Raw genomic sequence first — 72,089 nt, 5'->3', positions numbered from 1 at the left:
ACATACTGATCCACCCACCCACCCACACACACACAAACACACACACACACACACATATACACAAACAGACATAAATAAATGACAAAATCAATACAAACTTGCCCACAAACATACACATACATACATACATACACATTCTTAAACACACACAAACACATACATACAAACACACACATACAAACACATGCACACATACATACATCGACAAAAACACACAAAACCATACATACACACACATTAATATATTGACATCTACAAACTTACATATATACAAACACAGACACACACACATACCTACACACAAAAAATACACATATGCATACATACATATGCACATATGTATATCCACAAACACACCCATCAATATTCACATTGATATCCATACATAAATACACACACAAACACACATATACGTACATTAGTTTATACCCATTTACATACATGTATCTATACATACATTCATACACACACACATTCATATATACATACAGGAACACTCAAACATGCATATATACATACACATATACAAACATATATACATACGCATACAAACATTCAAGCAACAAATACATACTTACTCACATATATACACATACATACATACAAACATACATACTTACCCAGACATACACACATAAAATATACACACATACACATTTACAAACATACATACCCACATATATAGTCATACATACATAGACATACACACACACAAATACATACATTCACATACATTCATATATACAAACATGCATATATATATATATATATATATATAAATATATACTTGCACACATACATACACACTTACACACATACATACAAAACATACACATCCATAAATATGCACGCCCAAACACACACACTTCAAGACAAACTACCCATGCAAATACTAATGCATTACTTTACACACACACACACACACACACAGACACACACGCACGCACGCACGCACGCACACACGCACGCACGCACGCACGCGACCCTTGCTTGAGGCATCTTCCACATGTCGGCATGCTTGCAGGTCCTGTCAACCACTCCTTCCCAGGTTGTGCGACATCCTCGTGCTGCTGGCTGAGTATTTTTCTTCCTCACTCCTGACCACCTCCTCGATGACCATCTCCTTCCTCTCTTTTCTTGTGGCCTTTGACCAAAACTTGGGACTGTTCTCACCCCAGGTTTGCTCTCCATGACTGCATCCTGCCCACAACTTCTTACTGCATCAGCCTGTTGATGGTCTGGTCGACAACCTCTTCTGCCTTCCATTTGCATCCTGTTCCAACCAGAGCCTTGGTGTCACACACACACACTCATTTACCCTCATACATACACACACACATAAATATATATGTAAACAAACATACATACATACATACATACATTCATACATACATATTAACCCCGTAAACAAATACATACATACTTACATACATACATGCATACATACATACATACCCTCCCCCGGAAATACACAAACATATAAATCTATACATTCATACATACATAAACATACATACTTTAAGCATCTACACACACACACACATACATATAAACACATACAAACATACATACACACGCACAGAGACATACATATATACACACGCATAAACACACGCGCGCACACACACATACATACACACACACGAATATATATACAAACACACACATATACACACACACACACACATACATACATTAATACACACATACATAACTAGCCACTTACATATGTATACGCACACACACTCATTTACCCTCATACATACATACATACATACATATATACATAAATATACATACATACTTACCCATGGATATACACATACATATATACATAAACATACAAAGGCACACAAGAATATATATACATACATACATACACACACACGCACATATACATATTTATGCACATACGTACCTACAGACACACACATGCACACACAAACATATATATGCACATGCATACATACATACTTACATCCATACTTACATACATACATACATACACACATACATAACTACCCACTTATATATATACACACACACACACACACACATATATGTACAAACACACACACACACACTAATACAAATAAATACATAAATACATAACTACCCGCTGACATAGAAACACACACACACACACACACTCATTTACCCTCATACATACACATACACATAAATATATATGTAAACAAACATACATACATACATACATACATTCATACATACATATTAACCCCGTAAACAAATACATACGTACTTACATACATACATACATACATACCCTCCCCCGGAAATACACAAACATATAAATCTATACATTCATACATACATAAACATACATACTTTAAGCATCTACACACACACACACATACATATAAACACATACAAACATACATACACACGCACAGAGACATACATATATACACACGCATAAACACACGCGCGCACACACACATACATACACACACACGAATATATATACAAACACACACATATACACACACACACACACATACATTAATACACACATACATAACTAGCCACTTACATATGTATACACACACACACACTCATTTACCCTCATACATACATACATATATACATAAATATACATACATACTTACCCATGGATATACACATACATATATACATAAACATACAAAGGCACACAAGAATATATATACATACATACATACACACACACGCACATATACATATTTATGCACATACGTACCTACAGACACACACATGCACACACAAACATACATACATACTTACATCCATACTTACATACATACATACATACACACATACATAACTACCCACTTATATATATACACACACACACACACATATATGTACAAACACACACACACACACACTAATACAAATAAATACATAAATACATAACTACCCGCTGACATAGAAACACACACACACACACACACACACTCATTTACCCTCATACATACACATACATACATATGTAAATAAATAAACAAACATACATACTTAGCCATGGAAATCTACATACATATACAAACATACGTACATACATAAACATACATACATATGTATGTACGTACATACCCACGAAGATACACATGCATACATAAACAAACAAACATATATACATACATAAACATAGACACACACACACACACAAATGTATATGCATTCATACACGCACATGTACATATTTATGCGCAAACGTACATACACACACACACACACACGTACACATAAACATATATATGCACATGCATATACAGAGATACATACATACATACATTCATACGAACATACATAACTACCCCCTTACACACACAAACACACACACTAATCCACACACATACATACATATATACATACATTCAAACATACATATATAACTACCCACTTACATATATACACACACACTCATATACCCTCATACATACACATACATACATATATACATAAACAAACAAACAAACATACATACTTACCCATGGAAATACACATACATACATACATACATACATACATACATACCCAGGAAAATACACATACATGCATAAACAAACAAACATACATACATACATACACACATACATTCATACACAAATACATAACTACCCACTTACATACATACACACACACACACACACACCTTTACCCTCATACATACATAAACATACATATATACATAAACATACATACATACTCAGGAAAATACACATACATACATAAACAAACATACATACATACATACATTCATACACAAATAAATAACTACCCACTTACATATATACAAACACACACACACAAACACACACTCCTTTACCCTCATACATACACATACATATATATATACATAAACAAACATACATACTTACCCATGGAAATACACATACATACATACATAAACTTATATACATACATACATACCCACGAAAATATACATACATACATAAACAAACATACATACATACATAACTACCCACTTACATATATACACACACACACACACTCATTTACCCTCATACATACACATACATACATATATACATAAACAAAAAAACATTCTTACTTACCCATGGAAATGCACATACATATACATACATACATACAAACATAAATACATACATACATACATACTCACGAAAATACACATACATACATAAACAAACAAACATACATACATACATTCATACACACTCACACACATACATAACTACCCACACACACACTCATTTACCCTCATACATACAAATATACATAAACATACATACATACATACGTATGTGCATACATACCCACGAAAATACACATACATACATACATACATACATACATACAGTCATGGCCAAAAGTTTTGAGAATGACACAACCATAGAAACATCTGACAAAGACCTAAAAACCCTGAAGGAACAGACTGTGAAAGTGTCACTCTCAAACTTTTGGCCATGACTTTGTAAATACATATACTAATGCTCATGGACACATCCTCAGTGATGTTCCTGGGATCACTGGGTGTGTCGGGTCTTTCGACATCACACACCCTCATCCAGGTGACCCAGCCAGGGCTGATCAGACCCCGTCTTGCGTCCAGTTGGGACGCTAGCTACCATGACTCCATGGCTCTCCTCTCTTGAGCCACAGCCATCTTGAGGCCCTCTCTGCCGCTTCGGTGGTATTGCGGATGGCTCTTCTCCCATGCTGCCCGACGATGCCCAGACAACCCAGAGCGCTGGCATTGGACCGGACCGCAAATCCCCTGCAGCCCACTTCCACTGAAAGGCATTTAGCCCTCCATCCTGCTTGCTGGCACTCACTGACCAGTCCCGTGTACTTGGAGAGCTTCCTCTCCAAAGCCTCTTCCAGGCGGTCTTCCCACGGGACGGTCAACTCCAGCATTATCACTTGCTTGGTGGCCTCTGATACAAGGACAAAGTCAGGACGGGGGGTGGCGGTTGCAATATGGCTAGGGGACTTAAGCTGTTTTTCAAGGTCCACTAGCAGCTGCCAGTCGCTTGCAGATGTCAGGATGCTTGCCGGTGTTCTTTTAGCTGTGTCCGCCTGCCCCCCAGTCCTGACAAAGCCAATGGAGTTCTTGGTAGGGCAGAACTGCTTTGCCCAAACCAACCCTGTGCTGAGTGCATCAGCGATGGTCTTCAGGACTTGGTCATGCCTCCATCGGCAGCTCCATCGGTAACTGTACATACTTACCCAAAGAAATACACATGCATATAAATCAATACATTCATACATACATGAACAAACATAATTTAACATTTACATACACACACACATATACACACATAAAGAGACACATACATATATACACGCACGCACAAACACATATACATACTGTATATACACACACAACTATATATATACAGACATACATATATATATATGCCTACACAAACACACACACACATACACACACATTTATACTAACACACACACACACACACCTACCCAGTTACATATATACACAAGCACATAGATGCACACACACACACTATATAGGCACCTGTCTTGCTGACCTGCCTTGAGCCGCATATGAACTTAAGTGAGATCCCATTCCTAATCCATAGGGCTCAATATGACGTCGGCCGACCCTTTGCAGCCAGAACGCCTTCCCCCATTCTGTCCACAAGGTTCAGGTGTGTGTTTATGGGAATTTTTGAGGTCACACACATCGATGTTGGACGAGAAAGCCTGGCTCTCAGTCTCCGCTCTAATTCATCCCAAAGGTGTTTTGTCAGGTTGAGGTCAGGACTCTGTGCGGGACGGTCAACTTCATCCACAGCAGACTCTGTCATCCACGTCTTTCTGGGCCTTGCTTTTGGCACTGGTGCACGGTCATGTTGGAAAAGGAAGGATCCAGCTCCAAAAATCTTCCCACAAAGTTGGAATTGTCCAAAATGTCTTGGAATGCTGAACCTTTCAGATTTCCTTTCACTGGAACTAAGAGGCCAAAAACAACTCCACACCATAATCCCCCCTCCAACAAACGTCACACTTGGCACAATGCGGTCATACAAGTACTGTTCTCTTGGCGACCCCCAAACCCAAACTCGTCCATCAGTTTGGCAGACGAAGAAACGCGAATGATCAATCCAGAAAACGCTTGGATGCAGCTGCTCGGCCATTCTATGAAGCTATGGTGCTATGCTGCGCGCATAGCTATTGACTCGCTAGCGACCTCTTTGCACTATGCTCATCAGCATTCGTCAGTTGACGTGGCCGAGTTGCCGTCGTTCCCAAACGCCTCCGTGTTCTTACAACACAGTTGACCGTGGAATATTTCAGAGCGAGGAAATCTCTCGACTGGATTTGTTGCACGGTTGGCATCCAATCACAGTTCCATGCTGGAATTCACCGACCCATTCTTTCACAAATGTTTGTAAAACCAGTCTACATGCCGAGGTGCTTAACTTTATACACCTGTGGCCTGGAAGTGATTGGAAAACGCCTAATTCCAAATTTTTGGATGGGGAAGCCAAAACTTTTGGCAATATAGCATACATATATTACATGAATAAATATATGTACATATACATATGTAGAGTGTATACCGTAATTTCTGGACTATAGAGCGCACCTCAATATAAGCCGCACCGGCTACCCAATCACTATCTTGGGCTTCCTCCTGTGCACTAAGATAAGATAAGAACAACTTTATTCATCCTGAAGGAAATTGTTGTGCCAGAGTTTCAAGTAAAACATAAAAATAATAGATAATAGTAGGAAGGAGGGAGAATAAGAAATGCAATAAAATATAAAGTGTCAAAGTTAAGGCTATCAAGTGTTTTAAGGTCTTAAAAAAAAAACGTCAGTCGTCTTTTTCGAAGCTGGAGTTGAACAGACTCAGAATTTCCCTGTCATTTTATCAGTCCAATGTGACGAGGATAAATGTTTTAGCGGCGTGAAAAAAAGCTGCGGCTTATCGTCCAGAAATGACGGTACATACAATCACACATAGATGCCTATATATTAAAAACAACAATATAAAATACATATTTATATGCAACTAAATGTACATACAGATGTATTTCCATATATCCATGCACATACATGCAGATGTACATATGTATAGATAGATAGCAGCTGTCGCTAAGCGCTCACTCCTCGAGGAATGTCCGTTTTCTGCATACCATTCTAAAGAGCCTGTTCTACGTTGAAAGTTTTATCAGACAACTACATTATGTTGTGATTTGGCACGTTATAAATAAAATCCGACTCATCCAGACTTTCCAACCCCTGAATTCAGCCATGAATGAAAGGAGCTGTCTCCGGAGACTCGCGTTCCACCACAGCAATTCTGAAATACAGAAGAAGCACAGTTTCATTGGTTGTCAGCCTCAACTCACAATGTCTGTGCAAAAGATAAAATGATCCTGATGTAACTTTTAGAGGGATTATCAAACCCTGATGTTGCAGCCTCATTGAGAAAAAAAAAGAAATATTATGTCCTTCTTTTGAATACTTTGAAACTAGCAAATGTTTTTCTTTGACTAAACTCCAGATACCGCAGGTAATATCCCCCCCCCCCTCCCCCGCCCCACAATCAGATTACGGCTGCCTTTCCCTCGCCGCGCCCTGGGACGCTCCCCCGCCCGCGGCCTCCAAACGCCGCTCTCAGATCTGTCATTGTGAGCGGCCGGGAGGGGAATTTCATTAGAGCGGGACCTACCGCTGCCGGGGCAGATAACAGCCGGAGAGGAGGAGCAGGGGAGCGGGGTTGGGGTGGGCAGGAGGACAACAGCGTGCACTGTTTGTCCAGCAGCAGCGGGTATCTCCTGTGGCGTGGCGAGGAAGGGCGAGGGCAGGAGGTCGAGGATGGGAGGAGGTAAGGGGCGGTAGAAAAAAAGCAAATGATGAATAGATTTACAGAAAAATTATAACCGAAAAATTAAAAAAAAAAAAAAAAAAGATTGAAAAGTAATACTGGAAAAAGAAACAAATAATAGCAAAAATATATATATATATTTTTTTTTTTGTTAAATATAAAATTTAATGCTGTAAAATTGTGTTTTATTTTTTAAGTTAGAAGCATGATTCCATGAGAAAAAGCAGCAAGTAAATGAGTAACTTTTACCCAATTGCTGGCATTAAATTTAGCAAAAATAGAAATGCGTGACACTGTGTTTACGTTGCGATGGGAGGATGAAGCTTACCTGAAGGAGAGGACGTTCTCAGGTGGCCTTGACTCATTAGCGCCCCCTTGAGGACAAAAGAAGAAATACACTAGGTTTACCGAAAAATTACCGAAAATTTTAAATAATTATTGAAAAGTAATACTAAAAAAAAAGAAACAAATAAAACCATTTTTTTGTTCAATATAAAATTTAATGCCGTTAACTTATATTTTATTTTTAAGTTAGAAGCATGATTCCATGAGAAAATGCAGCAAGTAAATAAATGAATAAACGAAATTAGTAACTTTTACCCAATTGCCGGCATTAAATTTAGCGTTCTCAGGTGGGCTTGACTCATCGGTGCCCCCTTAAGGACACAACAATAGATTTACCGAAAAATTATTACCGAAAAGTCAAAATAATTGAAAAGTAACAAATAATACAAAACAATAGTTTATATATATCTTTTTTCTGTAAAATGTAAAATTTAATGCTGTAAAATTGTGTTTTATTTTTAAGTTAGAGGCATGATTCCATGAGAAAAAGCAGCAAGTAAATGAGTAACTTTTACCCAATTGCTGGCATTAACTTTAGCAAAAATAGAAATGCGTGACACTGTGTTTACATAACGATGGGAGGATGAAGCTTACCTGAATGAGAGGACGTTCTCAGGTGGACTTGACTCATCAGCGCCCCCTTGAGGACAAAAGAAGAAATACAGTAGATTTACTGAAAAATTACCAAAATTTTAAAATAATTATTGAACAGTAGTGCTAAAAAAAGAAACAAATAGTACCAAAAATAATTTGTATCGATTTTCCTTTTTTTGTTAAGTGTAAAATTTAATGCTGTTAACTTCTATTTTATTTTCGAGTTAGAAGCATGATTCCATGAGAAAAAGCAGCAAGTAAATAAGTGAATAAACGAAATTAGTAACTTTTACCCAACCGCTGGCATTAGATTTAGCAAAAATAGAAATGCGTGACATTATCAGGTGGGCTTGACTCACCAGCGCTACCTTGAGGACAAAAGAAGAATTACAACAATAGATTAACCGAAAAATTAAAATAAATATCAAAACATCACAAATGATACGAAAATAAAAATTTGTATAGACTTTTTTTTTGTTCAATATAAATTTCAATGCTGTTAAAATGTGTTTTATTTTTAAGGTAGAAGCATGATTCCATGGGATAAAGCAGCGAGTAAATAAATAAAAAAATTGAGTAACTTTTACCCAATTGCTGGCATTAAATTTAGCAAAAATAGAAATGCGTGGCACTGTGTTTACGTTGCGATGGGAGGATGAAGCTTACCTGAAGGAGAGGACGTTCTCAGGTGGCCTTGACTCATCAGCGCCCCCTTTTGGACAAAAGAAGAATTACAACAACAACCCCCTCCCCAAATAAATAAATAGTTTTAAAAAGATCACTTGTATCTCGGGCGTTTTTCCAAAGATGACAGGAACATTCTTTGAAAGTCTCAAGGGAGAAAAGTTATTTCTAGATTGTTTATTTGCGAAAAAATGTTTCGCATACAATAAAGCTAGTCTGAAAGAGAAACAAGCTAATAGCTAGCCAGCTAGCTAGCTTGGTATTAAATGGGTAGCTAGCGTGCTAGAGTGCTAAGTGCTATAATAATGAATGAATGAATGTACTCATCTGGTGACAGCGGGTATATTTGACTCTACACTAGACTCGACCACTAATCAAACGTTTTATTTTCGTTCCCGCCAACCAGCAACCAATCCAAGACGGCCTCGGTGGGACGATGGCGGTCCGGCGGCCGGCGGAGGCCCCGCGTCCTCAGACGAGCGCTTTCTAATTCTCCGGACGAGAACTCGCTGCGAATGAGGTGATGGGAGAGATTAGAAAGAAAAAGGGGGAGAATGTGATCGGCGGCAGGTGGAGATGGAGAGGCGATAAGGATCGGAGGCGACGATAGCCTCCCTCGACCCCGTCGTCGACGGCAACGGTTCAGATACGAACCGATAACCCGCCTCAAAACGGACGGAGGAAGAAGAGGAAGGACAGGAGCTCCTGTGTTCGCAGCCAAACCCGCTGGGAACATTCCTCAGAAATGAAGATGAGACATTGCTCAAGTGTGTGTGTGTGTGTGTGTGTTTTACATCAAACCCAAGAGGGGGGATATATGTGTTTTTTTTTTTTTTTTTTTAATGGAGGGGGTTTGACAGCTGGTGATGAAGAGGAGGAAGATTCACAGGACGGTGAACTCCTCATGAATGTCAGCCTCTCTGATTAAAAGCTCAGCATGAGGGAAAAAGTGCTGGCTTTGCCTTTCATGCCATATATCACTGGGGTGTTTGTACACAGTCTGTGTGTGTGTGTGTGTGTGTGATGAATGTAATTAGTTTTTTTTTGTTTTTTTTCTACATTTTTTTTTTTTTTTTTTTAATTAGACACTGTTCTTTTCTGGGAAGTCTGTGGCGGCTCTGGGTGGAGCCAGAGAGTGGAGACAGGAGGTTTGTGGTCGGGCCGCGGAGCCGAGCGGGCCCGGGTAATGGAAAGCGGGTGTTCGCTGTACGGTTCAGACGTGCACGCGCACTCAAAGTGCATGCGCGTGCACACACTAACACACACACAAACGCGCCACATTCGGTCGAAAAAAACAAACGCCAAAACAACTTCAATTTACTCAGACGTGAATCCGCGTGCACAACAACCCCCTCCCCTACAACTCGTTCACACACGCATTATTGCACACAATGCGAGCATACGTCACAAACGAACACGCGCATGCGCGGGAATCAGTGCATGTGACGACCTGCACGGCTGACACGTCAACCCCCCCCCTCCCTCCAAGTAAAGCGATGATGGGAGCATTTGCATGCACGTACATGCATGCATGCGAGCTCATGCATAAGGTAGAGCGAGTGAAGGGGTAACGCGCACGCGCAAACAAGCACGCACACGCACGCACACACACGGCATCCATATTGATGCGCAAATCCACACGCACAGGCACGGATGAGTACACGCAGGAAAGGCCAACGCATGAATGCACACTCACTCGCCGCCTGTCACTCACACGCACACACACACACACACACACACACACACACACACACACACACAGACATTATAGATGCATATAGCGCGCATAAAAACATTCTCCAATACGCACACGCATGCATGAGTGAACACGCAAAGACCCCCAAACGCACACACACACACACAAACACACACACACACACACACACACACACACACAAACACACACACACATATTTCCCCCTCCCCCGGCGGTCATTACACATGCATGCACACGAACACATGCGTGCACACACATATAAATGCGCTTAGGGCCGCGCACACACGCAATAAGCCCCTCCACTCAAATCCTGAGCTTCGAACCGTCACGCAGACGGACACGCCACGGAGACACGCACGCACACGCACGCACACACGATCATACACGGAAGGTTCACGGGAGGCAGAAAAAAGATCCCCTTTTTGGGCGGCAAGAAAATAAAATAAATGAAATTCAACTCAATAAAAAAGAAAATAAAAGAAATTAAACTACCTAAAAAATAAAATAAAATGATATAAAATGAAAATTCAAATAAAATGAAATGAAAAATAAAAACAAATCAAACACGATTAGAATAAAAGTAAAAAGATGCGTGAATATCCGGTTCGGGTTAAGAGTGTGGATGTTTTTCCCTCTCGGCGCATGCGCGGTGGATGCGTGTGGAAAGCAGTGGGGCGTGCGCGCGCATACATTTCACGGCCGTGCGTGGATTCCCCACCCACGGAACCCGGACCGATCGTTCGCTTTTTCCCCGGTTCCCGGTCCCGCCGGGGCTCCGTGCGGGTCAAGTGCGGCGGCAACAGGTCATTGAACGGGAGCAGGGCGCCACCTGCTGTCGCGGGACGAGTAGCGGCGTGAAAACCCCACTCCCACCCGTGATCATTTGCACAGGCCTCTAAACACATCCTCAGGCTAGAGTTAAACCCTTTCACCCCTTTTTTTTTTTTTTTTAAATTAAAATCCACCTCAGCAACAGGTGGAAGTTTCTCCAGGGACAAAAACCTGCAACGATTTGCACTTCTTTTTCACCCTCGCACGGTGAAGGTTCACTCCCGTTGCACGTTGGTGGTGCGACGGAAGTCAACGTGCAACGCCGTCTCGGCGCCACGACGCCTCTGCGTGCGCGGGACAGCCGGGAATCGAACCGCCCGACGCTTCCGATCGGAAAAAGACGGAACCAAACGCCCGAGAGGGATTTCTCGACGCTCTTCGTTTTGGTTCCCGTGACTCGACCTGCCGCGGGTCGTCCGGTCTTGTCGGAATCCGAGGCGGAGGCCTGTTTGTGCGTCTGTTGCCGTGACGACGAAGGCCGGGCATCGCCTCGGCCTTCCACTACGAGCGTTTTAAAGAAAACGACATATTTTAAACGCGGCAAGCGAGACTTCAGCTTTAGTTTGGCACAAATCAGCAACTATGACTGGCTGTTAACACACACACACACACACACACACACACACACACACACACACACACACACACACACACACACACACACACACACACACACACACACACACACACACACACACACACACACACACACACACACACATACACAGAGTAGACAATATTTTGGCTGGCGCGGCAGATTTCTTATTTAATTTTTAGGCGCAGGCCAACTGGCGATCATGTAAATTGAAGAAACTTTCAATTTAAATATTTACATTTTTGGGCATTTTATTTCAACTTTAAAATCAATGCTATAAATGTACCGACATTATGTTGTATTTAATCATCCATACAAAATGGAATAAAAGGAAAAAGTAAGGAGTGATTAAATTCAATATTGATTTCAATACTTATTAAAATAGTTAAAGAAAATAGTTTGGCGGGGCTGTAAAATGCCCAGGTCTGATGTAAATTGAACAAATTCAAAATTAAAATTTAAATATTTAAATTTTTTGCCATTTTATTTCAACTTTAACAAACCGACATTATTTTGTATTTAACCATCCGAACAAAATTAAATAAAAAGGAAAAAAATAAATAAAGAGTTTCTAAATTCAATATTGACTGAAAACACTTCTTAAAATACTCCAAGATATTAAAATACTCTGGATTAGACCGTCTCTATAGGTGAATGAGTGAACGTGATAAAGTGACTCGGATGTGTTTGTGCGTGTGAGTGATTTAACCTGTTGATGACGTGTTGTTTGCACGAGGGTGAACGGTTGACCGGCGACCCCGCCTGTCCACGGCTGTGATCGGCTCCAACTCCCCTCGAGCGCAGAGAAACAAATGAATGAATAAACATCATCGACATTCATGAGCGTACAACCAGTTTGGAGCCTTTTTTCCGGGCGCTACGACGAGAAGATTTTGATAAGAATCAAATTACAATCCTGGATGACTGAGAAAACCTCCAGATCGCACACAATTACAATAACCTTCTACGTGTTTTTGCACGTCGGGGGAGGAAAACCAGAGGAACACAGAATGGGAAAAGACAGCTAACAAGCTAACAAGCTAACAAGCTAACGCCAAGCGATCTCTAGTGGCGTGGCGAGGAAGGGCGAGGGCAGGAGGTAGAGGATGGAAGGAGGTAGAAAAAAGCAAATGATGTATAGATTTACAGAAAAATTATCCAGCTAACAAGCTAACCAGCTAACAACCTAACCAGCTAACAAGCTAACATAAAGCGATCTCCTATAGCATGGCGAGGGCAGAAGGTAGAGGATGGGAGGAGGTTCGGGCGGGTAGAAAAAAGCAAATGATGTATAGATTTACAGAAAAATTATCCAGCTAACAAGCTAACCAGCTAACAACCTAACCAGCTAACAAGCTAACATAAAGCGATCTCCTGTAGCATGGCGAGGGCAGAAGGTAGAGGATGGGAGGAGGTTCGGGCAGGTAGAAAAAAGCAAATGATGTATAGATTTACCAAAAAATTATCCAGCTAACAAGCTAACCAGCAAACAAGCTAACCTGCTAACAAGCTAACCTGCTAACGCTGCGCCACTCCAGGGCCAACGACCGAAGAACTAACATTTCAAAAAAAAAAAAAAAGCAAGACGTCTCAAGAGAAAGCCAAAGAAAGGAGCTCGGGGAAACGATAAAACACAGCAAATGGTGTTTATTGTCAAAGTGTAGGAGTCGGACAATGTTATATGTGCATATATCGTTGTACTCTAAGTGTGCGACAACCTAAGCTACAGTATATACAGACACCTATCATTGACTGCTGATAGCTGGATGACAGTTATACTGTATAACAGTAAATCTAGTTGGCCGTTTGCTTGAGCAGGACAGCCTCTTGGCCAGACGATCCATCGGGAGCCCGAGACTTTGGTATCATCTGCGTTTCCGGGATGCGAGAAAAAACGGGTGACTCTTGACTCTTACAGTGTAAATATCCATAACAACTAAACACATCCATTTAAAAACATCCACGTGAATATACTCGATGCAACGTTATGTTATGCAGAAGATCTCCCCCTTTCCCCTCCCCTCCCCCCCCCCTTTCCCCTCCCGCTGAGGAAAAAAAAAAAAAAAAAAAAAAAAAAATAACCCTCTCTCTTTCGTCTCCATAAAAATCTATTAGAGGTTAAAACAAAACCCAAAAAAAAAAAAATAATGTTACATATCCCGTAAAAAGTAAAAAGAGAATCATCATGTTATGAGAACCCCCCCCACTCTAGATAGCGTCGATGCCTCTGTGAAAAATATAGGTATAGTAGTGTGAACTAAAACATTTACATGGTTTTAAAGGGGGGGGGGGGGGCTCCACGTCCACTCTTCTGGATGATAATAATAATAATAATAATAAACAATAACCATACAGCCCGGCAGTCCTCTGAGCATGCTCCGATCTCGTCACCCGACCATCGTCCGTGTGACCGCAGCCTCCCCGCCACGACTCCCCCGGCCCGTCACAAGGTCGTGTCAGTGTGTTGTACGGATGGATGGATGGATGTGTGTGTGTGTGTGTGTGTGTGTGTGTGTGTGTGTGTGTGTGTGTGTGTGGGTGGGTGGAGTCGGGCCAGACGAGAACCGGGGAGAGAGAGTAGAAAGAGGGGGCTTCTTTTCTGTTGATATCGATATATATCAGTGAATCTGGAAAATAAAATAAAAAAAAAATAATTAAAAAAAAAAAAAAAACTAGAGGCCCCATTCTTTCATTTTTTTTTTTTTTTTGTTACAAAAATTAATTTAATTCGCCCCCACCTCCAAAATTTTTTTTTTTTTTTTTTTTGAATGGGATTTTCAATAACCTTACACAGGGCAGCCACGGCCCGGAGGTCGGTTTCCTCGGAAACGATGTTGGGACTGACGTTTTTCGGTGTTAGTCATGATTCCCCCCCCCCACCCTCCCACCCACCGCAGAATATCTCATTTCCCGCCGGTTTCGACATTATTTCTATTTCCTGTATCATTCTCCATTGATTTTTTTTGGGGGGGGGGTGGGGGGTGGGAGAGAAAAAAAAACAAACAAAAAAAAAAAAAACGGTTGTTTTCTCGAATACAGTATTATCAAAAAGAACGCACACAACACAAAAAAAAAAAAAAAAAAAAAAAGAAAAAGGGTAAATGAGCAAAGACTCGTCGAAAACGACAAATATCTCCAGCGGACAGACGACCCCCACCCCTCTTCCCCCGCACACTCCCGCCTACCCACCCCCCCCCCCACCCCCGCTTGGACGGGGACAGTCAAATCTGAGTATCACAATTTCCGATATTTAAAATAAAAAGAAATCGTACAAGAAATCACAGTTAGACGAAAGTCAATATATATCGATATGTTGCCCAGCCCTGTATGTGTTTGCGCGCGTGTGTGTGTGTGTTTAGTGTGTGTGTGTGTGTGTGTCCCCGGCTCAGCAGTCCCCGGAGTTGTGCGAGTGTGGTCCGGTCTCCATTTTCCAGTCTCTCTGGTCGGCGGCTTCCGCCTGGCCGTGCTGGGAGGCGGCGGGCGACAGCGACATCTGTCTGCGGGGGTTCCCGCTGTGCATGGTGTTCCAGTGGCGCTTCAGGTCCGACGCCTTGATGAAGGCTTTGTCGCACGAGCCGCAGTTGAAGGGCCGCTCGCCCCGGTGCTGCCGCTCGTGGTCCTTCAGGTGGGACTTGTGTTTGAAGGCCTTTTCGCACAGCTGGCAGGCGAACGGCCGCTCGTTGCTGTGGACGCGCTCGTGCCTCTTCAGGTCGGGTCCTCGGATGAACGCCTTGCCGCACACGACGCAGCGGTGCGGCTTGAAGCCGGAGTGGATCTTCAGGTGCTCTTTGAGGTGCGCGGCGGTGGTGAAGGCTTTCGGGCAGTGCTCGCAGGCGAACGGTCGGTTGGCGGTGAGCAGGCGCTCCTTTTTGGCGTTGTGGTCCAGGGGTTTGGCGCCGGCGCCCTGACACGAGCCGTGGTCGCGGTGGCCGTACAGCAGGTACTCCAGCTTCATGTCGCTGGAGGAGGTGGTGCCCCAGCCGTGGCTGTGCGGGTCTTTGCCCATGTTGGTGTTGTAGTTGTGCGGCTGGGCCACGTGCGAGCCGCCGGGGCCCATGCCGTCCATGCCCTGGTCGTAGAAGCTGTTCTTCCTCACCTCCTCCATGGCGAGCTCCTTCAGGATGGCGTCCTGAGCCCGCATGCCGTGGTCGCCGGGCGCCTGGTTCTCCCGCGTCTTCATGTTGGTCAACTCGCGCTTCTGCGTGCACAGGTTATCCAGGAAGTTGATGCCCAGGATCTGGCCCGAGGACATCATCATGTTGATGTCCTTCTTCCTCACCGCCAGCCGGGCCGTGTACATGTAGTTGAGCACCTCCTCGAAGATGTCGGAACGGATAAAGTCCAACTCCACGATGGAGTTGTCCTCGTCGCTCTGCTTCTTGAAGAGCTTTTTGAAGTAGTTGCTGCAGGCTGCCAAGACACAGCGGTGAGCCCTGAACTCAATGTTTTCCACCACCACCACCACGTCACAGTGCTCACCTTCCATCCTCTGCTGGTTGAGCATCTTAAGGAAAGTCGCTTTGTGATCATAGTCGATATATCTTAATAAATCGGACATGGTGCCGGTGAAAAAAGAAAAAGGTGCGACCTGCAGGAGGGAAGGAGGAGGAAGAGGAGGGGTGGGGGGAGGAGGAGGAGAGGAAGGGTTGCGATTAATGGCAATTGGAAAAGCAAAAATAAAAACAACACACACTCACGCAGACACATTCACACACACACACATCGAGTTTGCGTGCAGCCTGCAGAGGCGAAGGGGTGGAGCGCCGCCTGCACGCCTGTTGTGATAGTAAATAAAAGGTGGAGCGAACAATCACGGCGACAAACATGCACGTCGAAAACTGTGCAGAAAAGAAAAAAGGGGGGAGGTGGGGGAGGAGGAGGAGGAGGAGGAGGAGAAGGAGGAGGAAAAGCCCCGGCCCCGGACGCAGGCTAGGCCCCGGTAGCATCGGCTGCACGCTCGGTGGCGGAAACTCAGCGGCGCACTTTCGGACGAATCGGCTAATCGGTTGCGAGTCGGCGGGCTGGCGTGACAGCGCCGCGGTGGGAGGAGAAGGGGGAGGAGGAGGACGGGAGAGAGAGAGAGGGGGGGGTGGAAGAGGAGGATAACCTTTGCAACAATATTTCACATTTCACTGAGCCCAGCCATTTTGCTCGGCAACCTCCATCGGCGTGTTCCGACGTCTTTAAACCGCCTCGCTGCCGCCGGCGACGGGCGGCGGGCGCCGGAGCAGCGCCGGCGCTCCGCTAGCTTAAAAAAACGGCGGCGTAGCTAGTTTCTGTTTTTTTTTTTTTGTTTTTTTTTTTTGGCGCCGTTCGGAAAGGACGGGGAGGGGGGGTTTGGAGGGAGGGGAAACTAACGGGGGGGAGGAGGGGGAAAAAAAACCTTCTTACCCGAAGCCTGAACGCGATCCCTGTGTTGTCACGCAAGGCAGTCGACGACGATCCAGAGCTGTCGTTTTTCCTCTTCCTCCTCTTGTTGTGACTGTTGGACTCCACAGGAAACGCGGGGTTGTTTTGGCGCCCCCTAGCGGCCTGGAGGGGAATTGCAGGAGCGAAGATCGTCTATAAACCGGAAGATGGCTCACTTGAAACTGATTTTGAGTTACTTTTATATATTTTTTTTTAATAATAATAATAAAGTGTGACGAAATAAGTGTGCACTATTCCAATGCACGCCTATAAACGGTTTAAACACCATGCACTTCATTCTTTTGACATAAAATTTGGTTTACTTTTAAGCAGCAAAAGACATAAACTATGTGTCAATGTTATTTTAGGCCTGGTTAAGTTCTATATTCACAAAAATAGAATGCAAAAAAAAGTGTTCCCCCAATTTTACGTTCTTTATAAAGGATTTTGAATTATATAAAAAAAATCCTTATAACCTAATGGAAAAATCCAAAAACCCAAAAAATATACAGTTTGATGTCTGAGTTTCCTTGTGAACCACTAAGTTAAATACATTTTATATTCCCCTTGCAAGTGTTCTTTTTTTATTCTATCTATCTATCTATCTATCTATCTATCTATCTATCTATCTATCTATCTATCTATCTATCTATCTATCTATTTTCGTTTACTTTCTTTTTTGTCTTAATTAAACAAGATATTAAACATTTAACAATTAAACATTTCTTGCAAACCTTTAATGCTGTTAAGTTGTACAGTCAAATGATTACATACAGAACGAATGTCCTTTGCTTCCTCATCCCCAGTTCTTTCATTGACATTCAATTCTAGCTTGCCATGTTTATTTGTGCATATGTATATTTGTTTATACTATTTATGTTCAATAAAAATAAATAATTAAAAAAAAAACATGCACTTCAATAGAATTTACAAATTAGAGGGAAGCTCTAGGCAATTTCTTTTCCTTCTCCCTCTAATTGTTATTATTATCATCACATAATAATACAAATATATTATACTTATACATGATTTAATTTATTTATTGTGTTTTCCTTTTTTTCTTTTCATTACTTTATAATGATATTATTATTATAATTATTATTATTAGTTTGTTTAAATTTTTATTTAATTTTTGATGTTCACAATTTGATGCTGCTACCCCATATGCCCCCACAATGGCCCCTTGGGGACAAATAAAGTTCTATTCTAGTCTTATTCTGATTATCTTCATCGTCATAAGATAAGATCATTTATTGATCCCGCACAGGGGAAATTCAGTTGTTACACACAGTGCAAACAATAGTAATAAAGATGATACAAATGAGCAAGACTATGTACAACATGAACAACAGAAAAACCAAAGAAATGCCTTGTGCAAGGAAAGTGCACATTCGGGGATGTGGGTGGTAAGAAAGACATGATTGTGAGTAAGGTGACCTTGAGGATGTATAAATAGAATATAAAGATAAATAATGCATGGATAACAATGGCAAGTACAGGTGGAGGAAGTGCAAAATGGGGATGGAAAAAATGGGGTACCTCATCCCCATAATAATAATAATAATAATAACAATAATAATAATAATGATAATAGTATATTATATAGTATACAATACAATAATAAATAATGATAAGAAGAATAATTGTTTTACACATTATTATTTTATTATTATTATTATTATTATTATTATTATTATCATTATTCGTGGTTGCAGTCAATGGGCCCTGTTGTCAGTGAGGCGGGTTCACCCTGGCTGAAGGATAAGCTGCCGATAATGTATGGATAGGATGATTATATTATTTTTATTATTATCATCGCCATCATCATCATTATTAGAATTATTATTATTTTGCTACTTCATAGTGTTTACACTTCAATATTAAGTAAGAATTGGAAAAAAAAGTAAATCATTTGAGTCAACAGAATAATCTGTTTTCCTAACAAGGTGATTAATCTGATTTTTTTTTACATTAATAGTGCGTGTGTGTGTAAGTGTGTGTGTTATACATATACAAATACATACATATATATGTATACACATACGTTTATATGTGTAAATATGTATTTCTGTGTGTGTTTATATATATTTATATAGATATAATATAATATAATATAATGTATAAATACACATTACTATATTACTATAAGCCATGCTTAATTATGCAATTACAAGTTGGGTTGTTATTTATATGAAAACATGTGTTTCTTCCTCTTCTTCTTATTATTATTAGTAGTAGTTGTAGTAGAAGTAGTAGTAGTAGTAGTAGTAGTAGATGTAGTGGTCGTAGTGGCGGTAATATTGTTATTATTAATTGCACTAGTATTATTATTAATTACATTATTATTATTATTGTTGTTCACACAGTCTGAAAACATGCAGGAGAAACAATCAAAAGAAAACGACCTAACAACGAGAAACAAGTGAATATTGCATGAGAATATAATTAATAATAGAGCATATATTACTTTGGGAAAATCTTGATAAAATACATTGAAGGTAAAAAAAATAAAACAATAGACAAATAATTAAGCTATATTGAACTCATGATGTATTTATCAACAGAAACCCTATTTCTATGTTTTTATATTAAATATCCTACCATCCTTCTTAAAATATCTGAGACATTTTTCAAGCTTTTCAGAAAACACAAAAAACTGTGCCATATGTTGGATAGCAAGTTGATTTATGCAAAAAAACAAAACAAAACAAAAAAAACCTCAACACATTTTCATTAAAAAATGATTATTTTAAGAAGGTGGCTAAATGGATTTAATAAATGGTTTAAATATTCAAGCAATTAGTACTTTGAGTACAGTAAAAATAAAATGAATAGCTCCATTAATGTAAAACTGATAATAGATAAAAAGAAAAAGACACGAGTTTTAAACAAAGTCTACTCTTTTTCCATACAATTTAAAAAAAAAAAAAAAGGGTTGAAGAATTAAATGTGACAACATTGATTTGACAAAAACTGTTGTGACCATTTGATAAGATCAACCACACTTTCACTTTTGAGAAGGTCTGACAGAAAAATGTTTCGAAGGGTGAAACAAATTTCCTGGACATTTGACACACACTCACACACTCACACACACACAGATGACAATTAGTTGACAAATCGGACACGAAAACGGAGCCGAAGTGAGATCTCTTACTTGTTTAGATCTTTGACTTCCGGTGGGCGGAGCCTCCGTTGCTCGTCATAATTAATCTGCGACCATTAGATTCCTGTTCAAGAAGTGGCGGCTCTTCATTTCGACCAATCAATAAAGGGTTAAGAGCACGAGTCCGGAAGTGATGAGAGTATATAAACGTCTCGCGGTTCACTCGGAGCTAAGAAACAAACTACTTTCTGTCCTATACAGTTATTTCTCCTTTCCCCCCCAACAAATCTATTTTTTTTTTTACTGTAGAGACGGAAGAAAGTGGGAAAGACAAAGAAATTCAGATTTAAAAAAACAAGCAAAATAAGTATTTGACTAATTCCCTGGGTGAAGGTAAATGAATGAAAGTATAAACATTGCACTAACATTGGATTTTAAAATTTAGCCGATTGACATTAAACACTGGTCGATTGGCAATTTAGGAGAAAAATATCTATTTAATATTTTGAATTATCTCCAATTTACTATTTTAATACAGCTGAATATTCATTCACAATCTCCTCTGCACTTCCTCTTCCTTCAGTTGTTTCCACGGCGAATCAACCTTTTCCATCTAAACCTATTCTCTGTACCCTCTTTTCTCCCATGAATCTTGAATATTTATTCACAATCCATACTGTTTATTATTATTATTCCTTGAACATGCATGTATATAACCTATGACGGTTGAAGCAGGTGCAGTGAGCGACCACTTCAGTGCTGCTTCTTTCTTGAATGTGCTGAATTAAACCAGAAATGTTTGGTAGATAAGTGGTTATAAAAAGAAAAAAAAAAAAGATAATTCACTTTCTTACAACTTATCCTGCACTCGGGGTCCGACAGTTGGTCTCGCCTTGAAAAATCCACTCTCGTTCACATCATGTTGGCGTACAACAATTCACTAATTCACATTTTTCACACTAATTTTTTTTTCCCCTCCAAATTCAATAAAATGACTATTTCTGCAGGTATCTTCCCAGACGTGACCGTGTTTCAAACATCCCATCGCGATGGAGGAAAGAAAAGGCCAGCCTTCAGCGGGAGCACCGCTGACAAGTTCCAGTACGGAGGTCAATATTTTATTCAGGGAAGGAAAATTAAAACAGATACATTTGCCACTTTTTTTTTTTTTTTTTCCCCCTCGCCGCTGCGAGGGCGTCGCTGCTGCGTGTTAAATATACGCGGTTACTCGGATACAGCCGGACGTACGATGACCCTGCGCGGGCACGTGGTGGTGGTGGTTTGGGGGGGGTCGATCTCGCCATGATGCGGCGACGGGAGAGGAAACACGAGACGCGATGGCGAGGAGGGAATGACGCCGATTTCGGGAGGAGGGAAGGGGGGTAGACAACTAGTGGCTTGGGACGAACGGTGACGGAGTGATGAAGGGGTTGGCACTTCTTCTACGGCGAGGTGAGACGACGTCTGGAGGACACGTGGAGGCGGTGGCGGCGGCGGCGGACGGCAAGGGGGTTGTCTTTTTTTTTTTTTTTCCTCTCTCTCGCTCTCTCTCTCTCTCTCTCTCTCAGGGTGATGGCTTCATTTTGATAAATAAAAAGGTTACCGCGGCGACTGTTTTAAAAACGCGTTAAAAGTCGTAAGGCAAGTTGGGAGGCGGCGGGCTGCTCCCCAGGCGGGCGTCGGAGCGGGCGATTGGTTCTGCCGGGCGACGTCCTCATGCGCGATGCATTTTAAAATTTTTTTTTTTTGTCCCGCCCCCCCCCCCCCGCCCCTTCGCTGATGACGGTTGCGGCTAGCGGCGAGCTGCGGCGGAGGCGGCGCCCTTCTCGTCCTCGGAGCGTCCAGGGTGGCGGCGTTGGATGGAGGGGGGCGGGGCGGGTTGGGGCGGCGGGGGTGGGGGGTTAACACGTGGAATTTCTGGATTGTTGGTTTAAGAGAAAACAGCCCTTAGCTTTCGTCCTGCTGGAGCAGAAGAGACAGAGGTTAGCTCGCCCTGCGTGTCGGATCACGCCGCAAACCTCAGACGGGAAGTTACCTTGACAGGCAGACATGCACCGGAAACACACACACACACACACACACACACACACTGACTAGGGCTGGGCAACGCATCCTTTTCTACATTAGCCACCTTTTATTGCCAAATTAGCAAAGTAGCAGGAAGTGAGATGTCGCCCGCAGGATGTTGAGCGGGAACGTTATCCGAAGTTTGGTGTTTGAATGTCGGGTTCAGGTTTGCGACAATATCGTCAAACACCTCGGAAGTTTTGATCTTGAACGTTCAATGGGAGGTTTATCGGAAAGGAGCCGCGCGTCGCCGAGCCCTAATGCTAACGCTAAAACACACCCGCGCCCAACGGGTTGGACGCTCGCTCGGTTGCCCACGGCGACAAACCACCGTTACTTTCCAGTGTGAACGGAGGGGGGGGGGTCCACTTGGGGGGGGGGGGGTTAGCATTGCGTTAGCGGTTCTACCCAGAAACACAGCTGTTGCTGCAAACGGACACACACACACACACACACACACACACACACACATTGGAGTGCAAGGGCAAGGCCGCGGAGACAAACATTCCCTTCTAGTGAGTCACTGGAGAACGTGCGTGCACGCTCGCTCGTCCCCGCGGCCGCCCGCCCGGGGGAGGGTTCGGCACGAGCACGTGAAACAGTGGTGGTGGTGGAGAGGAAGAGCGTGGAGGGGTGAGGGAGGGGAGGAGCTTGAGAGGAAAAAGGTGGCGGATCGAGCGCAGACACAAGTGGGAATAACGCCGTTTACGTTTCTATTCCGGTCGGCAGTTTCGGCGCTTTTATCACCAGGGGAATGCGTGTGATCGCCGCAGATGGAGGGGAAAAATCCCGTACTTATCTACCGACTCGCAATCCGCAATAAATAACCACATCGATAAAACGGATGTGCAAGAAAAAAAAAAAAAAAAGCTGGAAAATTGCATTTGTTGTTGTTGTTGTTGCATGAAATCATATATCTCTAAATGAAAAAGGTGAAAAAGTGCAGAATCTGACCAGAATTCAGAGTTGTTTTTTTTTTTTTACATTTTTTTTTTCGCCGACAATACCGCAATAATCACATCAAAAAAACAGATGTGCCAAAAAAAAGGTGGAAATTGCATTTTTTGTTGTTGCATGAAATCATATCTCTATAAATGAAAAAGGTGAAAAAGCGCAGAAACCGACCAGAATTGAGTTTTTCTTTTTTTTTCCCCACCAATAATACCCCAATAAATAACCACATCAATAAAACAGATGAGCAAGAAAAAAAAAACTGGAAAAATTTCATTTGTTGTTGTTGCATAAAATCATATATTTCTAAATAAAAAAAGTGAAAAAGCGCAGAATCCGATTGGAATTGAGAGTTGTTGTTTTTTTTTTACATCAATAATACCGCAATAAATAACCACATCGATAAAACAGAAGGTGCAAAAAAAAAAAAGCTGTAAAATTGCATTTGTTTTTGTTGTTGTTGTTGTTGTTGTTGTTGTTGTTGCCTGATATCATACATCTCCAAATAAAAAAAGTGAAAAAGCGCAGAATCCGACCAGAATTGAGAGTCATTTTTTAAAAAATGTTTTTTTTTTCTACACCGACAGGAAATATTTTAAATAAAAGTAGGAGCGCTCGGATAGTGGCGGTGTTTGCGGAGGGGGCAGGGCGGCGGGAGCCGGTCCGGCAAGTATCTGGTTGTGCTGAAACGCATGCGTTGCCTCTGAATACGGCGGTGAATCTCAAACGCGGGGAGGGGGGGGGGGCGTGATTTTAAAAAGAGCTGCGCGGGCGTCACTGTCGAGGGTTTTACGAGTCCGGCGCCGTGTCAGCCGACCTTTTTCCTGCAGGCGAAGAGGGGTTGGGGGGAGCGGGGTGCAGCTGGGGGCGACACAACTAGCGTTAGTGCTAACAGCGAGAGGATGGATAGCGGCATGCCCGAGACCGGCGGGGAGAAAAAAAGTCCGCTTGGGGAAAACGGAGCGGGGCCGGGCTACTACAAAAAAAAAAAAAAAAAACGAACCAGGACCAGGACTGGGACCTCATTGGCTTACCTGGGTCAGTCCTCGCCCTCCTCTGGCGTGATCTCTGTCTCTTTATGTACCACTACTTTGGTCACTGACATGTCAGGATGCTGTTCTTTAGCCTCCTTTATGGCCTGAGCCAGAGCCTACATACGGGCGGAGGGGTGAGGAAGGGGTTGGGAAGGCGGCGCAGCGCCGGGAAGAACCACCAGGGGGGGATAGAGAGCGGGGATTATGAGTCAATATTCCAAGAGGGTCACTATCACAGCAGGAGCAAACAGACGCGTCGTTTTTTTTGTTTTTTTTTTTCCCGTCTGCGGCGTTCTATATATCGTCTCGTCGCCGGTCGCCGATTTTTAGGGGTGGAGGGAGTGAGGGAGGAGGGGTGGGAGAGAGAGAGAAACAAAAAGGGGGATAACGGAGAGAGAGAAGAGGGGGAGGAAATAAAAACACGACACCTGATCGTGGTCGATGTCTGCGTCTCCTGTGATGACGATACGTTTCTCGATGCGGGTCTCCGATATCCCTCCTTTCACCGTCTGACACACACACACACACACACTTGTTATGGTTTTGGCAGAATTGGAAAATGATATTTGCGTGTTTCCGTGCCGGGTGAGTGAAAAAAAAACGAAAAGAGTCATGTTATGGAGATTTTTACATGATTTTTTACACCAATAATACCCCAATAAATAACCACATCGATAAAACAGATGTGCAAGAAAAAAAAAAACTGGAAAATTGCATTTGTTGTTGTTGCATGAAATCATATATTTCTGAATAAAAAAGGTGAAAAAGCGCAGAATCCGACCGGAATATAGAGTTGTTTTTTTTTTTTTTACACCAATAATACCGCAATAAATAACCACATCGATAAAACAGATGTGCAAGAAAAAAAAAAAACTGGAAAATTGCATTTGTTGTTGTTGCATGAAATCATATATTTCTAAATAAAAAGGGTGAAAAAGCGCAGAATCCGATCGGAATTGAGAGTTGTTTTTTTTTTTTACACCAATAATACCGCAATAAATAACCACATCGATAAAACGGAAGGTGCAAAAAAAAAAAAAAAAAAAAAGCTGTAAAATTGCATTTGTTGTTGTTGTTGTTGCCTGATATCATATATCTCCAAATGAAAAAAGTGAAAAAGCGCAGAATCCGACCAGAATTGAGTTATTTAAAAAAAATTTTTTTTTGGTGGTTCTGTGTATGTGTCTGTATAAAAAAGGTGAAAAAGCGCAGAATCCGACCGGAATTGAGAGTTGTTTTTTTTTTTTACACCAATAATACCGCAATAAATAACCACATCGATAAAACGGAAGGTGCAAAAAAAAAAAAAAAAGCTGTAAAATTGCATTTGTTGTTGTTGTTGTTGTTGCCTGATATCATATATCTCCAAATGAAAAAAGTGAAAAAGCGCAGAATCCGACCAGAATTGAGTTATTTAAAAAAAAATTTTTTTTTGGTGGTTCTGTGTATGTGTCTGTATAAAAAAGGTGAAAAAGCGCAGAATCCGACCGGAATTGAGAGTTGTTGTTTTTTTTTTTTTACACCAATAATACCGCAATAAATAACCACATCGATAAAACAGAAGGTGCAAAAAAGGAGATTTGTTGTGGAGAATCATGTAAAAAAATCATGTTATAGGATGACCTTCAGGAGCAGCTCTGACCTTGGTGATGTGCGTGGTGGTGGTGGTGCTGGTGGTTTCCGAGGTGATGGTCTGGGCGCTGAGCAGCACGCCCGGGTCGGCGTCGCCGTTGGTGTCCACCTGCTGGGATTTAATCCGGATTTCTTTATTATTTCAAAATCCCGTGCGTGGAGATCCGGGAGAACGTGGAGCTGGTCGTAATGTTTTTTTTTTTTTATTCTTTTTACTTTCAAGACATAAACACAAGCATTAAGAGCTAAGCAGGAAACACGAAACAGATTAGCTTAGCATTCTTACAGGACGATATTTATATTTCTAAGGATGTTTTCTGTGCATTCACTTCCTATCAAAATAAAATTCCTGCCTAAACAGGAAGTGCTATTATTTCACCTTTTACTTTAATTTTTGTAAATTTGCGTCAATTTTTTTCATTTTATTCGCATCCTTTCAAAATAAAACTACCTAAACAGGAAGTACCACCATTTTAACTTAAAAAAAAAAAAAAAAAATTTAACCAATTTAAATTGAACCACCGTTTTTGCTTTAATTTTTATCATTTAGCATCAATTTCTCAAGTTTTTTTATTCACATCTGTTCAAAAGAAAACTTTCACCTAAACAGAAAGTACCACAATTTTACATTTAATTTTTGGCATTTTGGATCAATTTTTCTTACATTTTTATTCACATCTGTTCAAAATAAAACGGGAAAAGCCGAAAGAAGAAGAAGTTCAAAATAAAACTACTGCCTAAACAGGAAGTACCACTGATTTACCTTTAATTTTTTACCATTTTGCATCAATTTTTCTCACTTTCATTCACATCTGTTCTAAATAAAACTCCTGCCTAGACAGGAAGTACCACCGTTTCCCTTTTCCTCAAATTTTTATCATTTAGCATCAATATTTCTAATGTTTTATTTGCATCCTTTTTGACATTTCTAATGATTTGTGTCAATATTCCTGCCATTATTGCACATTCACATCAAAACAAAACTCCTGTCTAATTGGAAAGTCCTATCATTTCACCTTTTACTTTAATTTCTAGTCTAATTTTTATCACGTTTTTATTCACATCGGTTCAAAATAAAACTAAACATGAAGTACCACCATTTTATCTTTATTTTTTATCATTTTGCGTCAATTTTTCTCATATTTTTATTTGCATCTTTTCAAAATAAAACTTCCGCCTAAACAGGGAGCACCGCCGTTTTACCTTTTTGTCATTTTTATGAGTTGGGCATCAATTTCCCTGCCATTATTGCACATTTACATCCTTTCAAAACAAAACTTTGACATTTGCTTCCTTTCAAAGTGAAAATTCGGGCCAAACAGGAAGTGGCCACGAACAAATTTACCTCTGCGGCCTCGTAGGTGATGGTCTTGGTCTCGGTGTGGACCACTGGCACCTCTTTGGGACCGGCCGCCACGCCGTCGGGACTCTCCTGGGACGGGATGAGGGAGAAGCAATAAATGGCCGCGAGCGAGGCGAAAACCGCGAGCGATTACGAGTCCGCGGGACGAACGAAAACCGACATCGACCGCGTCTCGGGATAGCGCCGCTCCGCCGTGCGTCCAATCAAATCGGCACAAACACACGGTGAACGCCAGAGGCGGCCATTGAAGGGCTCCGGTGTCTGAACCAGCATGCAGTCATGCATTACACTCCCTAATCCGGTGTGTGTTGGTGTGTGTGTGTGTGTGTGTGTGCGAGCGCGGGGAGTGAAAAAAATCACAAGGTTTCGATCAAGTGTTGGTGCACCACGTCACATTCCGGGTCCCCTGATCCGCTCGGCGAGGTTCGCCCCGTCCAGATGGTGCAGTCGTGCCCTTTGATTGTGAGCTGTGGGGGGGTGAGGAGGGCCGTTCGGGGTTACCTCCGGCTGGGGCGGGAGGCCGGGCCCCGGGTCCCGGGCGGGGGTTTCGGGGCCGGTCGCTTCTTCTTTTCCCTTCAACGCTTGGGCTCCACCTTCGTCGTCGTCTTTTTCTTCTTCCGCTCCTGTTGAGTTTTCTTCTTCTTCTTCTTCTTCTTCTGAGATTTCCCCGTTGGGGCCGAAGTATCTCTCCTTCTCGAACGGCGCGTCTCTTGGCGGGCTGCGCTCCGCTTCCTCCGCGCCCTCAAAATACTCGACTCGGTTGGAGAACTGGACTCTCCTGCTCTCCCTCTCTGGGTCGTCCTCCCAGCTGGGCGGCGTCTCTTCCCCCTCAGAACGGCGGACGGGAGTGACGGTGAACCTGAACTCCGACTCCGTTTCTTCTTCTGCTCCCGCGGCTGCTGCTTCCTCTCCCGCCGATGGACTTCCGTCAGACCCGGCCGCCGCCGCCGCCGCCGCCGGATGCGTCCCGGCGACCGAATCGGCAGGCCGAGACTCAACAGGGCCGTGGATACCGATACGGTCGCTTGACCGATCGCCCAAGCTATAGCGCCCAAACTCGTCCCGGTCCGGCCGGAGTTCGTCCGCGGTCTGGATATTCACCGTAGGCTCCGCGAGGTCGAGCGGCGCCGCCTCCGTCTCCGTCTTCCCCTCCTCCGGCTCCCCGGCTGGCGTCTGGAGATTGAAAAACGTAACCGGGACGTCACGCGACACGACAGCGTTAAGCGTCTCACTGAAAAAGCACCAATAGGAGGCTCCAGCGTGTAAATAAACGCGACGAGGGAACGTCGACATTTGGGTTTAACGTAACACGAAAATCACACAAGTCAGACCGGAGAAGGAGGGTCACCTTTTGGGCGACGGGACTCACAGGGCCCGGCGTCCACTGAGGGAGGGAAGGGAAGAAAAGGGCGAGAGAGTCAAGATGGAGAAGAGCAACACCAGACAAGGAGGAACCATGAGGAACGCCGGGACGCACATATTGTATGGAGCCTAGCAGGCTAATGCTAGCAGGCTAATGCTAGGAGGCGCCGCAAAACCTCAATATCATAACATTTACCCTAAATGGAATGCAGTGGCCAATTATCGTATTTCAGATGTTTTGGATTCATTTGACACTTATTTGAGATAGTAGTAAATGCCGCTCCGGGGAACGCCGGCTTTTAAAAATCCCGAATTCCAGGTTAATATCTGGTTTGGGACGAGCCGAGGCGGCCCGGCTAACACGGTGACGCGGCTGCTCGGGTGGCGCCGTACAATATTTGCTGCAGAGGCGGGGAGGAAGGGGGATGAGCCTGCGGGGGCTTTTCGGGGGAAAAGGGGAGGCGAGTCCGAACCGGTAAACGACGAAAAAAAAAAAAAAAAAAAAAAGGGACCAAACTCAAGAGGAGGGGGGGGGGAGAAGAAGCGTTGGGCTGGACTGCGACGGGAGATGTTAAGGGTCTGTTAGCCATGCACAGCTTGGTCGCGCCGCCGTTAGATCGGTTTAGCCGCTGCTGGCGGTGGAGATGGAGGGGGCGGGGCTGAGGCTTCATACACTACCACTGCTAGGGTCGCGGACTCTGGGAGCGGAATGTGATTCGGGACGCCGTCTGACGGCCCGGCGCTCGACTCCGACGCTTCGGACTTGTCGGCGGGGATCTTCGCCGCCCCGATTTCCTCGGTGAACTCGGCCATCTCCGACACCCAAGACGCCATGGCCTTCTTGGGCGACTCCACGCCTCTCGCCGAGGTCGCGCCGGTCTCAAACTTTGGACTTTCGGACTCGGCGGCGGCGGCGGCGTCCTCCACTCGTCCCTCTCCCGGCTTTCCTTCCTCCGTTTTCTCCTCCGCCTCCTTCAGGATGATGAGCATCCCTCTCTTGTCGCTGATGGCCTGGGACACTTCCTGCCGAACCGCCCCGGGGCTGACCTTCCCCGTCGACCTCTCCGACACCTCCTCCAGGGAGTCGGGCGTCTTCTCCTCCCCGTCCCTGAGGGTCCCGTCCACGAAGACGTCGTCGTCCATCGTGGTGGACAGGCTAATCCCCTGCGGCCCCGACGAGGGGGCCCCGTCCGTTATGACACTATCCATCACGTACTTGACGCAAAACGCCGGCGCCTGGGGAGACACTCGGCTCTTTGAGAAGGGAGGGTTCAGGTTAGCGGACGAACAAAACGCCGCTGACGTTCGCCGAAAACATGCAGAGACCGAGCGGGGGGGACGTGGACTTCGGACACACGGATATTTAATCAAAAATATGGATTTGAGGGTTCCGTATTTTACGCGATCGAGATGAGTTTTTCCAGAAGCGGCGACGAGGACAAAGCGGAGGAAGTCGCGACTTAAGGGTTGGAAGAAAAGGAGGGAGACAAGTTACGCAACAAGGCGGCGGCGGCGGCGGCGGCGGGGTCCACGCACACACATCTGGAACTTGGTGGGGCATGAAAAGGCGACACACACACACACTTGTCACGTAACACTCCGTTTTTTTTTGTGACGAGCGTCAGACACGCTTCGGGACGCTTTACCTCCGAGGCTTTCGGCTCCTCCTCCTCCCGCTCTGCCTTCTTTTCCGTGGGTTCGTCGCCGCCGGCCTGCAGACGAGACGGGAGAGAAAAGACAAATAAATAAACGAATCCCCGCCCCCGGGCTGAAGGGGTCGCGCGGAGGGCGCCCTCTGGATCTCCGAGGCCCCCGCGGCGGATCTATTTCCTCTCCGCTGGATCACAACGTCAGTGTTTAGTCTACGGAGGACCGCGAATCACACCACTCTTGCCCGGATTTATCAGATTCACCGTGCGGCGAACGGCGACCGCTAATTCGCCCGCCGCCGAGATGAGCTACGGCGAGTCGACCTCACTGGATGGAGCACACGTCGACATAAAATGTGCTCGGTCAGACATTTTGCCATTAAAAAAGCCGCCACGACCCCATTAGGTTTATGAAATCCACCCCCCTCAACGGGGACGGAGGGGGGCGGTTAGCATCGTCCTTGGTGATATCATGCTATAAACGCACACGGCTTACATCCTGCAGGTCCAGCGGCTCGATCATGGGCGCTTCGTCCGCCCGGGCCGAGCGCGCCGGCGACGCCGGGAGCCTCCTCTCCCATTCGGTCAGACCCGGCGTGCCGCCGTCCGTCTCCAGGAAGGAGCGCTTCAGCTCGCTGATGTTGCTCTGGTGCTTGACCATCTCCGCCGGGGTTTGGTTATCCTACGGCAGCCGGTCGATTGTGACACGGAGGAGGGAGGATGAGGGGGGGGAGGGCGACGACGCGGAGGGAACGACCGGCATGCAACGCGGATGCAATGGTAGCTTGCAAATTAAATGCCATTTTGTAACTGAAATTAAAGGGCGGCGCTAATACTTTTACGTTTACGACGCGCCGACGTCGGACAGCGAACAACAAGAGAGCCCTAGAGCTGGGCTATATGGAAAAATAGCTATATCTGTTTATTTTGGAGGTGTTCTTCTGTGAGTGGGTTTGAAAAATGTCAAAAAAGGGACTCTTTGTATTCATGTTGGTAGAAAACCAGGATATATAGACATGGAATTGACAGGAAATCAAAACGCCGCGATATTCTGAATACATGCATATACACTGCCCCGAAAAATAAAGGGAACACTTAAAAAACACATCCTAGATCTAAATGAATGAAATATTCTTATGAAATACTTTGCTCTTTACACAGTTGAATGTGCTGACAACAAAATCACACAAAAATGATCCATGGAAATCAAATGTATTAACCCATGGAGGTCTGGATTAGGAACCACACTCAAAATTAAAGTGTAAAAACAAACTCCAGGCTGATCCAACTTTGATGTAATGTCCTTAAAACAAGTCAAAATGAATCTGTGTTGCTTCCTGAGTGTGGACACTATGATTTCACACAAGTGTGATTGACTTGGAGTTACATTGTGTTGTTCAAGTGTTCCCTTTATTTTTTTGAGCAGTATATATAGCCCAGCCCTATTATTAGCGCCGACAAAAGTAGCAGCTTGAACTGAAAATGCCAAATTTCAGACACGACTGAACTCACTGAATAGTGTTTTCATGCAGGGACCAGTAAATGTCCTGTTACAGGTTTAGTGAGGCACACATGTTTGTTAGGATGTGAGAACGCTCAGTTTTTAATCTCTCCTCGCTCACAAAAACAAGAAACAAACCTCTGTTAAAAAAAGTAGTCACGGGAAAAACAGGCAGGTTCTACACCTTTAGGGTTCCTTTATTCCAAATAAAAACACCCGCATGCGTCTCTCAGACATGCACCTTTGCTTACCGACCTCTAGCATCAGATTACTATGCCTGATAAAAACGTTTTCCCCTTGTATTCGCCTGATGAAACTATACTGGAGAGACAAAAGGAGGGCGGGGGGATGGGGGAGGTCGGAGGCAAAAAGGCCGTTAACAATCTTCTTTGGAGGACTGATAGGACCGGGTCTGAGCCGCCTGGCACGCTAGCCGAGCGCTAAGGGCGCCTTGACCTCCAGGGGGCGCCACAAAATCAGGGAAATAGTCACCCTCGCTATAATTGCATCACCAAAAAGATATGATTTAATAACCCTGAAAAGCTCACATTGATTTGAATGTAAAGCAATATCCAGTTAATAGGACGAAAATATACAGGGGCTCCACAGCTTACCGCGGAATTCCGTGACCTAAAGGTGGTTTTTGCCATAGTTCGGCGCATAAGGGCAAGACGTTTTCAAAAAAAAAAAAAAAATAACGCGAATGAAAAAAAAAAGTTGCAAAATCCGATATGGTGTGCGAACGGCGAATGCAAACAAGGCGAGTTCCTCTTATAGCGACGTTGCAAACGGAATACAGCGGAAAGATAAAATTGAGACGGCGACGGGTGGAGGATGTGGTAAACGTGATTACTATTAATATTTATTCACTTATTTCCAAGATTATCAATTTGCGGTTAGGATATTTGTGCTGCATTTCCGCTTTTCTTGTATTTATTTGTCATTTGTACAGCATGTAAATTGGATGACAAGTTAAACAATGCTATTTGACGATAGCAATGCCCAGGGCCGAACAGTAAGTGACTGGACACACTCGACAGGGACGCACAACAGGAAGAAAAGGAAAAAAAAAATAAAAAAAACACCCTGACGCTTTTAGTGCCGCGGCAAAAAATGATCGAAAGGTGAAAATGGAATATCGGTAAGAAGTGATAGAGGTCAGAGGTGAGCGCGTGGCGAGATGGCGAGTGTGCCGGAAGCGATAGCAGCGGCGGCGGCGACGGCGGCGGGCGAGTTAAAGCGGCCGACGGTGGGCGTCGGGGGACCTCGGTGCAGCCGGCGCCGCCACGAGGTGCGCCCGGTGTACCTGAGTCCGCATCTCAGAGTCCTCGTCCGCGTCCGACTGACGGCGAGTGAAAACAGCAGACACGGCGTGAGAAGGGAGGAAAAAGGAAGGAAAAAAAAAAAAAGATGCAGGGGCAGAAAAATGACCAAAAAAAAAAAAAAAAAAAGAATGGGAATAACCGAAATTGAGGTGCAGAGGTGAATACGTAGCGATGGGAAGATGTGGCAGGAGAAGAGAGAACCAGTCAGTCACGCAGCTTCGGAAAAACACCACAAGAGGAAAAAAGGTCATCGGTATGAATGAGCTGCAAAATGTAACATGCAGTGTGTTATCTGCATATAGAGATACAAAAAAAAAAAAAAAAAAAAAAAAAAAGACGTTTTCCATCAATCAAACGTTTTCCGCGGACGTACAAACCTCAGTGGCGGTCATCTCCCCGTCAAAGGCAAAGTCGGTTTGTTCGCTGTCGGTCTGTTTTCGACGGACAGACCCCAACCGTTCCGAGCAGCGAGCCGGGGGAAATGAGAAAAAAAAAACAAAACCCAACTTGTAAAGCGCTGAGAGAGGCATCACTTGTCAACAGAGATTCTTACGAAGCACAGATGGCGAAAAAAAACAAAAAAAAAAAAAGAAAATGGAAGTGCATCGGTTGCTCGCAAAAAATAACAACACAAAGAAAGTGGAAGAGCAAATAAAAATTCAGCAAGCATAACAGACTCAGAGGAAGCTAAAACCTTCGGTCAGTCACTTGGGATCTTCTAGCATAGCGTAATTTGGAAGCTAGGTTTGCTAACGCGCAAACCCGACAGAAACTTTATCCCGCGGATGAAAACAGCGTTATGACCTGACCTCTAGGTCCCCCCCGAGCGCACTCGGGGGTGATCCTGACGCGTTTTGCACGTTTAGCATCGCGGCGCGTCTCTGCGACCCCCGGGGCCGTTTGAAGCGTTTCGCTCGCATGCAGCTGGCGTCACCGCCAAGGGCGTCTCGATACGAGCCGTGAATGGATATGAACGGGCTGAGAGGTTAGGTACAAACGTGCTTTTAAATTTTCCCTTTGGTGGGGATTAGGAACTAAAGATAGTTGACATCAATTCCTTATAATCTCATCTAATCCTGCGTGCGGCGCATGGGACTTTGTTAGCGATAGCGCTGCAGCCCCTCCGGGCGCTAGAAGAACGGCCGTTTGTGTCTAACCGTCTCGTCCATGCAAAGGCGGCCGACCGTGAGATGGCGGGAGTTCGGCGTCCGTCTCTGGATGAGGACAAGATGAGAGCGCGAGCAGGCGGGGATGAGGCTCCGAGAGCCGGAGGACGGACAGACGGACGGACGGACGATGGGAGGACGCCGGGACGGACAAGACGGTCTCCGTTTCGGCTCGGAGCCTAAAAATGAGCCGTCATTCTAAGCCAGAGGCGGGTTTCTGGAACATATAGGGGTGTATATACACATATATATATGTATATAAACACACATACGCGCGCATTCACACACACACACCTCCTCTTCCTCTGAACTGTCATGGTCATGGTAGCCCTGGGCTATGGAGGCGGTCAGGGAGGCGGCCTTGGGCTCCAGGTAGCAGAGGCACAGCGCCAGGGGGAAGGAAAGGGTGAGAGCGTAGGGGACTGAGAAGGAGGTGGAGAGGAGGAAGAAGAAGATGAAGAGGAAGCACGGGATGAGCGAGGGCGACTTGATGGGCAGGAAGTTCTGCGCGCACTCGGGGAGGAAGCGCATCTCCGACAGGTCGGGGAAGGTGATGTAGCCGTCCTCGTCCAGGATGGAGGACAGGTCGGGCAGGTGCAGGGAGAAGGAGAACAGCGTGCCGCCCCTCGCCTTGCCCTGCTCCAGCCTCTGTTTGCGGGCGGAGAGCAGCAGCGCCTGCTCCTCCAGCAGGGCCGCCTTGCGGTCCGAGCGGGCCTGCCGGCGCCGGCGGCCGCCGCCGTCCTTCACCGGGCTGACGGAGGAGGCCCGTTTCTCCCTGCGCCGCCGCCGCAAGTTAGTCGACGAGACCGGGGTTGACGGGAGCGAGAGCTCCGAGCGGAGGGGGTCGGGTGTGCGGACACGTGGGGACGACTGATGGCGGGGAGGGGGGAGGAAATGTCGACGGGGAGGGATGGACGGTGTGTGTGCGAGAGAGAGAGAGAGAGAGAGAGGAGTGTGAAGGGGAGGGAGGCGAACACGCATGAGCACACACACCGGTGTAGTGTGGGGTCAAAGGAAGGACAAGAAAAACAAAAGCTAATTAGTAAAGCGCACAGAAGATGAAAAGAACTCGGGCGTCGTCGTCGTCGTCGTCTTCTGCAGCGAGTTAAGCCCGAAGCGACCCCCCCCCGCTCTGACCCCACCTCCCCCACCCGCTAGCGGAAAAGAAAATCAAGAGAAATCCATAAACAAACCAGTATCTTACTGATTCTCCGCCCTCGGGATCGGCGTTCGTGTCCGCGGATGTTTTTTTTTTTACCTTGCCGTCCTGCCTCAGCGGCGTGGTGGCGTCGGCCTCCAGGGTCTCCGCCGCTTCCGTCTGGGCGTCCTCTCGCTCCTCCTCCTCCGCCTCTTTTTCCGTGGTCACCGTGGTGATGATGTCCCCCGCCGCCACCGCCTTGGCCGCCCCGTCGGCCGCGCCGTCCTTCATGAGGGTCTCGTGGTTCTCCGTGATGGGCGCTGGAGAGGAGCAAGAAGTCCGGGAGACGGTGAGGCTTTGCAACAACCGGTTCTTCCAAATTGCTCCGAATCCCATCCCGGCAGGAAAACGCGGCCCCGCAGGGACTCGGCGACAAAAACAACACGTCTTCCTTTTGAAATGAAGCGGATAAGGAGCGGACGCTAAATTGCTTTTTTAATACGGTCACCCCCTCCTCGACTCTCATTATTATTTTTGCTATATTTCGAATAATGCACTTCCTTAAAGAGACAGTTGGACCAAGAAGAGAACATTTTTACTCGTTTCCTGGAAAATACAATGCTGCCATTTGGGTTGATGTGCTTCCCAAATGATCAATAATATAATATAATTGTATAATATAATAATAACATTAAAATAATGATAATAATACATTTTATTTAAAGGTTACTTAATACCTTTAATACCTTAATAAGTAACAATATCACAACAATAGCACTTTCAACTTGCAAAATACATATTTTATTGCCTGTTTATATATTGTACAGTTATTTTATCACCTATCTGTATATTTAATAAATATTCTATTTTGTACAGTTTTATATTTGTATTGTCCAGGACTACAGATGGAAATTAGCTATGAGCTACAATCTGCTACAAACATCTCTGCCTCTGTGCTTAATGTTATCGTACACTGTCATAATAAACTTCTAAACAAACAAACAAACTTAACTCGACATATACACAAAATAAAGATTTACAAGAGATAAATAAAAATAATGAAAGTGACAATATAATTTTCTGGTATAAGCTGCTTCTTTTTTCCCACACTTTGAACATGAAGATGCGGCTAATTTATGGATTTTTTCGGGCTAACATTCATGCTCGCCAAAAATATTTAGCCTTGTCACGTCGGACCAATGAAATGACCCGGAAATTCTGAGCCCGCTCAATTCCGACACCAAAAAAGACGAGTTTTAACGGTTTTAGTGCGCAGGAGGAAGACCGAGATAGCGATCAGCTGGAGCAGGACAAAGCGGGGATAGAAACTTTATTATTCATCAGCCGTGATACAGGCACTGTTTGGAAAAAAAAAAAGGCATTTCCAGTATTTAATTAAAAGTGCAAAAAAAAAAAAAAAAAATCAAAAAAATGTTTTTGTTTAATTAGCATGTTGCGGCTTATAGACAAGTATGGCCTATATATGTACACATAGATATATTTTGTTATTTTTATTTAAAAATCATTGTAATTTAAAAATGCTTTTGTTTAAATATCATGTTGCGGCTGATAGACAAGTATGGCCTATATATGTACACATATATTTATTTGTTATTTCTATTTAAAAATCATTTTTATTTAAAAATGTCTTTGTTTAAACATCATGTTGCTTATAGACAAGTATAGCCTATTTATGTACACATAGATTTATTTTGTTATTTTTATTTAAAAATCATTGTAATTTAAAAATGTTTTTGTTTAAATATCATGTTGCGGCTGATAGACAAGTATGGCCTATATATGTACACATATATTTATTTGTTATTTTTATTTAAAAATGTCTTTGTTTAAATATCATGTTGCTTATAGACAAGTATAGCCTATATATGTGCACATAGATTTATTTTGTTATTTTTACTTGAAAATCATTTTTATTTAAAAATGTTTTTGTTTAAATAACATTTTGCGGCTTATAGACAAGTATGGCCTACATATGTACACATAGATTTATTTTGTTATTTTTATTTAAAATCATTTTTATTTAAAAATGTTTTTGTTTAAATAACATTTTGCGGCTTATAGACAAGTATGGCCTATATATGTACACATAGATTTATTTTGTTATTTTTATTTAAAATCATTTTTATTTAAAAATGTTTTTGTTTAAATAACATTTTGCGGCTTATAGACAAGTATGGCCTACATATGTACACATAGATTTATTTTGTTATTTTTATTTAAAATCATTTTTATTTAAAAATGTTTTTGTTTAAATAACATTTTGCGGCTTATAGACAAGTATGGCCTACATATGTACACATAGATTTATTTTGTTATTTTTAGCCTTTGCAGCTTCTATTCAGGTGCGCTGAATGACGGTACATAAATATTATCCCACACATACATTTACATTTGTGTAGTAAAAAAAAAAAAAGGTATAAAAACCTCTGTGGGCCTCACCTCCGTCTAAGCTGCGGGACATGTTGTAGCGTTTGCTGGACGATCGCTCGAAGAACGGCGCCGGCCGGATGATCTGCGAGCTGGCGCGGCGGGTCTGCGCCTGCGTTCTGCCGCTGTAGCGGAACTTGGAGCCGAGGCTGAGGAACTTCCTCGGCGGGGCCTCGGGGGACACCAGCCTGTCGCAGATGTTGGCGTGAAATCGCGGCGGGGAAACAAAACGGCGAATAGATTCCCGCTAACAATCCTAACAACTTATTTGCACTTCCAAAGGGAACCTTCACGTCTTCATCTCTGCTTCCTGTCTTCTTTAGCCGCTTATTTTACGTTGTTTTGACCGTCGCCCGGTTTTCTTACCTGAAGAAGGTGTGATGCTCCACGCACACCTTCCACAGCCGCTTGGCGGCACGGTGATTCGGGAGCTTGAAGCCGATGGTGCTTTCGAACTGCTCGAACTGAAAAAAAAAAAAAAAAGGAAAGGCAGAGACGCCGTCGGCTTAAATTCACCTTTCTTCAAGATTCAAGAGTCTAGAAACATGTTTTCCTGCACGGTGAAACTCCAACTTTCATCGCAGTGCGTTTGGACGATATGTGTTGATAGGAATGGAAGTGTGGAAATATGATTATAGATATTATTCTAAATATAAATAGGGTTAGATGGAGAAGGTTGATTTGCTGTGGCGAAAAGCCCAAAGGAGAAGAAAGAAGATTATAAATACAAATATTATTCTATATCTCATTATATATCATCATAATTTTTTATTTAATGCCATTTTTTTTACTATTAATATTACTACTACTACTATTATACTATACTATCCTTCCCTCAGCCGCAGGGAATCTTCAATCTTTTTAGTTACTGCTAACAGTTAGACAATTCATATTTCATTATATTTCTTATTCTTCCTCCTTTCTACTATTATCTATTACTGTTATGTTTTTTTACTTGAAACTCTGGCACAACAATTTCCTTCGGGATTAATAAAGTTGTTCTCATCTCATCTCATCTCATTATTATATCTATTATTATCATTATTATTATTAGTATTAGTATTATTATTGTCATCATGAATAATATTTTTTATTTTCTTATAATATTATGATTATAGATATGAATATGAATCGTGCAGTAGAACAGCGGCAGCGCAATAAGACGTTCGAGTGCGAATGTTTCTTGCCCGACGGGGTCTAATCTGTGCGGACGACACCATCCTCTCTGCGCTTTGTGGAAGGTCATTCTTCTCTCGGCAGGATTTACCTCGCCGGGTCGAATCTTAATGTAGAAGTTATTCCTCTTGTAGGAGATCTTGAGGATTTTGGGCCAGGCGAACCTGTTGATCCGCAACCTGTCCCTGTAGATGAGGAGGCCGCTGGCGCACACACCCAGCATGATCTCCACGCCCTCCGAGTCCTGAGGGAAAAGGGGGGAGAGGATTTAGCCAATTACCCAGCACGTCCAAAAAGTCCAATTAGTTTAATGAAACCTCGGTTTTGATAATGCGGCGGGAGGAGGAGGAGGAGGAGGAGGAGGAGGAGGGGGGGTCGCGAAGACGGGCGGGTCCTTAATGCTTTGGAGGAGAAAGGAGAACCGCCGCGCTCCACGACAAAACTTCTCTAAAGCAAACAGGAGGCGTTCGGGGGAAGGTGAAGTACATTTCTGTTCATTAAATGGGAGAAGCAGGCAGGTGGAGGGCGTGGATGTCTCTAGTCCTCGCTACGCAGGTCGGGGGTGGGGGTCGAAAAATCGACGGAGGGCGGCAGAGAGATCTGGAAGGAATGACGGACGGAGCGTGGAAGTAACATCTGTGCAATTTTTCATCTCATAACAGCTACATTACAATTTTCCCTTCTATCATACTATTGTGCACTCCTTACCTCACTTGTTACTAAGACACTTTATAGTTTCACTGAGACACTTTATAGTTTATTTTCATTTCTAATTCTGCCTTTTCTTTTATTATTTATTACTGTTATATTTTCTGTAACTCTGGCACAGCAATTTCCTTCGGGATTAATAAAGTTGTTCTTATTCTTATTCTTATCTCCATCTCTTTTCGCTGCGAAGACGGGCGGAACCGAGAGCGATGTTCTGGAAGGAAGGCGTCCATCCAAACGGGTGCAACCATTCCGGGGGCGGCGGGGTGACGCCTTGGCGCGTGACCATGCATGAGTGGAGGCCCCACACACACACGCACACACACACACACACGCGCGCACACGCGCACGCCAGGTAAAGCACATGGAATGCAGCCGCTTACCTCGCCCTCAGCCGGAGCCAAGCTCTCATAGAGACTCCCTACCAACTTTGCGTTTGATGAGAGAGGAGAGAAGACAGAGAGAGGGGATGCTGGCGTCTTGACACACACATTCTTAGTTTCATATCAATACTGTGACTCCTGCGCCGACCCCGAGCGTCCTTTTTCCGTCCCGTCCCGTCCCGACGGATCGGATTCGGCGGCCCGCGATATCCCCCTCCGTCCTTCGCCCCGTCCCGTTTTTAACTTTGCGATAATCCTCGACTGCGCATCTTATTGTCGCGTTCGATTCCCATCTGGCCGGCGCGGCCCACATCCCCACCACCACTTCCCTGAATCCCCGCAGATGGCGGTGAAAGCGGCGGCGCGATGACAGCCGGACGGCGGCGGCGGCGGCGCATGATGTTTCTGAAGCGGTGGCGTCGTGGGAAGCAAGCGTCGCTGCTGCGCGGAATGGGTTAGCTTTAGCTTTGCATAAAAAAAAAAAAAAAATAATAATAAAAGACAAATTTGCAGATGCGCAAAATGCGGCCCACAGCGCACGACGAACCTGCCGTTTGGTACGACGGTTCTTGTGTTGTGCGCTTGTCGGCTTCTCTTTTTTGCAGGAAAAGGCACTGAAAAACCTTGTGCTGAATGTCGAGGCCAGACGGGCCCCCGACGGCTGAATTAACCAAACTCAATAAAACAGTCCCTTGGGAATTTAATTTCACGACAGACCGAAAACCAAAACAGGGAGGCCGCAGGGTGGGGGAGGGCGTCTCGCTACCTTTGCATGGTGAAGATCCACGCCGTACATGGACAGCTTCTTGGCGTTTTCCAAGAAATGCATCTCCGCTTCGGCCGGTGTCATCCCCCTGATTGGACGGGACGGAAAGTGCGTCACTAGACAAATCATATTAATTCTGCTCCGACCTAAAAGTGGCATATTTGAGGTTAATCGTGTTAGAGCTCAAACAGAAACAAAATGATGTTTTTTTTTTTTTCTTTTGCTCCGACAGTGGTTTATTGCTAAAGCGCCGCGACCGCGTCCATTTTTAGCATCGCCGGCCTTCAGCGGGAACCTGATCCCGACGGCATCGCTGTCCCGCCCGGGCAACGCCAGGCTGCATCGCATTACACGCAAATGGTTCGGAAGCGCCGGCCGAATGCGAAAAGCTCGAGATGGAAAGAGTCGGGTGGCGTTTTACCGAGGCAGCCGGAACATTCATTAGTCTGCGTTTTAAACTGCCGTTTAAACGGCCAAACTGTGAGACGTCCAGCTCCGATAGGATACACAATATGCAGGATAGATTATGCTAGTTTCCCCTCCTTGGAAGGAAGACGTTTGTCCGTGAGGGACGTTAATGGACTTCTCCTGTGTAAAGCATTACGGGAGATAAATATTCCCCGCGGATTTTCCGGAAATTCTCCGTTTATTTACGGCCCGGGCAGGCGGCTGCGTGAAAGACGGCCGCCTCCTGAGATCTCGCTCCGGCGAACAAACAGTGTGTTCACCCAAAAATAAAAAAAAGGGATCGTACGGATTTAATTATCTCTACTGATTATCCTCCACGCCGGAGCCGATCCCGGCGGCTACCGGGCGCGAGGTGCCTTTTCCGACGGCTTGACGCTCACTTGTAGGTCTTGTGGAGCTCCATGACTTTCTCCTCCAGTTCTTTGGTCTGGTTGGGGGCGAAGCGCAGCTCGCTGATGTAGTCGCCGCCCAGCTCCTCGGGGTCGTAGTCCCCCAGTTCGGACTGGACGGTGTACGAGCCCAGGACCGTGTGGGTGGCAAAAGAGCAGGGAAGGCGGCCCGAGACCACGTCATCTCTCAGCTGCAGGCACAGGTAGTACCTAGGAGACGGAGGAGCATCTGAACGGGGTCCTCCTCAAGCAAGGTCAAAGGAGAATCGGCCGAAACGGTCTTTGGCCGACCTTGTTATGTCCTCGGTCAGCTGGGACGGGTCCGGCGGGTAAAACTTCACGTTGAAAGCAAAGTTCCAGGGACCGGCTGAGGTGGAAGAGCGTTCAAAGCGTTAGCTCCATGTTTTACCTGAATCGGGTCGGGCAAGACCCGGTTGAGATGAAGATACTCACTCCTGATCTGCTTCTTCAGCTCCTTAGAAGGATCCAGCCAATTCTGGGACGGACAAGCGCACATGTAATCCACTCTGCCGTTCGCCTCCTCACTCCCGCGTCAATTCGGTTGTCGTCGTCACCGGACATTCGTCCTTACCTTCTGATTCTCCACATCCCGGTGCGTGATGCCGAAGTAGTCCTTCTCCAGCAGATTGAGGTGATCGCACACTTTGTCGAAGAGGACCTGGCCCTTGGCTCGTTTCTGCGGCGAAGAAACAACAGAACCCAGTCGGCGGGCATGTTCACCGCTATTAGCGTCGAGCGACTTTACGTAAGCTTTCCCAGGGTGCCCGTGAATTCAGACTCAGTTCATGTCAGGGTCAGGGAGTGCATTCAGAACTGCAAGAAGGTTCCCCCGTTCGGTGCGGAGCCTCCATATTCTCCAGGTTCCTACCGCAGTCCAAAAACAAGAGGTTCAATGGAGACCCTAGACTTGTATCTCTATCTGGGGTACGAATGACAGCGAGTATCTCCTTATGGTGTGAGGATGGTCTCCGCAAGTGGCCCTGTGGTCGATCCAGCTGGGATGGGCGCCGGCTCCCCACCGCTCTGCGACCCTGGCTTCAAGCTCAGCGGCGTATATAATGAATGAATGAATGAATAAATCAACTCCCAGTGACTACAAGGAAAAGCACAAGTGTTGTCCGTTTGCTGTGTCAGTGACGAGTTTTAAAATAGGACGCATTTCAGACCCGAAAAAGCCGGGACGCCTATAAATACTGCACCGTCTGCGAGGTAAAAAGGTCGGAAAGTATTTTCAGCGCTGGTACCCTACGACCCAAAAGCAATACAAGGATACCTGAGGAACCTCCCCTGGGAAAAGCTGCTATAGATTAGCAAAAGAACACCCGGGAGCCAATAAAGCAATAACAGATGATAATGTTCTTGATAGATGAAGAATCAATAAGGTAATAAATGGGAGGTCGTCTGGAGGCCGACACTGATCCCGCGTGCCTCGGACGGGCCGATGGACCTGGTCACCCTTCGTCCTTGGGAGGGATCCTAAAACCTCCGTCTGATGATCTGAGGCTGCGGCCAGGAGGAGTTGGACCATACAGAACGGAGATAAGCTTTAAAGTGCCTTAAAGGTGATTAGTTAGGCAGGGAAAAAAAAAAAAAAAAAAATCAATTCTGTAAGAAGCGCGACTGATAGGGTTTGATCTTCCAGGGTACCTTAGAAAATCCCAACGTTTGTACAAGATGAAGGCATGACGGTGATCAGTGTCTTACGGCCGACCGGCATGGATTCGGTAAACGCTCGGGTGACCTTCTCGAAATGAGGCCGGGAAAAAAAAAACGGTTTAATCTTTGAAATGGGCTTCGGGGAAAGAAAGCAGCGACGGAACCGCAGTGGACACTTTTTGCGCGAGTCCACCGAAAATCCCAGCCGTCCCTGTGTCCGACTGGGGATATTCGGGACTTCAAGGTTCAGGAGGTTTTAAACGGGACGTGCATTTGTAAATCATCAGCGGAACGACGGCACTGCAGACTTCAAATGATGAATCCCAGTCGCGGCTCTTCCGGTTAAATAGCGGCGGGCCGAGGACGGCGCCCGGAGGGACCCTCGAAGTTACCGGAAACATCTTGCTGGAAAAACTCGATTTAAATAAGGGATGATGTGACGGACGGCTTCAAAATAAGCGTCAGATCTGATCCGTTCAAAATCACTTTAATTAAAAGAGACTCGAGTGACTCTACTGAAAGTACTTCCATTACTCAACAAACTCGGTAAAATCTCTTAAATGACGTTTTTAATAGATTGTGACAAACCAACTAATAATGCCACTACATATTAACTTACATGCAAAAAATTCTATGACATGGTTGGACGGTTTTTATAATAAGTTTTTTAGCCAGGTTTTATCATAAAAATGTAAAAACGACAGAACAACAGAGGAAAAATTTCCCCCATACTTATCCAGGCTCCGGGCCTCCCGCCTCAACCAGAGGGTATTTATGACAGTAATAATTTAAGATTTACTAAAGCAGCTTAGTCATTCAGAAGAAGTACGGGAGAAGAGTTGAATGTGATTGTTTCCAAAAGGCTTGTAAAGAGATCGGCTGCAATCACGGACCATAAAAGTCAAAAGTGCAAAATCGAGTCGGACCGTTCGGCAAAGAGAGGAGCGATAAATACATACATTTTGCCGGTAACCAAAACAAGCATGGTGATGCAGCAGTTTTTTTTTTTTTTTTTTAGAGACGGGATCGAATCGTCTATAAAAAGGTTTCAAATATAGATACGCCTCCGAATTCACGAGTCCGAGGAGAACAGCGGCCGTATATGAAGGGGCTTAATGGATATCGATGAGGCATACGGAACTTTACGGGTCAAGTCGTCCACTCGGCTCGGCAGGAAAAGACATATTTTTAAGTCCTGTCCTCTGCGGCGGCTAAATTATATATAGCCGAACATCGTGTGACACCAGACAATACAAGCACATATGGCGGCGTGACTGTAAGCGTCCATACGTCCTTCCGTGGGACCGCTAATGTGCGAGCGTGATATTGACAGAGGCATAAACTTAAACGGTGGGGGACTTAATCCCGCCGGAGCATCTCTGGCGGAATTAGCGGAGCCTTGTCAGGGGAGGCTTTTCGCGGGCCTGGTTCGTGGCGGGCGGCTTTGCGGGTACGAACCGTCATTCATCAAACACAAAATTAGGGTTGTGAACCGCTAAGGGTTCTTTTAGGCTTTGGCAAATTGTTGTCAGACGGCGATACTCCATCTTCCGCCCGACCGCCGAGGAACGTGGATTCCGCAACCAAAACACGTAGGCTGTGAAATATGCATCCTCTTGATTTAAAAGCCTGTAAAGACTTCAATGGCCGGGCGCCATCGTATCTCAAGGAGCTCTTAGAAGCCGACCACCCAGTCACATCTCAACGCCACCCTGGAGTCTCTGGAAGCGGAACAAGGGGATCCGGGGCGTTCGGTCGCCGAACCATCTCCGTCCAAGAAGGGCTGACACCCTCGCTTTGTTTAAGAACAGCCTTAAAAGCTTCCTTTTTGAGAGCTTACAGTTTTAGCGCTAAGCTAGCCCCTAGTTATGCTGCTACAGGCATACTCTGCTGACAGATGGCACTCCTCTTTCCTCCCGCTCTGGCTATCCTGTCTGCACCTCGTATCTTCTCCCGGGTCCTCAGGGGGGACTCGGGAGGCGCCTTGCCAGGCGTCCCCCATTATTTCTTTGACGAATATTACAGCTGTTATCGGATCATGTCAGCGATTAGCGTTAGCTATTATTGGATCGCGTCGGCTATTAGCGTGGAACCGTTCTCCTGGTCTGCGGAGGTTCTCCGCCGTCCAGGTCATGCTGGCTACCAGTAGCTGCCAGGATCAAGCACAAGGCCCTGACCCTGGCATTCAAAACCACCTCAGGAACAGGTCCAGCTTATCTGAACCAAATGATAAGACCTTATGTTCCCGGCAGAGAGCTGCGTTCCTCTAATACAAAAACCTACTAGCAGTACCTTTTGCTCGCTCTAAGCGATCTCAGGCAAAACTGTTCTCAGTTCTACTACCTCAGTGGTGGAACAAACTTCCAGAAGCAACAAGACTAGCATCATCTTTCTCAACCTTCAAGAAACAGGTAGAAACTGTTCTCTTTCAGGACTTTTTATCGCGCTGATGCCCCAGATCAGGTTAGGCAGCAAGTTAGGCTATGCAGTGCGTGTGTGTGTGTACGTTTGTGTATGTCTTTGTCAAAAAAAAACAACAAAAAAAAACTCAGTAACCCAAGCTCACTGTTCTGTATATTTCCTGTGCATCTTGTATTTGCAAGTGTATTTGCAGTCCTTATGTCCTCTATTGTAAGTTGCTTTGGATAAAACCGTCTGCCAAATGCAACGTAATGCAATGTAATGTAATGTAATGTAATGTAATGTAATGTAATGTAATGTAATGCTGAATTCTTGTCAGAATCTTCTTGTCCCGGCAACCGAACTTGGAATTCCTTCAGTTGAAGAGATTTCTCCCCTCATCCGGGGCGCTTCTTCGGTTCGCGCTACTTGTATCGTTAGCAAGAGGTCATTTGAGCGTCGTGTTTCTAGCCCGGCCAGTCGAGGCAGAGGGCCGCCTACGTTCCGCCGCCATCTTTCTGCAAAAGGCGGTTGCTTCCTGTTTTCTTCCTGCCGTCCAGAATAGTCACATGTTGTAATAAAGATGACGTAAGAGCTCCTGAGAGCACGTTTTTACTTTCCGCCCCAGATTCCGATCTCCGCGTCTGCGTTACTTCATCGAATGTGACTGCAGATCGATAAAAATAGCGTTCAGCAGAATAGAGGTATTACTGCGCTAGCAACCCCGATTAAAATATTCCCCCGCGCGTTGTCGTGCGCACCGGAGAGAAAAAGAGGGCGCCTGCGGTTCGAGGTTTTTTTTTTTTTTTTTTTTTAGGAAAACCATCGAGGTAAAGACCGATGCCCTCTGAGAAAGAGAGGAGGGTTCAGCAGGTTTGTCTCACAGCACAAGATAAGTGAAGAGGTTTTTTTTTTTGGGGGGGGTTGTGATGAAATGTGAAATCTCATCTTCTGGACCGGTTTCAAAAAAAAGGACCGGGGGGAGGAAGACGCAATTATCTGAAGATCCTCTGACCTCAATAGCTTCTCTGTGCCGAAACACGGTGCGCCTGTTTGACACTTATAGAATTGGCTTTGTTTCCCCCTCGGCTGCTCGCGAGGCGCTCGTACGCCCGGCGCAAACCTTTCTTTTGGCTCGGCTCCCTGCTGACGGCGCTTAATTAACCACATTTTTTAAAGCGGTCTTTTTTTTTTTCCTTAATATGCATTTTTTTTGTGTGTGTGTGTTATTACAAGACCTGAGAGCTACAGAACGGTCCCAGTGTCCGAGAGATTTATTTCTCTTCGAGGGTACCTTTCACGTACTTGGGGAGCCGAAAGGAAAAATCAATTCTTCTGGTTCCGGTTTCTTTTACCCATTAATCTTAATAGAAGAAGGGCATTATCATGATTTTGACCTTTTATGCAAAGACAAAGCCGCTCTCCCTCCCACTTCTTGCAGTTCCAAGAAACTTTCCGGGAACAGCAGAAACCCTGAACCTCGGTTCCCGGTACCATTTCGGCTCCTGATTTCACGGGACTCCCAGGTGCTTGGTAGAACTCATAAACCACGCCTTCCCGTGGTCAAAAAAGTGGAAATTTCCTGCGACAAAATGGGACAGAACCGGCGAGAAATTGACTGACGAGGAGACAAACGTTCTTCTGGCCTCCAGAGGGGTTTCCAGGACGCACAGAGGCCAAAATAAGTCTGGGATTGGGTTCTTCAAACGGCGAAGCAATGCGGGGAGAAGATAAAAACACTTGAACCCATCCGATAGTCCATAGTTATCATCCCGCTGCGGCAGTTTCGCATTCCATGTCTCCCGAGAGGCTTTCCTGTTCTTCGCGGTGGTCTTGTTTTCGAGTTTGCCGCTCAAGGTGAACGCCGTCTGGACCCTTACCGCCCCGCAAAACTAAAAGATTCCCTCGGAGGAGGCCCATCGCTAATAAGTTCCCCTTTCTGCATTTCCATTCTGCTCACATCCCGTCCAAATAACCTCGGTCTAATCTATCTGATCTAATCTAAAGTCAACTCCAATAATTGTCCGCCTCAAGTTGGCATGGTGGGGTCAGACCTGTGCCAGGCTCCTGGCAGGGGGCAAGAAGGGGGGGATTAGAGGAATGTAAACAGATGGGACGGGTTATTCGACACCGCTAGCTAATACCGACCGCTAACAGTGATACTGACACGTTTCACCACGAGCTTGACGTCGGTGCAGATACGATGCCATTCAAGTCTGCCAATGAAGATAGTTCAGCCGGGAAAACCGCCTGATGATTGAGAGCGTCCAAAAGATGTATGCTAACGATAGAGTGGTATATCTTGAAGAGCACTCTAAATTCAAACGTGTATGAAAGAGGCGAACATTGAAACATTGGTATATTTACCGTAATTTCCGGACGATAAGCCGCGACTTTTTTCGCGTAAACAACGATGCGGCTAATATATGGACTTTGGGTGGGGGACGCTAACGAGCGTCACGCCGCTAAAACGTTTATCCTCGTCACATCACGATGAAATGACCGGGAAATTCTGAGTCCGTTCAACTCCGACGCCGAAGAAGACGACTTTGACGGTTTTAGTGCGCGGGAGGAAGCCCGAGATAGCGACCGGCTAGCCGGTGCGGCTTATATTGAGGTGCGCTAAATAGTCCGGAAATGACGGTAAATATCCCTCGTCAGACCGAGGATTGGTCGGTGCTTCTGCGTTGAATCGTAATTCTCGTGTAAAGAAACCCGCATCACGCTTGGCAATGCGAACCGCGAGAATCCCCGCCGTCTCCTCATTCGTGCATTTGTGCTTGTTTCAAAAAAATAAAGATTAATCACTGCACCTTCCAAAACAGTAATCACCCAGTTAGATCCCACCGCTGCGACTGAATTTCTTTGCAGTATACAGAAATTCAGCGGCAGCGGCGCCCCGCCGCTCCTTTTGTTTCGCGCACTCGCAACCTGCGGGGGTGTTATTGCAGAGTTACTTCAGCTGTAACCGGACGGAGCCACAGCGCAACCACAAAGAATTCCTCAAAGCTGAGACGTCCGGACTGACCCCCGTTTCCAGATCGCCGTCCTTAAGAAGCCTCCCGGCGCCGCAGCGGGACGTCCAGTAATCTCACCGGGCCAAAGGCAAGGACAAACGGTCCCATTTCACGGTCAGAGCCCCCTTGCTTCACAAACACCACCCAGGCACTTGGCTAATCCCTCTCTCAGAGCCCCCTGGTGGGGAAGAATCTGCTCAGAGAGGGGAAGGGGAAGGGGAAGGGGGTCCGATGCCACTAAGACCTGCACACATTCTGGTCAAATTCAAAGCGGAAAAAGTCGGGAGGTTTGGGAGAAAAAGGACTCGACTTTGTCCAGCCATGCGATGCTACACTTGGGTGGCGCGTTCTTGCTACACTGACTTGTCCCAAAATTAAGTTCACTTTAATTCCATGTCAAGTTGTTAAAAAAAAGGGAAACAAGAATACCGAGTTCCCTTTTCGACATTCACCGCAACGTCTGCTAATGAAACTGAAGCGGCAGGCAAAAAAAAATTCGACGTCTCGACGGCGTAACAAGTCGTCCTTAAAGTTAATTTGTGTTTAATTGCATGTGAGACGCCACTCAGAAACATCCAAGTAAACATTACACCTGATGCTGTTTCCCTGTCTCCTCCCATAGCCATAAAAACAAGGCATACAACTTCTGGGACACGTGACTGCTTTCATGTGGGACTCCTTTACTACCCTGGACAACAAACTACTGCACTATCCTAGATAACTAGTGCACTAAAGCACTCTTCCATAACCCTGGACAGCCTTAACAGGGCAATTTATGCTACTTGGATTACTGCTTTTCCTACCGTGTTGGATTATTTTTATCATCATTAAGGTCATCATTATTTTTTTTTACTATTTTTTGTGTGCAACATGTGCGATGTGTATGCTGCTTGACACCTTAACTTCCTTCGGGATCAATAAAGTATCTCGACTACTAGAGGACTGTCTAAGAAAATTAGAAACAATTTTTTTTTGTAATCGCATTCCAGAAGATAAAGAACTTTAACACAATATTCAAATTTTCTGAGACAGTCCTGTATGTCCCTAGATGACGTGAAAGAGAGTCAACACTTGTATGTCTCTAAATGATTTATATGTGGCCCTGCGATGGGCTGGTGATCACCTCTCGTCCAATCGCAGCAGGTACGCTAAGCTGCAGCCGTCAATCATATATCCGTGAATTATTCTGACGAAAAATATTTTTGTTTGTCTATTTTGAGTGGCCTGATAGTTCCGCACCGACTCTTCAGGACCGTACGCTTATTTCTAAATGGTGACTGACGGTCGACTTCTTGAAAACAGTGACTTCAGGGAGAAAAAAAAAGCCCAGTACTCTTTTATCTGAGATTCTTTAACCCACATTTATTCCACGGAGAACTTCTGTAATAGCTATTAAATCCTCTGTGGAAACCTGAGCCCATCCGTTGGACCCGGCGGTCATATGATGGCGGTATCGGTCTGGTGGGACTCGAGGAGCGATTGCGTGGGGAGTTCACCCCACCTCGCCGCGTGGGCAGCTCCCCCTCGAGCCCGGCTCGCATCCGCTGGGTTTTTACTGATCCATTTCTCCCGGGCCGGTTCTCTACTCTCTGGCTGAACTCATCTCCGCGGTTTCCCCCTGGCTTTCTTTTTAAATCGATGCGCCCTCGTCCTGCCATTAAATTCCTCCTGACTGCAGAAAGTGTCGTTTCCGCAACGGGTTTGTCTCTGCGTCGTGACGGCGGGCGCGCTGCTAGCTTTGCGGTTATTAGCGTCGTATTAGCGACGCGATAACGTGCTTTCGATTGCTTCCTTCTTCGGTATGCTTTTACCTTCGTGGCCGGAGGACAAACTCCGAGGTGTGAACAAAATGAAGAACAGCTGGTGTTTCCAGCGTAGGGCTATCAACATTTCAGATCTATGAATTCTCTTTTCGCTCTCCAGAACCACAGGATGACACCACCTTCCCTGCACATTTCCAGGTCACCTTAGCGGAGAGGCCGATCATCGAAAGGTCAAACCATTCAACTCTCTCGCTCGACTGCTATGCACAAGTCTTCAATGTACCAACGAGACTGAGAACCTGAGTTGTTAGCTCCTCCGCCTCACAGCGAGAAGACCCCTGGTTTGGTTCAAGGACGAGCGGTATAGATCATGAATGGAAGGACCCGGAGAGGACCCGTGAGTATTTTGTGGAGCATAAAGTGCACAATATCAATAACCGGGTCTATTGTCATACATAAGGCGCACCGCGTTATAAGGCGCACGGTAAAACATACTGTATCCAAAGCTAAACAAAACACTCCTCAAACTGTGGCCGTCCTGCTTCGTTTCCTCGGAAACAGTTCGGTCTTCTTTACTAGCCTGAGCTTCCTACATTTCCGTACCATTGATTCATTCATGTTGAATTGTTTCTCAGCCGCTCTATTCCCATCATCGTGACTGACAGCCTTGAGTTCGAATTCCGCTTCATAAGCATCCTAACAGGTGCCATTTTGGGGGGTCGGTAAGCGTACTACGTACTCTTCTCTGATTGGTTTATGGTAGCCAGCGGTAGCAGACACCTGAAGTTAGCGGGAGATTGGAACAACGTTCCAGCACTACATAATTAGTTATCAAATGTTGTATGACGTTGCAACCCATATTCAACCAAGGACCGACCTCTCTTACCGGGTGCCATTTTTGGGGATCCTTAGTAAATATTCTGTTGAAGCAAAGCACAAAGACCAAATGTGGCGGAGGTAAGCGCGCTACGTACTGTTCTCTGACTGGTTTATGGTTGCCGGCGATAGCGGGCACCTGAAGTTAGCCTGAGGTTGGAACAACATTGTACCCCAACACTACATAATTAGTTACGTAACATCGTCATATCCAACCAAAGACCGACTTTGACACGACGTCCCCGCGTCAGGTGGTAACAGTCGATCAAGCGGATCGGCTTTGTCGTTTACGAAGTCGGACAAAAACGTTTTGACGGATGTTTGAGCGCAGTGTACCATGTAGAATTGGTTGGAGGTCAGTAAGCGCAACAAAAATTCACAATACACAAGGTTCAAGGCGCACGGACGATTTCTGAGAGCATTTAAGGATTTCAAATGCGCCTTGTGGTGTGAAAAATACGATATATAAGAATGGTAAGATCACAGCGTTGGAATTACAGCGGACTTCTGCTGCTGTGAAGGTTCCTCCCTTCCTTCTGCTACAAAATGAAAAGAATTCTGGTGCCTCACCTCCACGTTGAGCGTGTAGTCGGAGCCGTCCAGCAGTGTGATTTTGCATTGCATGATCTTCACCTTCTTGACTCCTTTCAGAGGAGACCTGGAAAGACGGCTGGTGGATGAGCGACGGGATTCCTGGTCGTCCTCCTGGTGCTCCTGGAAGGGGAGGCGGCAAAATGCGAATTAGCGGCACGCCGATAAAACCTGTCCGTCGAACCCCTCGAACAGAAATAAAACCTTTTTTTCCTGCATTATCTTACATAGGAAAATTAACACGGGCAGTATTTATGAAGCCTCCTGATTTTAATTGACCGGATTAAGGTTTTACTGTAGATACGACATTTTCACGAGATGGAAATTTTCTCCCGGCTTTTAGGGTCACGTAAGGTCGAAGTCGAAAACAGCGATTCGCTCGGATGTGCATAACCTGAAAAAAAAAAAAAAAAGAAGGGGTCGGACGCAGTCCAGTCCTGCTGCGAGGAGCTGGAGGTGTGCGGCCGTTTCGTCTTAAAGCAGAAAATCCAATTTTCCACCCCGCTGAAGACAAACCCCCTTCCCGAGCGACTCGATGCAAAAAAAAAAAAAAAAAAAAAAAAAAAAAAAACAGGCCTCTTTTTTTTTTTTTTTTTTTTGCTTTTTCCTCGCCAAACTGAGGAAATGCAATAATTGAGCGTTTCTTCGGGCTGCAAGGCTCTAACAAGACACGTCCAATACGCGTCCGTAGAAAACGACGACGTCATACGGGTATTCCGTCTGAACGTTCTTCACGTTTACGCCGCATCCGAGGTGATTTGGCGGCAAAGCGGGCAGCGAAGATGATTCATATCCCAGAGGAGGGGGTCGTAAAACGGCCGGCGACCGTCTTCATATTGTTTGCTTCCGTGTGTGTGTGTGTGTGTCACGTACGTGGGAGTGTGTGATTTCTAACAGCCTCGCTCCCGCCAGTTCGCACCGCTTTGACGAGCGCGCGGCGCCGTCCGTCTCCGCCGAAGCTCGGGGAAGGATCTCGCGAGGAAGAAGGAAAAACTGTGAATGAGGTAAACGCCGGGAGCCTGCTGGCGTTGCCATGGCGTCCGATGAAGAGCCGTATTATCATGCAGAGCGGATGGACAGTAAGTAGGGATCGAATAAAGACGGCCAAGCGGAGCTCAACACACACCAACAATCACACACCTGTGATTCAAATCACTTGTTTTCATTTTGCCTCAGATTCTCTAAAAATAAAGCATCTATGAATCGCATTCGAAAAATTCATGCTTTTTTTTTTTTTTTTTCCTGAAAAATCTAAAAAAAAAAAATCTGCGGAAAATTCTGGGACGTGACAAAAATCCGAGACAGCAAAGATATGAAATAAACTTCTCTTGTCACAGCAGCGTAAGTTATAAGTGTCAATAAATATGAATATAAATAAACAACAATTTAAACAACAAACTGCAGAGAAAACAACAACATCAAGGATAAGAATAAAAAAAAAAAAAAAAGAAAAAGAAAAATGAAAAAAATGAAACGAAAAAAAATAAAAAAAATGCAAAAAAACAAAGACAGTAAGGGTAAAAATAGGTGAAAAAAAAAAAAGCTACAACATAGACAGAGCGACAATGGCAATGATAAGAATAAAATAAATAAACAAAAATAGTCAGGATGCGAGCGGGCTGAGACGAACAAGGATAAAAAGAAGACGTGATTGGTCGAGGTAAGCGAAGTCGCGGTAGCGCAGATGAACCTCCGGCTGGTCAGACTGCTGTTATGCAGTCTGATGGTTTTCACCGCATCACACGCTTTGAGGACGAAGGCGAACCGCCGTTTGAAAACCGGCCCGTCACGTTGGACGAACGCCGGCTGGAAGGAACCCAAGCAGACGGGCGGCGTCTGGCTCGGGGCGCCGCTTCCTTCTGTGAGCCGCTCCAAAAAGCCACGCTGCTCCGCGAACTCATAGTCGCACTTGATGTTTTTTATTATGTTTTTTGTAATATTCTTCAAACCAGGCAACAATCACGACTGGAAGTCCCGGACAAAATAAAAACGCCCCTATGGGGAACGCTCCGGTGCAGAAATTTCAGTTTTTCTCCAGGTATTGGCGGCTCCACTTGTGGCGGAAGCACTTTGACGTCCGATCTGACAGTCCGAAGGTGGAGCTAATAAGTTTATAAAAACGTAATTTGAAGGAAAAAGTCCTCTTGCCAACAGAGGAGAAGAATTTGCAAAGGCGGTTTTTAAAGTGATGGCAAACACCCTGAGTGACAGAAAAAGGTGACAGTAATTCGGTAATTGATGCTGCGCGCCTTCCATTTTCTTCAAATGTTACGACTAAATTTCATTTCATTTAAAAACAAACGTCCCAAAACACGCAGCGGGGTTGCCCGGACGCTCTAAATTGCCAGGATGTGCGAATGAACGAGTGAACGGTTGTAAGTCTGCAGAAGGCACGTGAATGGATGTTTGTCCTCGGTATGAATGAGAGAATCGACGATTGTGCGTCTAAAAGAGACGTGAGCGAAGGGTTGAATGGACCGACGTCTCTGTCGGGATCCGGGGGTGAATCCGGCGTGAACCGCCTCTCGTCCAATCACAGCTGGGATAGAAGCCGCGGACCCTGGCGGTTTAGATAGCGAACGACGAATGAATGATCGCTTTTTCTTTGTGCCGCGGACACTTTATATATTTCTCCGTTCTTTACTTTTATCCTTGTGGGTCTCGCTCCATTCGAAAGGATGGTTTTCAGTTGGATTTAATTTTAAACCTTGATCGGAATCCTGGATCCTTCAATTCAGATTCTACTTCTCCATCCAGGTTCTTGATACATAGAAGGTCATAAGGATCATAGTTTTAAAGATATTTTAGGGGATGATTTTAAACAGTATTTTTGTACCATGACTGATGAATAATAATAATTGAAAACAACAATAATAATAATTACCGTAAATTCCAGACTATAGGGCGCACCTTTATATAGGCTGCACCAACTAAATTTTAAAATAGAAAAAAAAATATTTTTTTTCTCAATGTTTTTGTCACCCTGTCTTTTCTCACCCTTGCTGTTTTTTTTTCTCTTTTTTTCCCCCCATTCTGTTGTTGCTGTTTCTCTCTGCTGTATATTTATTTGTGCATGTATTTTGCTATCTTTTAATTGTCTATTTACACTTATACCCATATTTATTGACACTGTAATCATTGCGCTGCTGTGACAAAAGACTTTCCTCTATGGGGAATTAAGTGTATCTTATATTATTTCTTATGCTGATGACGTCCCAAAAACAAGATTTTGATGCTGAAAACTCCACTTCCTTTGCACTGTAAAACAACACCTGCTTTAAAACTATGTCGGCTTTATATCCTGCTCATTTTTATCAGTTTGTCCTTTTCCGGCCCCACGATCCACCGTCCTCTTCTGGAAAATGACTAAAAATCACGTTTCACTTCAGCAGATATCTTGTTGAAGCCAAAGCCGACCGGTGCGACGACTACCGAGGACGGCCTTGTTTTCATTTTCTCACTATCGAGCTAAATCTGGACCAGTTGTGCAGTATTACACACACACACACACACACATGTCTGACATCAGTAGAGCCGCTGATTCATATCTTAGCAGCGTGGCTAAAATGGAGATGTGTGTTGGACATCAAATGAGGTCAGCGATGACTCGCCGACCGCGGCGTTCTGTCAGCAGGCCCACTCGGGTGTGTGTGTGTGTGTGTGTGTGTGTGTGTGTGAGCGGGCTGACCTGCTCTTTCCTGGCCGGCGTGCTGTGACCGACGGCGGCTGGTAGCTGCTCCGGCTGGTTCTGGGGCGAGGCCGGCTCCGCTGCTGCCTTGGCGTCGCCCTTCTCCGTCTCCCTGCTCTCCTGCTGCTGCTTGGCCTCGGAGTCGGCGCCTGATTCGGTCGTCATGGCGAATTATGCTGAAGCGGAGGAAAGACGAGAGCGCGGAAGGAAAACTCCATGAGTCAGCTGACTTGTGACGACTTGATCTACGATTGTTTTTTAAGCTCTTTGTTTAAAAAAAAAAAAAAAAAAAAAAGCGTGCACACATGCGGATTTAATGATGCACTAAAAAAAATTGCACACTTTCTCATTGAAAGCTTCTACTTTTGCTAATATTTTGCAATCTCCGGATGCGGAACCCGAAGCATCATCCCCCTTTAACTGCTCATGAACTGATCAGAAGTGTGTGTGGGAGTGTGTGAGCTGTGCCAGTAAATGCCTGCACCCCCGACCTCCTGCACAAACACACAACACACACACACACACCACCAGTGACAGATGTCGTTCCAGAGGCCTAATGAGAGGAAACATCTAATGGGCTGTTTGGCCAAACAAAGATGACAGATAAGACAAATCCCAGCGGGGACCCCGCGCTAAGTGCACCCCAGGCTCTGACTTTGGAGGTGTGTGTATGTGTGTGAGTGTGTGTGTCACCATGGGCCTCTACTACAGACAGTTACAGTGTGGATGCCTGTCATTGTGCTGCTGGCCTCGCTCTCCTTGGGCTCTATTTATAGGGGCCTGTTTACTCCAGGCTGGGAGGATCTGACTTTTTGGCATGCTGTGTGTGTGTGTGTGTGTGTGTGTGTGTGTGTGTGTGTGTGTGTGTGTGTGTGTATGTCAACAAAGCGGGCACTGTGGACCGAGGTGATCCCCCCCCCCCCCTCCCAAAACAACCACATACTGTGGCTGAAAATACAAGGCTGATTAAAAAAAAAAAAAAAAAAAGCATAGAAAACTACTAGGTATCGATTACGTGGATTTCCAAAAAGCCCAAAGTGGCTTCTGGGGTTTTCCGAAACGTCCTACAGCTCGGGGTGAGACTAGAAACTTTAATTTCTAGCATCATTTTTGCAGCTAATTTGGTCCTGCGCGGCTTGACCCCACGTGGCCTGCTGTGAGGAGCGGCGGCGTAGCTACAGTTTATTAACAGATAAAATAATATAACAGCTGAAGTTGATCATGCATCTTCTGACAAGCACGTTATTTCCGTTTTCTTCAATTCCAATCCCCTGCATCCGCGATCACGACGAGACCGTGTCCAACCAGGAATTGAAATGAAACATCGGCGCGATCATAAAAACACTGAGCTGAGGTTCCCTGCCCAATTCGGCGCTTTTATAAATCTTAATAACAGGCCGCAAACATCGTAAAATATGACAAATTTGGGTTGTGGCTCTCGGGCGATCTCATTTCAATCGGGTAACCGGATGATTCGGAAAATTCCGACATTCTGCCGTTTCCTGTGAAGCGCTAATTCCGTTTTAAAATAAAAACCCTTTGCAGTGTGTTGTTTAGCTTTTAGCGGTCCCACACTTTTGACGTTTTCTGCGGCAGATACTGCTTCCGTCTCCTGCCAGCCACTTCAAACCCGGATTATTCATCATGCCGTCGCCGACGAGCACGTTAGCGTCATTTCCGGACTGTAAGCCACAACTTACGGCGCTTTGAACACGGCGTCTCAAAAAGCGACGTGGCTAATTTATGGAGATTTTTTTGGGGCAAACGACCTTCCCACCGCCAAAAAGCTAGCGTCGTCAGATCAAACCAATGAATTGACGGTGAAATTCTGCGGCCTTTCAATTCTGATGCTGACTAATGGCTTTAGATAGCGATCGGCTGGAGGAGGACAAAGCGGGGATAGAAAATGGACAGACTTTTCCTTGTTATTTATTATTAATCTTTTTCATGTACACATATATTTTTTTGGTTATTTTTAGCCGGCACGGCTTATATTCAGGTGCATTCAATAGTCCGGAAATGACGGTACCACTTTATCGCCTCGGTGACAATCATTCCATTCGGGATTGGTTATTTTTACCATCTCAAACCAATTCCATTTCAGGAGTTTCCGATATCCAACGGCTCATTTCAAAGCGTTTTGCTCCGGCAACCTTCAGACTTCCATACCTGAATCGTGTCTAACACAGCGATATACACTGCTCAAAAAAATAAAGGGAACACTTAAAAAACACATCCTAGATCTAAATGAATGAAATATTCTTATGAAATACTTTGCTCTTTACACAGTTGAATGTGCTGACAACAAAATCACACAAAAATGATCAATGGAAATCAATTGTATCAACCCATGGAGGTCTGGATTAGGAATCACACTCAAAATTAAAGTGTAAAAACAAACTCCAGGCTGATCCATCTTTGATGTAATGTCCTTAAAACAAGTCAAAATGAATCTGTGTTGCTTCCTGAGTGGACACTATGATTTCACACAAGTGTGATTGACTTGGAGTTACATTGTGTTGTTTAAGTGTTCCCTTTATTTTTTTGAGCAGTATATGTACAAAGAGATGTGTTCGGTTATTTTTAGATGGTGCGGCTTATACTCAGGTGCGCCCAATAGTCCAGAAATTACGGTACTTCCATTTCTTCAAAACGGACAACTCACTCATCGGTCACACGCGGCGAGGTTACGAATCCCCCGCATCGGCAATCACGATCGGACTGCGCCGAAAACCCAAGTCTTGATTGGCTACTTGTTTACCCGACTTGGAAGCGAAATGACCAATCGGGGTGCTAAAAAAAAAAAACTGCCCCCCTCCACATGAGGTGGAAGTAAATCACGGAGCTGAGGTGCGGCAATGCGATTAAAAACGACCGAGTCACAAGATCCGAATTCCTCCTTTTTTTCCTCCGCGTTTTTTTTTTTTTTTTCGGGGGGGGGGAAGATGCACGGCGGAGGGAACGGTTCGCTCAGACAGACGACGGCCGAACAGCCGACCTTTGCTCCTCTTAACCCGGCGTGAAACAGGAACTATGGAAGGGAGGGAGCGGGTATCTTAGCACCATAGAAATAAGGAAGAATACGTTCAGTCACTGGTGACAGGCGCTCCTCACAGCCGCCCACACAGCCGCCTTGTGTGTCGGACTGGAACATACATTATGCATTCACAACGCCGTATTCACGTTCCGAGACCCGGAGTTTCGTGGAAAAAAACCAGAAGCTCTGGATTACGCTTCGAAGAAACCCAATTTAACCCTGAGCTACCGTGACCTTATCGGGCAAACATGTGCGCGATTCGAGACTTTTTTTTTTTTTTTTCTTTTATAAAGATGAGGAAGATCTGCCGCCACAGCACAGGAAGTCATGCGCGGGAATCGGGCGTCAGCAAGATTTCCTCGGGTTTCGGTGAAAGGGATGAATAGCGGCTGGTCGTCGGGCCTCGGTGCGGAGAAGAGGAAGGAACGCAAACTTCAGTCGACGATATTTTACTTTTAAGGGCATCGACGGCAGTAAGAAGCTTCCCGGTTAGGTGGTCTACACGTTCTATTCTGGGTTCTCCAGTTTCTTTCCACGGTCTAAAAACATGCAGGAGGTTCATTGGATATGCTAAATTGTCCGGACGTGTGAATGGTTGTGTTTCTTTATGACATGGCGGCTGTACGGCTGTAAATAATGCATGAATGACAGTATAAATGGTTGTTTATCTCTATATGACATGGAAAGACAGGCTCCAGTATAGATAATGAATGAATTTGACTTTCTACATCCATTTATCAATTTGAAATTGACCTTTATCCACAATACATGATTGAATTTGTACTCTAAATCACGAGTTCGTTGAGAATTTGTAAAAACAAGCTGAAAACGTCATAAATGTAAAAAAGAAAAAAAAAAAAAAAAAATCAGCCACTGCTTTCTTTTTTTTTTAACAAGAAATTAAGGGCGTGGCTATCAGCTAGACAGTCTACGGTTTGCAGACGATTCCTGTTTCTGTTTTGGAATTCCAATTCCATTTTATGATGAAGAATATCAGCCTGTCGCAATCTCATACTTTTGTTTGTAGCCTCTGTTGCGGCTTTGCCCGTCGACGCGTTCGTCTCCTGTCGGCCGCCCTTTCCGCACTTGGTTTTCGTTAGCGGCACAAGCTAAAGTTAGCTTGAGCGATCGTGTTTATCAGAAATAACTATCCGGGTGGACAATCGGATTGGCTTCAGCCCCGCGAGAGATGATAAGAGGATCTACGAGAAACGTGTGAACGGCTTTTTTTTTGGGAAAATCATTAGCCTTTTAACGGCTAAACACCTGAAACACAAGCCGGGTTCCATCTGAGAACAGCTCGCGCTAAAAATACCCTGGAAACGCTCCTCACACCGAGCGGATCGATGTTGTATCTGACACAGCTTTGACGTCTGACAGGTCTGAACAAGTGAAATTGTTGACAAAGTTGTTCTTGCGGCCTACTTGTGACTTTGCGCGGCTCGTGACCTTGGATTTGTATCGGCAATAAATGATATGGATTCTGGCTGGATGCGGCGTTTATACGATATTTAGTTGGAGACTTGGCGGGGTCAAGCTATCCTCAGAGGAGCAATTATGTCACTTCTCTTACCCCACTACCACCACAAGATAATACCGGGTTAGCTTTCAGCCATCGAAGCCATTGTCAGGGAATCGATGTCGGGGAAACGCACACACTGAAGACGTGCAGACATCTTCCCGCAGGAGATATGCTAATTCCTGCTAAAAGCCCAGCACAGGTTGTTTTTTTTTTCTTTTATGCCGACAAGCTGCATTACATAATTGACCTCCGGGAAGGTGCCGAGGACAGGCATTCTCAATTTTTAAGATGATTTGTGATTTAAACTGGTGGAAAGTGGTCTGCTCACACACACACACACACACACACACACGCATTTAAACACACACACGGCTACCATCTGTGTTATTGGCCAGAGTGCGCCACAGCTGGGCCCGTCCCTGTCGACCCCCCCCGGCCCCGCGGGGGTGGTGGAGGTTACACAGAGGGGAATAGCTAGCGTTCTTCTGACACGTTACGATATCCCCCCCGCACACAATCCCCCACCGCCGCCCAGCCACTTGTGCAGGGTATCTCGTACGCGATGCGACGCTCTGCGCGCGGCTGCAGGGCAGCCAGCTGTCCCGCACACCCGGCTACTGTAACGGGATCCCACGCCGCCGGCCCCGAACGCACTGTCAGGGGATTCGCTTATCGATACGCGTGGTCAGGAAACCATTTGCTGGAGTGTAAACGGTACTTTCCGTTAGCCGGTTGTTTTAAATAGTCAAAAAAAAAAAAAAAAAAAAGCTAATGTCTTTTCCAAACACGACCCACGCCATGTTGTATTAGCCACGTGGAAAAATATCCCTCTGTAACATTTGAAATCCCGATGCCGAGCACCGCGGTGCGAGAAATTTAAACAACGGGGATCTGCTTTCTGTTTGGGTTAGCGCTGCCAGAACGTTCCGCCGCTCTCATACGACATAACCTCGGGAGTGGACGCGCCGATCCCGTGTTTCATTTCCAGACACTGGGACGACAGCAGCTCATCTATCACTGCGAATGTTCTTACAAGATGAAAAATGTCAGTAAGAAGATGCGATAAACACCGGTAGCTCGTCAAAACATCACACGCGGGGTCACACTCGCTAGCGACGCTGGCGAACAAAAAGACAAACGGGACGGTCGAGTCACGTCCCATAAAATGGTCGGCGCGCTTTCCATCGGGTGGTTAAAAGCTCGGAGGTGCAGTTTTTTCTCCCCCCCCCCCCCCCGCAATTCGACTCGACTGTCAGATCAAGCGCTCAACCAGAACCTTGACGGCACTATTAGGGGGGAAAAGCAGAGCGAGAAAAAAATAAATAACTGGATGCGCAGGGGGAAGAATTTTTTTAGCTGATGATGCTGCAATTCCTGTCCGCTTGCTATGTTTGCGTTCAACATCTCCACTGACGTTATGGTTCATTTCCTCGGGCGACATGATCAGCAGCCGCCGACTGATATAAACACGGGGCGTCGATTATAATACATCCACCGGGGGTCGATGCGCTTCTACCGGCTATTTCTTCTCCCTTTTTTGGAGGGCCTTGAGTCGGGATGATGGCTATGAGTCGCCATGTTCTGATGCTATTCGACAAATCCATGCGATCCTTTAAATATCAGATAATTCCGAGTCATCAATGCTGAAGTAAAATGTCCGGATCTGAACTGTCGGGCAACAAAATGAACACTTTTTATTCTCAACTAAATTGTCTTTCCTCAACGTTTACATGAATAAAAAGCAACAAACCTCGATGTTAGCTTGTGTTGTTTAGTATCAAACAGTCTGAATTCATATTCACACATAACTTCAATTTTATTCTTGCGTTGAATCCGTTCTAATTTGTTTCGCAGACGACGTTGTGATCTTGAAGACGTAACTGGACATCGAGCGGACGTCTCGCGGCGAAAGCGAGCGAAGATCGGAAAGATAAAATATTTCAGATTTAAGTGTTGAGACGCCAAGACGAAAGACGCACGCCGCATTTCAAAAAACAAAGAGCGACACGCAGCATGACAAAGCTTTTACTTACATTACCTCGCTTGAAGCTGAATTTGAAGCAGGAGGGGGGGGGGGGACGTATCACAGAATATTAAAAATAACAAACAGTACGAGTAGAAATACGCGATCTCCTCGGCTGCAGATGCAATTAAATTGAATGAAAACACCAGCAGCGGCGCGGGGAAGCTAAGTAAATCTTTGTGGCCCGGTGAAAAGCTAACGGTTGAGGAGGACAGGCGGCGTGGGGGTTAAACCCGTAACGAGATTAGCTGTTGGGAATCAGTAAAGCAGCCCTGACTTGATTAACGATCGAGTCCCGCTGAAGAGAACAACAGAACCGCCGGACCGTCGGGCGGTTGATCTCATCAGGGACGAGCCATCTGCATCAGCGGCTCCACCCTTCCGTCCCGAAAATGAAAGTTTTTCTGCCGGGACCAGAAACCCATCCATCGGCTCGACACCCTCTTAAGCATCTAATCACCATTTTCAAGTCAGCGAAACGAGCCGCAACGCTTTCTTGCAGACGTAATGACACGCTCGCCGTGTTTTCTTAAGCAAATCCGGCCTCCTAGGACGGGAGGAGGGGTCGTAAATCGTGCAGATTGCAGAGCCGTCTCCGGCAAATTTGGCCTGCGGGGCTGCAAGGCTACGATCCTCCCAACAAATTTAAGGGTTTGCTGAGACATTTTAAACCTCCCACATGATTGTTTAGCTTTCTTAACCAAAGATGGAAAAGGGGAAGAAAAAAAAAAGAAAGAAGCCTTCGCAGGCACGGAACCGCCGGCCCTCGGCTGGTATTAGCTCAGCAGACACGTTGTTGCGGGGGTTTAATAAACTGCGAGCATCTGTGCGATAGATTTAACATTCGTTTGAGAAAGTTCCTGCAAAACGTGGAAAGATCACATGGGGAAAACACGCATGTGCAACTTGCACACACAGCCACGGGGCTATCGTTTTACGGTAAACCCAAAAGAGCCGCAACAAACGCGACCGCGTACTCTTCTGATGATAAATCATTAGTTCTCAGAGGTATTTTAGTCGGAACTCTCCGAGGGCGACGAATTAATCTTTTTCAGCCTTTTCTGTGAACACCCTGAGAGATTTGTGGACACTTCAGGTCTTTTATCACCATCCGATCAAACAATATTGATCATAACAGTGTTGATCATGAAAATAGATATCCATTTATCTGAGCTAAACAGGCTTTGCATCTGGCTCAAAGGGTGCAGCAAAGAGAGCTTGTTGTATCAATCCGGAGAGGATAAACGTTGGCCTTTAATTGTCAGCGTGCATTTTTGCATGACAAATAAACAAACAAACAAGTAAGTAAATAGAAAACTATCCTGTCAGACTTGGCAAATGTGAGGATGCTCCAAAAAAAAAAAAAAAAAAAAAAGAGGATCCGGACCTCGTCCGTGGCCACGCCCACCGCACTGCAGATCACAGGCGGCCGCCTCCGCCTCCGCCTCCGCCGCCGCCGGCGCTCTCCGGCCCCGCTCCCGGTGACCCAGCCGGTTGACAACACGGCGATAACTACCGTTTGTTTCCCCCTAAACGAACCCCGGATAACCCCCTTCCCCCGGTTTAACACCCGGAACACGCCGACTTCCCCACCTCCTCCTCCTCCTCCTCTTCCTCCGCGGAGGCGCTACGTCTCCTCCGCGTATCCTTCCGAGGCTCGACTTCTACCGGGTCCTCCGCCGACCCGAACCGGCGGGAGGGAAACGAAAAGAGGCGTAAGGAGAAGTTCGTTACCGGGGCTCAGAGCCGTCCACGTACGGTTTCCTGACAGCGGTGCTCCTCTACGGCGGTCCCCCCCGGCCGCCTCCTCCCCTTCCTCCGCCGGCCTGTCAGCGCTTCGCTTCGCGGTGTCGGACTAGAATTGTGGGATCCGGAGCTTCAGCCGGGGCGTTATAGCGGCGGCCGCCCCTCGCGGGAGCGCGCATCTAGAGGACAGGAGGCGGCGGCGGCGGCGCGCATGAGTTTTTTTTTTTTTTTTTTAAAGGAGACGAGATACCGCGAGATTTGGCCCCGTGTGACGTCACATCCCTCCTCCGAGGAACTCCTGGTTCGATTCCCGGGCGTCCATGAGCAAGGCACACCCGGGTTTACACGGATCTCATTTTTCGTCAAAATTTGAGACAAAAAATATAAACAGCATCGAGAAGATTAAATAGATACATGTGTGGAAAGAAAAATGTTGAAAAGTGAAAAAAGGGGGGAAAAAAGGGTTAATTGCACTGTTAGAGCAACAGTGTGATGACCGCCCTGGGGTAAAAACTTTTCAGTTTTTGTTTTTGACATCAGTGTGAACCCCACTGATACGTTCTCCAGCTCCCCAAAACATTCTGGACTCTTTTGGAACTTTGTTGGTGGGTTTATTTGGACAGGAATTAAAGATAACCTTAATTATCACTGTGTTTCTGCTGTCCCTTCCCTTCCTGCACTTGGACTCTGTTTCCTTCACCAAATCAGTAAACGTAACACCTTCCCGCCTACAAGAACCTCGCTAATGCTATCTTGCTAATGCTAATGCTGTCTTTCATTCATCCAAACAAACAATCGCTTTTCTACTTCTTATAAGGCTTGAGACAGCGGCACAAAACTATTAACAATGTTAACAACGCAGAGTAGCGCGCAAACCTGCTGCTAGGCTACCACATCACACCGCGAGAAGCTAGTAAGTTTGTTTATGTGTGTTTTCGTGCACCGCAGCTAGTTTGATTCAAAATTTGATCAAAAACTCTGTCGGTGATTTGTTCGTGATTTGGGGCGGTTACGGGGAATTTAGGGGATTCTATCAGGGGCGTTATCCATAGATTCGGCACGGCGGTCAAGTGTTAAGCGCTCCCGCCGAGCAGCTAGCAAGTTATATAAGAATAAATGGATCGCTAACTGCTGCGTGGTAATCGATCCGGAGAGAACCCCGCCTGAAAACGCAACAAAAACACATAAATAAAATCTGACCTTGGTTTACCATCTGATTTTAGGTGTCGAGCCTGCAAAGAGGTTATTTGTGACCCCCGAAATACTTTGGAGTCCGATCCTGCTTCGGAGTTCAAAAGTGGAAACTTGAAACTTGGGCGGCGAAGAAAAAAATGCCTGAGAATGTGAAAGTAAGCTGAGAGGCGCCTCATATCCAGCAGCTCATTTTTGGATATTTCTGGGGAAGAGACGTACATGGGGATCGTTTAAACAATACCGACGAAATAAGCCTAAATAAAAGTCCGGCTTTGTTTCCTTTCTTTGGCATTTGAGGAAAATCCAGCTAAGTTATATTTATCACCCTAGATCGTTTTCATGGCTTGCACACCAAATGAGCATCTGGTTGCGCAAAGCCAAATTTTTTCTGAGGTAAACAACTGCTTACTTGTATTTACACGATCGCATTGTCCAAAAAAGGGATGTCCAGAAGGCGACGGCAACTGGTCGGGTCTGAGCCCGAGAGTTCACCGACTGAGCGGCTCGAGTCAAACGAAGACTGAATTTACACGGCGCCCAATCGTAGCCCGGTTGTCCGACGACGCCTTCCATGAAGAGCAGGTCAGGACCACACTCTTTTAGGCCATCTGCCGAAACCCAACATCCCATGAGCGAACGCTCGACGACAGGGCCGAGGAACCGACTGCATTTTATCGGAGTAAGAAACCGGGCTCGATGCTGTCGGACTTCTGCCTCGACCGGCAATAAGCACGAGGCAGAACAGTCGCGCTGGCAGTCACATGCTAAAACCTGAAATTATACGTTAATAGCCTTCATTCATAAAAGAAATTACAATGGCGGACAAAGGGCCAGATAGCGGTAGATCTAGCCCCGCCCCCTGGGAACCTGCAATTCCGACATTCTTCCGTTAAATCTAATGGTGGGGATTACGCTACGGTACAGTTCGGTACATTTGTGGCACAGTTATTTGTGGAAAAGTTATCCCGTCTGTGTCTTAACTGCAGATTTAAGATTTCAACTTTTGATGATATTTGTCAAAGTACATCACAATAATAATATTTGTTAGCGCATTCACAATAAGCTATCGTACGTACCGGTAGCTCTTACCGGTATTTGCGCCGTCTTCGTTGAAAACAGTATATTTCCAACTCCCATTTGTCACAGTGCAAAACATTTCATAATACAAAAGTACCAAGAAGGACCGCCTCTAAATTCGTGATGTTCATGTCACTAGCTAGCGCTGTTGCCTTCATTGGAATACTGATTGTAGAGACGCTTCTACTTGCTGCTCTCTGTTCAACAACCCACTGTTCAACTACCCACTGTTCAAGTCTTTACACACACATACACACACACACTCACACACAAATTGAAATGAAAACAGACGCTTCGCGCAGTCATGTACCCCAGCATGCACCGCGCCCTACTTCTTCTATGGGAGAAAATTGAGTCTGCTGCTGTTTCCCATAGTTGCGAGACCTCTTGCGGCTCAATATTGATTCATATATAAGGCGCACTGGATTATAAGGCGCACTGTCGGTTTTTGAGAAGCTTAAAGGCATTTAGGTGTGCCTTATAGTGCGGAACATACGGTACACTTGAGCTAATACTACACCCGCACACACACATCCACCTGTATTTCACAAGCACAGACTTGTCACAATCTGGGAAAGAGATCTGTGGCGGGGCTCCCCGACCCCGACCGTCCAGCCGGGAGAGCATCGTGACCTTCTACCCAACTGAAAGCGCCACTCGACGCAGCCTGACAGACACCGCCTCCTCTGAGCGCACACATGTTTTTCTGCGTGCACGGATACACACATAAAAGCTAGTTCTTAATTTAATGTCTGGGTTGTTCCCTCTGGAGACTTGTGGGTTTTTTTTTTTTTTTTAACTGACCATTTATTTCCTATAATTGCTTACATGCATGTACAGCATGTCAGCATAGCCTCTTAACATACCAATCACTTTACATATGCATTTTTTAAGATGAATTTTATCCTTGAAATACAAAAAAAGGCATGTTACGAATACAAGAGGAAAAAAAAAAATCAAATAAAAATTTGGAATTTGTAAAAGAGGCCATCACTTTTTATACACATTTTTTAAGATACGAAGCACGGTTTGAGTAAATTTTATCCTCGAAATGTGAAAAAAGTCAAGATATGTATATGAGAGGGAAAAAAAAAAATCAAATAAAAATCTTTTAAAGAGACAATCACTTTTTATACGCATTTTTTAAGATACAAAGCACGACACCAGTAAATTTTATTCTTGAAATATAAAAAAAAAAAAAATTCATGATATGAATACATAAAGTCAAATAAAAATGAAATTTGTTAGAGGCAAGTACTCTTTATACCCATTTTTTAAGATATGATTCGAGTAAATTTTATCCTTGAAATACGAAAAAAAGAGTCATGATATGAATACGAGAGGGGAAAAAAAAATAAAATAGAAATTTTTAATTTGTTAGAGGCAATCACTTTTTATATGCCTTTTTTTTAAGATGCAAAGCGTGGTTCGAGTAAATTTTATCCTTGAAATATGAAAAGAAAAGTCATGATAGGAATATGAGAGGGAAAAGAAAATCGAATTCACTTTTTATACGCATTTTTAAAATGCGAAGCGCGATTCAAGTAAATTTTATCCTTCAAATGTGAAAAAAAGTCATGATATGAATATGAGAGAGAAACAAATCAAATACATTTTTTTAATTATTTTGTGAATTTGTGTATGTGTATTATTTTGTGTTGTTTTTTTTTTTTTAAATAATAAGAAGCTAAGGGGGTGTACAATAATGTCACATGTCACATGACCTCATGGAAAACTTGCTTCTGATGTGGGTGAAGGAGAAAAAGATGGCTGGCGATAGGATGACGTTATTTCTGTTCTTGTAAATCAATAATTCTATATAAAAAAAAAAAAATCAACATTCGAACCAACTATCTGAACCACATTGGTACCGGGTCCGCGGATCATTCAGTCCCGGTCGATTTTTAAATTAGACCTTGTTGAGCCGCATTTTGTAATAAACTGCCGCATTTTGTAATAAACTGCCCCAACGCATTTTGTATTAAATTTTGCTGCTTTATGTATTAAGTTATTCCATTTTGAGAAGATTATTACAAAATGCACTTGCAACTTTTTTTATTCTGTAGGAAATGTAACAACATGGAATTTATAGAATATTCTCTATTAATGCAACCTTTGAATAGTGTACTGATAGTAATTGCTAAGTACTGCTACTAGGCTAAAACAGTGATACTAATAATAGGCCTAGCCTATTAAAATAAAAGTACAATAAAATGCAATCAAAAAACAAATAAACTATGCTTTAGAATTGTCATTACATAATGCACCATGTTATTACATTTCCTAGAGAATAAAAAACGTTGCAAGTGCATTTTGTAATAATCTACTCAATATGTACTAACTTATTACATAATGCAGCAAAATTTATTATTTATTACGGCTTTATTACAAAATGAAATGAAAAAGTTATTACATTTTGGACATTTATAACAAAATGCACCGTTGTTACAAAATGCGGCTCAACAGACCTTCCAGATCTTATTTTGAAAAAAACGTCCGTTTCCACCTTCGCTTTACCGCCGCATTTGGCGCTGTTGTAGCATTTAGCTACCAAAAGCTAGAGGAGATTTTTCGGGAGGAAACTATGAGAGCGCAGAAGCCGGCAAAAAGAAAGCTGCATTTAAAAGAAAATATCAAGATACCTCCATAAGTTCATCAAAAAAGGTGACACACAAGCTCCGAGCCCGCTATGCATTATTTGCAGTGAACGGCTAGCTAATGAAGCTATGATTAATGAACTGTCATTTTTATTCTTGTGCAAAATTATTGCAATTAACTGTTGTATACAGATGAAATACTGTGAACTGACAAACATTTTTAACTTTTAAACCCCCCGCGCATTTTCATGCTTTCTTCAGAGGCCAGGAATCACAACACACGTGCTTTTCTGTCGACGTAGCGCCGAGCTTTCGAATCCCCGATTCGTCGTTTTGTCAAAGCCAGGCCTTTCCACTTCCCCTTGGGTGATATTTAAAAGGCATGAGATCAGCAAGCACGTGCCAGGGGTTTCTGAGAGGGTTAAAGCAGGACATTTTTGGGAGTTTTCAGAAGGGGAAATATACTTTACTATCATCTTGGGCAATTCGGGCCGATCAGGCCAGGAACACGAAATGATTGATCGTCCATTGTTATATAATTTGCACAACAGTTTAAAATCTTTATCATTAAGAGTTTTTGCGCACAAAAACACAATATATTCAGCTGATGAGTCACGGTATTTCATCCGTTTCAAACAGACATGGAAAAAAAGTTCTTTTCATTTTCCCATACCTGATCTGACCGTTGGTTCTGCACCCATGGGATCACTCGCCGCATTGTTTTAGGGAAAATAAAAATAAAAAAGGTGACTTGTAAAGTCGCTTACGACAGCTGCAGAGAAGTTTAACAGCTCGTAAATGCTCGACGGATCACCTCCTGCGAAATTCGGTATGTTTTTTGGGGTGGGAACTCGCGGACACGTAGCCAAATGCAGCAAACAGCAGTACCGGTCTTGCAGGGGCAGTGTTGCACGGTATGCTCGAGAGCAACCAGCAAAAAAGGACCAGAAAAAAAGAGAAGAATTCTCAAACCACCTTCTTCCGTGCATTTAATGCCCTTTGCGTCTTTCCGTCGTCTAACGGAAGGTTAAACTCGGAAGTGAAACCTGAACTCTGCACCGCTCGCTAGCGGATGCACCGCTAAATAACTGGCAATTAGAAGCACGAGGCCGCAGCAACATCCGTAAAGTGAGCATAAATATGCTTGGAAATAAAGCAAAGGTACAGAGGATTAAGAATTAACCAGGATATGATTCATGGGTTCCGTAATCAGGATAAAAATCCATTATAAATTAAAATACCCCAAGTAAGACTACATATATGAGGCCTGCAGAACAACCAAAAAGTGGTTTAACTAACCAACTGTTGAGAATACATCGTCCTCCTGCATTAGCATTTACATGGGAAGCTCCGAAAAAAAAAAAAAAAAAAAATGTAAATAAGCAAGTGTGAAATTTTTACAGCATTCCATCCATCCTGGCTTTGGCGGAACTGCTGAGCCGTAAAGCACGTTCGACCCGAGGCCCTTCTTTTTCCGGCTGTTACCTTAAAAGTCCAACGCTCGCGCAGGTTCAGGCCTGCTTTCGCAACCGACAGCGGCTGTTCAAGATAAATACATTTTAAAAAAATCTTCCCGACAAGTCGATTGTTTATTTTCCGTCCGGAGTGCCGGGAAGCGTCTGCGGGCCGCTCGGCAGTACCGGTGGCCTCTTTTCAGTTTTGTCAGAGCGGAGAGTCGGAACAGCGACCTGCGCGCTTTCTCAAGAAAACGCCGAAATGTCAGAACAGCATTTAAACTGGATTTAAAAAGGCAAAAAGTGGATGGGCTTCCTGGGATGAATGAATAGAGAATAGAGCTCTCTGAAAAATGGTTGGTTGAACTAAAAAAAAAAAAAAAAAAAAAAATCTATATGCATGTATTTTATATATTAAATATATACATATATTAATCATTTATATAAAATAACTGGGTGTTCTTTGGGTTTGATTTCAAACTGACTGAAATAAAGTGCAGTCAAAGATAAAAATAAATATTAGATAATTAAATATACACATATATATATGCACACATACATATCTATAACATCCATCTATCGTCCGCCGCATACAAATTTACAATATATATACATACAGACGTCTATCTAGATCTATATATCTAAAAATACATATACAGTTGGGTAAAAAAGTATTTAGTCAGCCACCAATTGTGCACGTTTTCCCGCGTAAAAAGATGATAGAGGCCTGTAATTTTCATCATAGGTGCACTTCAACTGGACAGAATGCGA

General features: G+C 44.8%; 2 protein-coding genes across 47 annotated transcripts; both read right to left on the bottom strand.

Annotated features, from left to right (window-relative positions):
• Positions 1–15,818: 15,818 nt before the first annotated feature.
• Positions 15,819–18,076, bottom strand: LOC147230113 (zinc finger and BTB domain-containing protein 14-like). 2 transcript variants are annotated; one of them, XM_086153326.1, is made up of 3 exons: positions 18,007–18,076; positions 17,095–17,203; positions 15,819–17,025 (listed from the first exon to the last, which is right to left on the bottom strand). In XM_086153326.1, exons 2-3 carry the CDS (start codon positions 17,171–17,173, stop codon positions 16,001–16,003), a joined length of 1,104 nt encoding a protein of 367 aa, XP_086009452.1. In that variant the 5' UTR covers positions 17,174–17,203; positions 18,007–18,076; the 3' UTR covers positions 15,819–16,000. The 2 variants fall into 2 exon arrangements, with proteins under 2 accessions (XP_086009452.1, XP_086009451.1); XM_086153325.1 differs by having other exon boundaries at positions 15,819–17,203.
• A 4,150-nt stretch (positions 18,077–22,226) lies between these two features.
• epb41l3b (erythrocyte membrane protein band 4.1-like 3b) lies at positions 22,227–65,126 on the bottom strand. 45 transcript variants are annotated; one of them, XM_086153280.1, is made up of 26 exons: positions 64,985–65,126; positions 56,669–56,844; positions 52,960–53,103; positions 43,249–43,353; positions 43,110–43,152; positions 42,948–43,023; positions 42,648–42,866; positions 41,800–41,887; positions 41,034–41,078; positions 40,034–40,186; positions 39,133–39,230; positions 38,779–38,954; positions 36,439–36,638; positions 35,475–36,050; positions 34,392–34,445; positions 33,996–34,031; positions 31,676–31,870; positions 31,186–31,251; positions 30,218–30,775; positions 29,526–29,561; positions 28,679–29,350; positions 28,160–28,246; positions 26,825–26,926; positions 25,611–25,691; positions 25,183–25,298; positions 22,227–23,092 (listed from the first exon to the last, which is right to left on the bottom strand). In XM_086153280.1, exons 2-25 carry the CDS (start codon positions 56,831–56,833, stop codon positions 25,188–25,190), a joined length of 4,086 nt encoding a protein of 1,361 aa, XP_086009406.1. In that variant the 5' UTR covers positions 56,834–56,844; positions 64,985–65,126; the 3' UTR covers positions 22,227–23,092; positions 25,183–25,187. The 45 variants fall into 45 exon arrangements, with proteins under 45 accessions (XP_086009406.1, XP_086009426.1, XP_086009428.1 ...); XM_086153300.1 differs by having other exon boundaries at positions 29,279–29,350; positions 31,685–31,870; XM_086153302.1 differs by having other exon boundaries at positions 26,825–26,923; positions 29,279–29,350; positions 31,685–31,870.
• Between the last annotated feature and the right edge of the window lie 6,963 nt (positions 65,127–72,089).

The sequence above is a fragment of the Fistularia commersonii genome, chromosome 10 (assembly GCF_037954325.1).
Source record: "Fistularia commersonii isolate RoL2024-O1a breed Wild chromosome 10, RoL_Fcom_v1.0, whole genome shotgun sequence".
Taxonomy (NCBI): domain Eukaryota; kingdom Metazoa; phylum Chordata; class Actinopteri; order Syngnathiformes; family Fistulariidae; genus Fistularia; species Fistularia commersonii.
This window is presented reverse-complemented; position numbering and strand designations above follow the sequence as displayed.

Coding starts and splice junctions, on each gene's coding strand:
- epb41l3b (XM_086153276.1), bottom strand. CDS start 56,833: ATGACGACCGAATCAGGCGCCGACTCCGAGGCCAAGCAGCAGCAGGAG. Junction 43,024..43,109: donor GCTGAAGAAGCAGATCAGGA/GTGAGTATCTTC, acceptor CTTCCACCTCAG/CCGGTCCCTGGAACTTTGCT. Junction 36,051..36,438: donor CGCTGAGGCAGGACGGCAAG/GTAAAAAAAAAA, acceptor CCCCGCCATCAG/TCGTCCCCACGTGTCCGCAC.
- LOC147230113 (XM_086153325.1), bottom strand. CDS start 17,173: ATGTCCGATTTATTAAGATATATCGACTATGATCACAAAGCGACTTTC.